At 37.3% G+C, this 61,304-nt stretch overlaps 2 protein-coding genes and 1 long non-coding RNA gene across 3 annotated transcripts in view; all 3 read left to right on the top strand.

Moving 5' to 3' along the window:
- Positions 1–703, top strand: part of LOC135588996 (carbonic anhydrase Nec1-like) — a 1,669-nt gene extending 966 nt beyond the window's left edge. Inside the window, exons 5-7 of the mRNA XM_065081322.1 lie at positions 23–181; positions 266–319; positions 418–703. Of these exons, the coding sequence (XP_064937394.1) occupies positions 23–181; positions 266–319; positions 418–504 (300 nt within the window). The 3' untranslated portion in view covers positions 505–703. The remainder of the gene's footprint in view (positions 1–22; positions 182–265; positions 320–417) is intronic.
- Positions 704–36,846: 36,143 nt separating this feature from the next.
- Positions 36,847–37,715, top strand: LOC135588997 (uncharacterized). Its single transcript, XR_010476557.1, has 2 exons — positions 36,847–36,963; positions 37,108–37,715. It is a non-coding gene; the product is annotated as an uncharacterized LOC135588997 (long non-coding RNA).
- A 21,270-nt stretch (positions 37,716–58,985) lies between these two features.
- On the top strand, positions 58,986–60,662 carry LOC135588998 (alpha carbonic anhydrase 7-like). The gene is made up of 7 exons (XM_065081323.1): positions 58,986–59,188; positions 59,270–59,487; positions 59,578–59,684; positions 59,758–59,863; positions 59,982–60,140; positions 60,225–60,278; positions 60,377–60,662. The coding sequence occupies exons 1-7, from the start codon at positions 59,089–59,091 to the stop codon at positions 60,461–60,463; spliced, it is 831 nt and encodes a 276-aa protein (XP_064937395.1). The 5' UTR covers positions 58,986–59,088; the 3' UTR covers positions 60,464–60,662.
- The last annotated feature ends 642 nt before the right edge of the window (positions 60,663–61,304 follow it).

Here is a 61,304-nt window from a genome sequence, read left to right on the forward strand (position 1 = left end):
CTTTCGGTTTCTTTTGGCACAGTTGTCGGAGGGCCTAATAGCTCTCCAGAGTCAGGACAACGTGTATGTGGGGACTATCCGTCCACCTCTTATAGGTGCGAGAGAACCATACTTCAGGTACAGTGGCTCTTTGACAACCCCACCTTGCGGTGAGCCTGTTATATGGACGGTGATGAAAGAGGTACGCGTGTGCCTACCGCCACTCCTTTACCATCTCCTCATGGAAGTCGAATGATCATTCTCCGAATCGTATGGTGTTGTTTAGGTGAAGAGCGTAACGGAGAGTCAACTGGCGTCGCTGAGGATTCCCGTGCATGATGTACGTGTGGTGTTTGATCTTTTTCCCATGCATTAGATGAAGCGTTTTGTTTCTTGCATTGCCTAACCATCGTCTTCCTTGAACCCTCGTTCTCGCAGAAGGACAACGCAAGACCAGTTCAGCCCATCAAAGGACGCAACGTGTACAAGTACGAGCCGCCGCACGAAGACCATGCCAGCTCTTAAAGCGAAACTGTGGATGAGCACCGCCGACGACGCACACTTCCATGCCTGAAAAGGATGATGAAATGGGGTTGCTACTTCTGCTATGTATATTGCTGGGGTAGAAGCCATCTATCTACCAGTAAAAAATAGTTCGTCACACCTACTATGTAATATGCCAATGTCCGTTGTCTGGAAATAAATGGTACATCACGTTTGATTACCTAATAAGCTTGTTTTTTTTCTTTGGGAAATTAAAGATCAAATACAGCCAAGAGAGATGTGTTTCTTATGGGAAACACACTGAGCGTCACTAGAAATCAGATCTTTGGATCACGAGAGCTGTACTAGAAAGAACTTTTTCTTGGGAACCGAGGCTGCAGGCTTTTACCTCCTCCGACCAAGTCTTTTGTAGCTACAGTGAGCTGCTGAGACTGGACACACGCCCTACAAATCCACTGTCTAATTTTGATGGAGGTGAGAGATAGAATACGAAACTTGAGGAAGAAACCAGATCAGATTTGTGGGACGTGTTCAACGAAGTCATATCCTTCCATCAATAATTGGTATCATGTTCATGGCATCTACAAATATTTGAATCAATCTTGTTTATGGACAAGACCATAATTTGTCTGTCTTCATTGGCAGAGAAAAATGAGTAGGACCGAGCATGTTTTATCTGACAACTTCTCATGAAGAATATAAAGTAAATACATGATTAGCAGAACAACAAGGAATTAGCAAAAACAAATAAGTAAATACATCATTACCGGACCATCATCCATTGGTCCGGTAATGATGTATTTGTGTGGACACTGATTGTAATACTATTATAGCATGTTGATGAATGTCTGTTATTTTTTATATTTCAATAAATATGTAATTTGAGAGTGTTAGTAGATGCAAAATATAAACTATTTCTGAGTAAGATTGATGTAAATTGGAGATCTTGGTATTTTGTAATGCAGTATTACTCTGAATGATACAAGTAGTTTCATATACAGTACTTCCAGTGGTCAGTCTCTTATTGGAAAATCTTGTTATCTTCTTTAACATATTATATCATTAGCATGTCAAATCAAAATCATCATATTGGTTTTAATTTAATTATTGGGCATATATCTGGATATATCTCTAGAGGGGTTGAAAGTCACCAAGCTAATTATGTGAAAGCTGCATCAAGTTTAGGAAAACTAAAGAAACGTATTTATGAAAAACAAGAGAACTAGATAGCTAGCATCAATATGTAAATTTTGAATATTTAAGTTTCTCATGGAAAAGCAATGATTGTGAAATCTAGATGCTTATTCAGGTTTAACTTGTTAAAAGGTCATCATATATACTATAAGACTGAAGGAAAATTCCTGTGCATGGAAACCTCAACATTAGTGGGAAAACATGGGAATAAGATAGTCTTTTTTTAATCTAAATCTGCACTAAAATTTAATTTTGGATGGTCTTTTTACATGGCCATTTCGACCTAAATTGTGATCTCTAAATTATACCATATATATCGGTTATAACCAATACTAATTCTTGATCAAGCTTTTTTACATATAATGTCAGTGTTGCTGATTAGAGCTTGAGCAACTATGTGAGCTCAACAAAATACATAGTAGGCTTATGAAGTTTGCTAGACTACAAATGACCAAGTAGCTTATGTGGAACTCCTATTCTGGTATACTTGGAAAATGATATGAAGAGTGTAAATCCTCTACAACCTTGATTCCTAATACCCATTACTCAGTCTCAGCATGAATTTGTTGGTTGGAAAATATTGCTTGTCTAGAATTTTTACTTTGGAATGCCGCATTCAAATAATAAAAGTTAATTAAAATAAGAAACTTCTGCTGGTCAGTGTATGTCTGGGCGGACATGTCGCTTATGGATCATGATATGCTGTATCGACTACACTTTCATTCCAGAAGACGAACTTTTGCAGTTCAAAGTATCTCGTGCACTATAGGAATCATATATTACGGATGGACTACGATTTCTTTGCTTGCCTGTAGCGCTGCACTAGCAATTCGCTGTGGCTTGAGGAAATATATTCATCTACTAACTTTTGTATTATTTGTTTTTTTAGTTGTACTCTCTTTTTTGTTGCTCTAGGTGGTATATTTGTTTTCATGCCTTTGGACTAAGGTCGTCACATTCTTAGGGATTTTGCAAAGCTTACATGCCCAATTGGACGATACTTTTCAGAGAGGGGGAAGAAAACCTGTATAATCTAGTACTATTCTTTTATATTAATCTTACACTAATTTTTTCCACATTATTTATATGTATGGTAATCGGTAACTTGGCTTCTTGTAGGATCTTACAATTCTGTTACGAACAGTCGTCGCGCACCCGTAACAACTTCATTGAACGAACCGTTCATTGCTTTTGCATACATGTACAAATAAGTGGAAGCATATTTTGTCTTGATTTTGTATGTTTTTTGTTTGTAAAAATATATGTTCGAATAGGTTGCAGTGCTATAGTGCGATCGCTAGACTCAGTAAATTATTATCTCTATAATAATTCACTCGACTCATCGACTACGGATGTACTAGGCCACTACACCACAGTCCCCAGACGATATAGGGGAATCCAATCCATTGGACATGTTTGTCCTCAGTTACCATATACCTATAGTCCCTCATCTATCTAATATCTCAAAGACCATGTTCCGGGCATGATTCTGTAAGACCCATACAGTTTCTACTCGAGTCTCGCTCTAATCGAATTCTCTTGGAGAACTCTTTCTCTCACAATCTGAATTACCATGGCTAGGGATTTATTTGAGCAAGAACATATGAGATATTTCTCTTATGACATTGAGAGTGGATGATCCTCTATCGACACTCAATAGTCACCGTAAGGTTAGCTACTACTCCCGATGACCGGCTATACTAGATCTGGAACCTCTAGACCTATAAGTCTAGTATCAAAAAATGGAGTACTCATACATGACATCCTTGGTGTCTTAAGTCTAAGAACCAAGTACACCATTGGGACTACGGAATCACCGTCTGACAATAAGGTATCATCAACCATCTAGTATTATATAAGCAGATCAATCAATGAACTCATTCTCAAATGAGCACTTGTACTGTATCCCTGGTGTCCCCACACGAGCAGCTATAAGACCAGCTACATCCATCATATAGACAGGTATATAGCACACAAATCTATTCGGTTATCTCGATGTCCCTTTCAAGTAACCTATGACCGGGATTATTTAGGATCTGTGTTTAAAGGCGAATCGGTCTCATTATCGTGATCTCATCACGATCCGATTCATATTGCATAAATCCATGGACATCATAATATATTCAAGCAATAAGCAATATAAAGTGACAAAATGCCAAATAATAATGAGCAAAAAAAGATTGCATGTCAAGTCACACTTGTCATCACTCACGTGATTAGCTTGTAGGACACCTATGATTAGCAATCTCTCACTTGACCTAAATTTAATCACATATATATCTGATCCCCATCAAACCCCTGTGATGCTAAAAGACAATGGCTTTGTTAGTGGATCTGTGATGTTATCTTCAGATGAAACTCTTTCCACTACTACATCTCCTCGGGTAATGATCTCTCTAATTAGGTGGAACCTCCTCAGAACATGCTTAGATTTCTGATGAGACTTGAGTTCCTTCATTTGAGCAATTACCCCTGTTGAATCTCGTATTTTGATGATGAAACTACTTGATATATGTTTATGATTTAATCTGCGTTTTGAGTGACGCAGGATGCTTTGATCAGGATGAGACAATTAAAGCAGGAAAATCATGTTGTGCCGGAGGAACATGTCAGAAGATTGGACGTCGGGCCGGTGGATCGGTCGACGTATCGACAGAAGGCTTCGGGCCGTGGACTCGGGCATCGGGCCAAGTAGAGCGGGTATTGTGCCAAGGATATCGGAGTTGCGGAGTCAACTGGCCGATTGGGCAATAGGCCGCAGGAGAGGACGATGCGCCGAAGAATCAGACGAAGCGTCGAGGGACCAATGACATGCCGGACAACTTGGTTAATTGCTTAGGATTAATTGTCTCGATCGAAGTTTTGTTTTAAGTATGCAGGATTAACTACGATGAAAGATAGACAAGCAGCAGGAGTTGCGCCGGAGTCAAGTTCATGATCACGTTGGGAGTTCGAGAGTTCGACGGAAGTACGGACGGTCGTCGGAGGTTCTGCGGGAACAGATCCGAGAAGTCCAGAAGCTTGCCAAGCGAAGCTCGTCGGAACTCGCCAAGTGGATCGTCGCAAAGTCCAGGAGTTTGCCGGAAGTCCGCAGAAGCATCACCGAGGGTTCATCGGATGATCGACGGAAGTTCACAGGAAACTCGCCGGAAGAAGCGATTGACGTACCGAAGCAAAGCTGCAGAAATTGTCTTAGATTTAATCGTAGTTAGCATGATGATTAAGCATGAAAATGGGAGGTGATCCCATTAGCTTAATCTTGGGGCAATTGGGCCCCTGAAAAGATTCAAAGTGGGCCGAATGGAGTGAACCATTCGGACCCTGATTGCACCAGGAGGTGCAACCGCCCCAGCCAGGAGGTGCAACCGCCAGGGCTGCGAGGCTGGGAGGTGCAACCGCCCCAGCCGAGAGGTGCAACCGCCCAGAGCTCAGTCTTCGAGCTAGACTGGGCGGTGCAACCTCCTCTGCCAAGAGGTAGCACCGCCAGAGCTCAAGTTTCGAGCTCTGCCAGGCGATGCAACCACCGAGCTCAGTCTTCGAGCTCTGGCAGAGAGGTGCATCAGCCTGAGCTCAGTCTCGAGCTCTGCCAGGTGATGCAATCACCGAGCTCAGTCTTCGAGCTCTGGCAGAAAGGTGCATCAGCTTGAGCTCAGTTTGGAGCTCTGCCAGGTGATGCAACCACCGAGCTCAGTTTCGAGCTCTGCCAGGTGATGCAATCACCAAGCTCAGTCTTCGAGCTCTGCCAGGTGATGCAACCATCGAGCTCAGTCTTCGAGCTCTGGCAGAGAGAAGCAATCGCCTGAGCTCAGTCTTCGAGCTCTGCCAGGCGGTGCCACCTCTCCAGTCAAGAGGTGCAACCGCCTGATCCCAGAATTCTGGGATTTGATCGATTTGATCGTTTTGAGCTCCAAATTTGAACTGGGTTGGGGCCTATAAATACCCCACCCATTCAGCACTGAAAAGATACAGACCTACACTGAAATCTTGATCTTTTCTGTGATTCTAAGAGCTCAAAAGTGTTGTAAAGCCTTTAAGTCTCCTCCTTCTGTTCTTCAAGTTTTCAGTTGTAAAGTGAGGAGAGAAAGGTCTGTAAAGGTTGTCTCCTGAGCCTGTTAAAAGGAGAGAAACTGTAAAAGGGCAGTTTGGCCTTCGCCCATTGAAGGAAGGCCCCTAGTTGACGTCGGCAACCTCGTCGGTGGAGGAAGCCAAAAGTGGAGTAGGTCAAGGCTGACCGAACCACTCTAAATCTCTGGTTTGCGTTTATTTTTGAGCACTTTATCATTACTGCAAACCTCCTCCATTACTACTGCTCTCTGCGCTTTCACGAACAAGTTCTAAGTGTTGTTCTTCCGAATCTGCATTCAGACGTAAATTCGTATTTTTGTACATTACAGTTTACGTTTACGTTTGATTCTGCAGAACTGTCTTCCGTGCTTTTACAAAAGAGTTTCTTTGCAGTTTACACTTACATTTTGATCCTATTGATAACTGCAAACTGTCCTCTACAATTTTACGAACAAGTTTCTGCATTTAGACGTAAATCGGCTTTCCTCTCACAATCATCAGTTCTCAGTTCACGTTTACGTCTTGATTTCAACTGCATACTGCCTTCTGCGAGTATACAAACGAGTTTCAAAGTTTAGACGTAAATCTGCGTTTAGACGTAAATCTGCGTTTAGACGTAAAACTGCATTTAGACGTAAATCTGAGTTTAGACGTAAACTGCGCTTAGACGCAAAACTGCGCTTAGACGCAAACTGTGTTTAGACACAAACTGCGCTTAGACGCAAACTGCGCTTAGACGCAAACTGCGCTTAGACGCAAACTGTGTTTAGACGCAAAATGCGCTTAGACGCAATCTGCGCTTAGACGCAAACTGCACTTAGATACAAACTGAGAATTAGCTTTTGCATCATAATAGCTTTTATTGAACGAACGCAACTTTTGGTTTTTAATCGCTGTAAGATTTCCGCTGCACTAATTCACCCCCCCCCCTCTTAGTGCTCTCGATCCTAACAATTGGTATCAGAGCAGGGTATTTCTCATTTCGGATTTACACCCGAGAGAAATGGCTCTTCAAGAGGGCTTTTCGGTCTTTCGTCCACCGTTCTTTAACGGATTGGACTATACTTATTGGAAAACTCGAATGAGAGTTTTCTTGATTTCTCTAAATCTGGATTTATGGAATATCGTTGAAAACAGCTTTCAACTTCCCTCTAAACCGACGAACGAATGGTCGGATTTGGAGAAGAAGTATTTTTCTTTAAACGCAAAGGCTATGAATGCCTTATTTTGCGCTTTGGACAAAAATGAGTTCAATCGGGTTTCTTTGTGTGAAACGGCTTTCGATATTTGGCGCACTCTTGAAATCACGCACGAGGGAACTAGTAGAGTCAAAGACTCGAAAGTTAATATTTTACTGCATGATTTCGAGCTTTTTCATATGAAACCAAGCGAAACCGTTGTTGACATGTACACCCGTTTTACGGATGTCGTCAATGGTTTAAAATCACTTGGTAAAAGCTTTTCGGATTTTGAACTCGTTAACAAAGTTTTGCGCTCACTTTCTAAAACTTGGGATTCAAAAGTAACTGCTATTCAAGAAGCTAAAAACCTAAACAACTTACCACTTGAAGAACTAATTGGTTCATTGATGACATATGAAATGGTGCACAATGCACATGATGAACATGTTGAACTCTGGACAAATGAATGCCACTTGAGCGATGACTCAAGTGATGAGGACAATGATGAACAAAACAACCTTCCAAAGAACAGGAAGGATTTGGGACATAGAACATTTGAAGACCACTCGAGCATAAGCTCAAGTGATGGTGAACTTAAACTACAAATGAAACGAAAATTAAAAAGCAAAAAGAATAGAACTACTTGCTTTAAACGCAAGAAGAAGAACAAAAATTGGGATGAATCGAGCTCCTCCGAAGAAGAGAAAGTCAACAAAAGCAAGGCGGCAAACTACGCCTTAACAGCCTACAATGATGAGGTAATCGAAATCCCCCTAATTTATTTTGAAATTACTTGATGCTTTCATGATATATTTTCTTTTTTAGTTTAGAATTAATTTTCTTGAAAATTACATGTTTAAAAATAAAAATACAAAAATTATGATCATGCTGATAATTTCGAAAATGATAATATTGCATATTTTATGATAAACAAACAACATGATTTTGATCATGGTTAAGAAGTAATAATGTGTATCATGTTTGATTAACATTGTTGAATGAAATCACGTTTGATTTAAAGTAATGCATAAAGATATAATATTAAATGGTTATTAACAATTTTATGCATGTGATTTTAAGTTATCCATGATCATGAGCTTGTTTGATCTTCTTGATTTAATTTCAAGATCTATAGCAAAAATCGTGTCTGAATATATGAAAGTGTTAATTTCATTTTCGGATTCACTTAACAATTGGTATCCTAACAATCAGGATTTTCTCGTACACTTATGAAAAATATTTTTCTAAAATGGATTTGAGGAAATGATTCATGCTTATAAATTCCATCTTGAAATATGAATGATAGTGTTTTTGCTTGCAAAGATTTGTTTCACATTCATATCTCCTATGATTCATGTGCAGAAAAAGAATTTATAAATCATAATACAATGAGATTTCTTATGCAAAAATAAAGTGCTTTTGTGATTCCTTGCTAAAGAGAATAATTATTAAAATCATGATCTTGATAATTATAACATGAAGCTCTTTGTACTATATCTTTTCGAATGAATCATGAGCCTTGATATCATATATTTCATAATACAAGATTTCTTTGCCTTATGTCTTGAACTTTCATGCTTATCTTAATTTGGCATATAAAGACTAAGGCATGCTTAGATAAAAAAGAATCTCTTAAAAAATGCTTTTCCTATCTAATCGAGATTAATGATTTCATGATATTTTGTGAATCTCGAAATTAATTTTAATGACTAGATTATGAATTTCAAGTTAATGATTTGATTTGAATAAGTTTTATCTAAATCATAATCTTGATCTTGCAAAATTGAAGTCACAAATAATATCTTGTGGTATTCATAAATTAATACTCACAATATGAAAGCATTGATATTCATGACTTGAATTGGATTGAAACATTGTATGCTTAAATTAATCATTCTCCTATGTTTCAAAAATTCCTTAAATGCCTTATGTGATGATTGAAAACTAACTTGCTTTATGATGAATCATGAATCATGACTTGATCTATGATGTAAATGCCTTGAAATAATTGAAATATTTAACACTTTTATGCTCTTCCCCCTACCTTCTTCTTGTTTTCAATGATAAAATGGGGAGAAGTTTTGATCATGCATGGTAGGATATAATTTGACAAAATTGATACCATCATGATATGAAACATTTATGATGTGCAATTATGCATGCAATACTTGTGCTTTCTAATTATGATGTGATGTATTGCATATGATGTAAATCATGATCTAAAATGCTATGAGTGCCAAGTTACACATTTTGAGAAGAAATTGCTATATTGAAACATTAATGTAATTATGAATGGTGATATGATATCATGCATGTAATACTTCAACTTATGATAATGATGCATGCAATGATAAAATATTCATGATGAAAAATTGTCTTGACATTCATAACTTGATTATTCATCCTTTGTCATGATTTTGAAATCGTTGTAAAAGGAAAAAAGAACTACAAAACTGTATTCTCTCTTCCTTTTTTACAATGACAAAGGGGGAGATAGCTAGCTTGTACAAGTCAAGAAGATGCAAAAACTTGATTGCTTGCTTGCCTATCTTAAGTAGCAAAGATTGCTAATTTGCTCATTTCAAGAAGAAAAATTGTCTTCTTGAACATCACTATCTTGAATATCCCAGTTGAAGCAAAACTTGCAATTTGCACATTGCAATAGGAAGCAAGAATCATGAGCTTACACAAGAAAGCTATCTTGTATTTGCTTTCGAAATTTTTGCTAGCTTATATATTGTGAAACTTGTATATCGTAAAAATTGCTAGCTTGTTGGTCTAAAGAGAAGCAAAAAGTTGCTATCTCAAAAGAGGCAAAAATGCTAACTTGTGCATCTAGCAAAGTGAGCAAAATTTTCAAGAAGCAAGAGTTGCCTTCTTGAACATCTCTAATTTGCTAGCTTACATGATGTAGAACTTGCTATCTTATATGCTATAAAACTTGCATATCTAAAACTTGATAGCATGAATGTTCTAAGCATGATGTAATACTTGCTAAATCTTCTAGCTCCAAAGATTGCATGATGATAAAACTTGATATTATGATTTTCATGCAATAAGTTGAACCAATATCACAAACACTTGATTGTGATACTTCTCCTTTTTGTTGATGACAAAGGGGGGGAAGTATGTTGATGACATGACATGTGATGCATAAGTTTATGCATATGTTCATGTTGACGTGTTGCAAGTATTCATGATGAATATTGCAATGACTTGAATTCAGGTTGAATTCAAGGTTCTATCAATATGGCATATTGATAGGGGGAGTTTGTTTAAACTCCGGGAGTTAAGTTTAACTCCGTCATCAAGTGGTTGTCATCATCAAAAAGGGGGAGATTGTTGAATCTCGTATTTTGATGATGAAACTACTTGATATATGTTTATGATTTAATCTGCGTTTTGAGTGACGCAGGATGCTTTGATCAGGATGAGACAATTAAAGCAGGAAAATCATGTTGTGCCGGAGGAACATGTCAGAAGATTGGACGTCGGGCCGGTGGATCGGTCGACGTATCGACAGAAGGCTTCGGGCCGTGGACTCGGGCATCGGGCCAAGTAGAGCGGGTATTGTGCCAAGGATATCGGAGTTGCGGAGTCAACTGGCCGATTGGGCAATAGGCCGCAGGAGAGGACGATGCGCCGAAGAATCAGACGAAGCGTCGAGGGACCAATGACATGCCGGACAACTTGGTTAATTGCTTAGGATTAATTATCTCGATCGAAGTTTTGTTTTAAGTATGCAGGATTAACTACGATGAAAGATAGACAAGCAGCAGGAGTTGCGCCGGAGTCAAGTTCATGATCACGTTGGGAGTTCGAGAGTTCGACGGAAGTACGGACGGTCGTCGGAGGTTCTGCGGGAACAGATCCGAGAAGTCCAGAAGCTTGCCAAGCGAAGCTCGTCGGAACTCGCCAAGTGGATCGTCGCAAAGTCCAGGAGTTTGCCGGAAGTCCGCAGAAGCATCACCGAGGGTTCATCGGATGATCGACGGAAGTTCGCAGGAAACTCGCCGGAAGAAGCGATTGACGTACCGAAGCAAAGCTGCAGAAATTGTCTTAGATTTAATCGTAGTTAGCATGATGATTAAGCATGAAAATGGGAGGTGATCCCATTAGCTTAATCTTGGGGCAATTGGGCCCCTGAAAAGATTCAAAGTGGGCCGAATGGAGTGAACCATTCGGACCCTGATTGCACCAGGAGGTGCAACCGCCCCAGCCAGGAGGTGCAACCGCCAGGGCTGCGAGGCTGGGAGGTGCAACCGCCCCAGCCGAGAGGTGCAACCGCCCAGAGCTCAGTCTTCGAGCTAGACTGGGCGGTGCAACCTCCTCTGCCAAGAGGTAGCACCGCCAGAGCTCAAGTTTCGAGCTCTGCCAGGCGATGCAACCACCGAGCTCAGTCTTCGAGCTCTGGCAGAGAGGTGCATCAGCCTGAGCTCAGTCTCGAGCTCTGCCAGGTGATGCAATCACCGAGCTCAGTCTTCGAGCTCTGGCAGAAAGGTGCATCAGCTTGAGCTCAGTTTGGAGCTCTGCCAGGTGATGCAACCACCGAGCTCAGTTTCGAGCTCTGCCAGGTGATGCAATCACCAAGCTCAGTCTTCGAGCTCTGCCAGGTGATGCAACCATCGAGCTCAGTCTTCGAGCTCTGGCAGAGAGAAGCAATCGCCTGAGCTCAGTCTTCGAGCTCTGCCAGGCGGTGCCACCTCTCCAGTCAAGAGGTGCAACCGCCTGATCCCAGAATTCTGGGATTTGATCGATTTGATCGTTTTGAGCTCCAAATTTGAACTGGGTTGGGGCCTATAAATACCCCACCCATTCAGCACTGAAAAGATACAGACCTACACCGAAATCTTGATCTTTTCTGTGATTCTAAGAGCTCAAAAGTGTTGTAAAGCCTTTAAGTCTCCTCCTTCTGTTCTTCAAGTTTTCAGTTGTAAAGTGAGGAGAGAAAGGTCTGTAAAGGTTGTCTCCTGAGCCTGTTAAAAGGAGAGAAACTGTAAAAGGGCAGTTTGGCCTTCGCCCATTGAAGGAAGGCCCCTAGTTGACGTCGGCAACCTCGTCGGTGGAGGAAGCCAAAAGTGGAGTAGGTCAAGGCTGACCGAACCACTCTAAATCTCTGGTTTGCGTTTATTTTTGAGCACTTTATCATTACTGCAAACCTCCTCCATTACTACTGCTCTCTGCGCTTTCACGAACAAGTTCTAAGTGTTGTTCTTCCGAATCTGCATTCAGACGTAAATTCGTATTTTTGTACATTACAGTTTACGTTTACGTTTGATTCTGCAGAACTGTCTTCCGTGCTTTTACAAAAGAGTTTCTTTGCAGTTTACACTTACATTTTGATCCTATTGATAACTGCAAACTGTCCTCTACAATTTTACGAACAAGTTTCTGCATTTAGACGTAAATCGGCTTTCCTCTCACAATCATCAGTTCTCAGTTCACGTTTACGTCTTGATTTCAACTGCATACTGCCTTCTGCGAGTATACAAACGAGTTTCAAAGTTTAGACGTAAATCTGCGTTTAGACGTAAATCTGCGTTTAGACGTAAAACTGCATTTAGACGTAAATCTGAGTTTAGACGTAAACTGCGCTTAGATGCAAAACTGCGCTTAGACGCAAATTGTGTTTAGACACAAACTGCGCTTAGACGCAAACTGCGCTTAGACGCAAACTGCGCTTAGACGCAAACTGTGTTTAGACGCAAAATGCGCTTAGACGCAATCTGCGCTTAGACGCAAACTGCACTTAGATACAAACTGAGAATTAGCTTTTGCATCATAATAGCTTTTATTGAACGAACGCAACTTTTGGTTTTTAATCGCTGTAAGATTTCCGCTGCACTAATTCACCCCCCCCCCCCCTCTTAGTGCTCTCGATCCTAACAACCCCATTATTGTCGTAATATAAGAGAATCGGCTCCTCTCTGCCCAACACGACTCCCAGATCTGTGATGAACTTCTTCATCTAGACTCTCTCCTTTGTTGCCTCTACTGTAGTAATGTACCCCGCCTCTATTATCGAGTCTGCACTAGTATCTTGCTTGGAACTCTTTTAGCATATTGCTCCTCTATTCAAGGTGTATACATACCCTAAATTCGACTTGCTATCATCGACATCAGATTGGAAACTCAAGTCTGTGTAGCCATCAACCTTGAGGCTACTACCTTTATATACCAGTAAAAGATCCTTAGTCTTTCTTAAGTACTTAAGGATACACTTTATTGCTTTCTAGTGCTCCAAGTCTGGATCTGCCTAATACTTGCTCGTGACACTCAGAGCAAGAGCTATATCAGGCCTGGTACATAGTACGACATACATGATGCTAGTCATAGGTGCCCAACAAGCCAATCACGTAAGTGATGGCATGTGTGACTTGACTCGGAATCTTTTTTTTATATTATATTTTGACATTTATCACTTTATATTAACTATTGCATATATGCATGTATATATTGTGATGTCTTTGGATCTATGCAATGAGAATTGGATCTTGATGAGATCACGTAATGAGATCGATTCACCTTTAAACACACATCCTAAATAATCATAGTCATAGGTTACTAGAGAGAGACATCGTGATAACCAGACAGACTAGTATACTGTATACCCGTCCATATAATGGATGCAACTAGTCTCATAGCTACTCGTGTAGGAACACTAGGGATACAGTACAGGTGCTCATTGGAGAATGAGTTCACTAATTGATCCGCTTATGGAATGTTGGATGGTTGATGATGCTTTATTGTCAGACAGTGATTCCGTAGTCCTGGTGGTGTATCTGGTCCTTAGACTTGAGATACCAAGAATATCCTATATGAGTGCTTCACTCTTTGATACCAGATTTATAGGTTTAGATGTCTCAGATCTAGTACAACTAGTCATTGGGAGTGACAATCGACCTTACGAGAGCTATTGAGTGTCGATAGAGGATCATCCACTCTCGGCATCATGAGAGGAATATCCCATGTGTTCTTACTCAGACAAATCCCTAGCCAGGGTCATTCGGATTGAGAGAAAAAGAGTTCTCCAGGAGAATCCGATTAGAGTGAGACTCGAGAAGAAACCGTATGGGTCTGACAGCACCATGCCCGATATACTATCTCTGGGATAAGATGGATAAGGGACTATAGGTATATGGTAACTGAGGACAGACAGGTTCAATGGATTGGATTCCCTTGTTTCGTCTAGGGATTACGGCGTAGTGGCTTAGTACGTCTGTAGTCGATGAGTCGAGTGAATTATTATATAGATAATAATTCACTGAGTTAGAAGGAGTTCTGACAGATATGACTCACGACCAACTCGATATTGTTAGGATCGGAGCAGCACTAAGAGGGGGGGGTGAATTAGTGCAGCGGATTAAATCGTTGATTTCGACAAAACTTTCGTACGAAAAGAACGAAACTTGAAAAGCTTAACTTGAAGGCATATTCTTAAAGTTGTGCAGCAAAAGTAATAAGGAACTAAAGCATGTAAGAAGGTTTGCAATAATGTAAATGGCAATAATGAAATGCAAACCAAGGATGACGCCGATTTTAGAGTGGTTCGGTCAAATGACCTACTCCACTTGCGAGGCCCCTTTTCGATGAGGCTCCCACCTTCCACTAGCAAGTCTCTTGAAATGGAAGGGTAAATACCCCTCTTACAACTCTTTACAAGCAGTTCACACTCTTACAGATTTTCGAGAAGAGATGAGGTGAACACTAGCAAATTGAAAAGAAGACAAGCTAACACTTTTCTAAGACCTTTCTCCCAAACTCTTGCTGCTCAAAAAGTTGTTCTCTCAGCTGAGATTTGAGGGGTATTTATAGGCCTCAAGAGGATTCAAATTTGGGCTCCAAAATTTGAATTCAAATTTGGGCTCCAAAATCTGAATTCAAATTTGGGCTCCAAAATGTGAATTCAAATTTGGGCTCCAAAATTTGAATTCTCTTAGGTTCCTGATGCTGGCGGTGCCACCGCCCAGCCAGGCGGTGCCACCGCCTGACTTCCGATTTCACTAGTTTGGCTTAATTTTAGCCCAAACCATATCTGATTTTGGGACCAGTTGGCCCCTAACCAGGATATAGGATTATCTCTTAATCCTAATCCTAATTACAAGTTAACTACATGACAAAAACATCTCCTAAGCAAGTTTTTCAACCGCGAACGTCGAGTCTTGTTCCAGCGAGCTTTCCGACGAACTTCTTCCGACGGGCTCCCAGTAAGCTCCTGAACTTGTGATGACTTTAATGAGTAGCTGAGCCTTCTCGGTGATCTCCGTGAACCTCCGACAATCTCTTCGGCGAACTTCCGAAAATTCCGACAGGTTCCCGATTTCTTCTCGGTTGGTTCCGGCAGCATCTCCGACGATTCTTCGGACTCTTAAACGTCCATCGAACTTGACTCCGGTATCCTTGCTTTATGTTTTCTGGCTTATCGTAGTTAATCCTGCACACTTAACTCAATAATATGGATTAGATCAAATAACCCATTAATTGATTTTATCATCAAAATTCGAGATTCAACAATCTCCCCCTTTTTGATGATGACAATCAATTGATGACGGAGTTAAACATAACTCCCCCTATCTATATGCCATATTATGAGAAGATCAAAACACTTGAATTTCATCCATTGAATTCAAGTATAAACCGATAAGTTCTAACCGTAGAACTTATCGTTATTCTCATTAAGCATAATGTAAATGCGAAACTTTAATGAAAATCTTTTTCAAGTCGAAAGATAAGAGACAAATTTTACTATGACAGGAGATAAAGATTTTCAACATGAATTTCATGATAATACATGTTGGACATGCTTTCAATATGATCAATCGATCTTGCGATATTCTCAAGGATTTTGCAAGGCATATTCTCAAAGATTTTGAAAAGTTTTTGCAATTCATATTTTTTCATGCTATTAAGAATGATAATACATGTTGGACATGCTTTCAATATGATCAATCGATCTTGCGATATTTTCAAGGATTTTGCAAGGCATATTCTCAAAGATTTTGAAAAGTTTTTGCAATTCATATTTTGTCATGCTATTAAGAATGATATGAGTCATCACTTTTCTCCCCCTTTGTCATCAACAAAAAGGGAAATGAGACTTGAAGCACATTTTTTGTCATACAAAGTTTTTATCATTGAAAATTAAGAATGCAAAAATATTTACGCAGAGTTCATTTTAAAGAAAAATTCAGCATGCATCTATATTATCTAATCTCTTCTTTCTATAAATAACAGAAATTGTAGATGTACAAGAGAGAGATTGGGATAAAAAAACAATTCAAGTAGTAATTTCACGAAGTCAAGATCATAATTCGAATACAAACTCATTCAAATCGTCAAATTCATGAAAATCTCAACATTAATTTTCAATCATCACATAAGGCATTTAAACAATTTTTGAAACATAGGAGAATGATTGATTTAAGCATACAATGTTTCAATCAAATTCAAGTCATGAATACCAATACTTTCATATTGTAAGTATCAATTCATGAATACCAAAAGATATTATTTGTGATTCCAATTTTGCGAGATCAAGATTTAGATAAAACTTATTTAAATCAAATCGGTAACTTGAAATTCATAATCAAGTCATCAAAATCGATTTCGAGATTTCACAACATGTCATATGGAATTTGAAGGAGAAGGATTAGATTCACCGAGAAATGGAGAGAAGATGAAAAACTTTACGGAAAATCTATTCAAACAAGTTTATTGTTTAAGGACAATTTAACATACCTAATTCCCTTCTAATGAATTCAAATTGGTCTTCATTCAAGGCTTTTGTAAATATATCTGCTAATTGATGCTTTGTGTCAATGAATTCTAGAACAACATCATTGTTAAGGACATGATCGCGTATGAAATGATGCCTAACGTCGATGTGCTTAGTTCTAGAGTGCTGAATTGGATTTTTAGTGAGACATATGGCACTAGTATTATCACATTTTATGGGAATATTTTTAAAGTGAATTCCATAGTCTTCTAATGTATTTTTCATCCAAACAACTTGTGCACAGCATGCACTTGCAGCAATGTATTCGACTTCCGCCGTAGATAGTGCAACTGAATTTTGTTTCTTGGAAGTCCAAGAAACAAGTGCATGTCCTAAAAATTGGCATGTTCCGGATGTACTTTTTCTATCTATTCTGCATCCGCCAAAATCGGCATCCGCATAAGCTATTAAATCAAAATTTTCAGATTTTGGATACCATAATCCTAAATTTGGAGTTCCTTTAAGATACCTAAATATTCTTTTAATACTTTTAAGATGAGATAATTTAGGATTTGATTGAAACCTACCACAAAGTCCTACACTAAACATAATATCCGGTCTAGTCGCGGTAAGGTAGAGTAGACTACCTATCATTCCCCTATATGTTTTTTGATCGAAATTTTCACTATTTTCATCCATATCTAACTTAGTCGCAGTACTCATAGGGGTGTTTATTGCTTTTGAATTATCCATATTAAATCGTTTTAACAATTCTAATGTGTATTTAGATTGGTTAAGAAATATACCATCCTTAAGTTGTTTGATTTGTAATCCTAAAAAGAAAGTTAATTCACCCATTAAACTCATTTCAAATTCATGACTCATACATTTGGCAAATGATTCACATAGTGATTCATCCGAAGAGCCAAAAATAATATCGTCAACATAAATTTGCACAATAAGAAAATTATTTTCAAAATGTTTAATAAACAATGTAGTATCAACCTTGCCTTTGGTAAAATTATTTAAAATAAGAAAGGAACTAAGCCTTTCATACTAAGCTCTAGGAGCTTGTTTCAAGCCATAGAGAGCCTTAGTCAATTTGAATACATGATTAGGAAAAAGAGTATTTTCAAATCCGGGAGGTTGTTCGACATATACTTCTTCGGAAATAAAACCATTCAAGAAGGCACTTTTGACATCCATTTGAAATAGTTTAAAATTATAACTACTAGCATAGGCAAGGAGCATCCTTATGGCTTCTAATCGAGCCACGGGAGCGAAGGTTTCTTCGTAATCGATACCTTCTTCTTGGTTGAAACCTTTGGCCACTAATCTAGCCTTGTTTCTAACCATAATACCATTTTCGTCTTGCTTGTTTCTAAAGACCCACTTAGTACCAATGACTAAATAGTCACTAGGTCTAGGAACAAGCTCCCACACCTTATTTCTCTCAAATTGATTCAATTTCTCTTGCATTGCAATAACCCAAAAATTATCTTTTATGGCCTCGTCAATGCACTTAGGTTCGATTTGAGAGAGGAAGGCGGCATTAGCACAAAAATTCTTGAAAGAGGAACGAGTTTGAACCCCTTTAGATGTATCCCCTATAATTAGCTCCTTTGGATGAGCATCTATATACTTCCATTCCTTAGGTAAGGAAATTTCGGAAGAAGGTGCATACAAGTTGCTATTTTGAGGAGGGGGTTCATTTAAATTCAAATTATCAAAACCAAGATCATCATCAAAATCATTTTTCTTAAAATTTGAGACTTCATTAAAAACTACATGAAAAGACTCTTCAATTACTAAGGTTCTTTTATTAAAAACTCGAAAAGCTTTCGAAACGGAAGAATAACCAAGAAAGATGCCTTCATCGGATTTAGCATCAAATTTTCTTAAGGCATCCCTTTCATTTAAAATAAAGCATTTACAACCGAAAACTTTAAAATAGGAAATATTTGGTTTTTTGTTATTCCATAATTCATAGGGAGTTTTTGATAAGGATGGTCTTATTAGGACTCTATTCATGATGTAGCAAGCCGTATTTACGGCTTCGGCCCAAAAATACTTAGGTAAACTATGTTCATTTAACATAGTTCTAGCCATTTCTTGTAGGTTTCTATTTTTTCTTTCAACTACACCATTTTGTTGGGGATTTCTTGGAGTGGAGAAGTTATGATTGTATCCATTAACTTCACAAAAATTTTGAAAGTCATGGTTTTGAAATTCGCCACCATGATCACTTCGTATTGATGAAATCATGAAACCTTTTTCGTTTTGAGTGAGTTTACAAAATTTAGAGAAACACTTGAAACAATCACTTTTGTGAGTTAAGAAATAGGTCCAAGTGTATCTAGAGTAGTCATCCACAATCACAAAAGCATATTTGCTTCCACCTAGACTTGTTGTATCAATTGGTCCAAATAAGTCCAAATGGATCAATTGTAACGGTCTAGTGGTGCTAATTTGGTTTTTTGGTTTGAAGCTTGTTTTTATTTGTTTCCCTAGTTGACATGCGTCACATACCTTATCCTTAATAAACTTCATATTCGGAATCCCTCGTACTAATTCTAGAGATGAGATTTTAGATATTGTTTTCATGCTTGCATGGCCTAATCTCCTATGCCAAAGCCAAGCATCATCATTTACGGCGGAGAAACACATTTCATTACTTAGTTCATCAAGATTGATGGTATAGACATTATTTTGTTTTAAAGCAATCATAGTCATGTTATGATTTAGTTTTTCAATAATGCACATATTTGATTCAAATCTAACGATATAACCTTTATCGCATAATTGACTAATGCTCAATAGATTATGTTTCAATCCATCAACTAGTAACACATCATTAATGGAAAAACTTGATTTGTTACCTATGGTTCCCTTGCCAATGATTTTGCCTTTGTTGTTGTCTCCGAAGGTGACATAGCCTTCGTCCATGCTAGTGAGCTTGGAGAATTGGGATGGATCTCCGGTCATATGCCTTGAGCATCCACTATCAAGATACCATCTCTTGCTCCTAGCATGTGATGGTGTATGTTTCTACAAGAAGGAATTATTTTTAGGTACCCATTTACTTTTGGGTGCCTCAAAAACTAATCTAACTTGTTTATCATGTTGCATAGACTTGATCATGGTTCCTTTAGGGACCCAAATCAATTTGTTCGATCTAATTTTCTTGAATGGACATTGGTAAGTCATATGTCCATATTTGCAACAAAAGTTGCAATTGCTTTGGTGTTGAACATGTAAGATAGGACCTTTAACGAAGGTGGTTGGATTTTGGTGAGTACTTCTCACAAATCCGATTCCACTCCTTTTAGGAACGTGACCCTTATTTGTAAAGATCATGTTTAAGGACTTGCTACCGACCTCGAATTTCTTCAAGGTGCCCTTAAGTACTAAGTTCTCATTTTGGAGAGTTTCTAAATCATGGCATTTAGCACATGGAGCTAGACAATCATGATATTCAGTTTTCAATTTATCAAAAGCACAAGTAAGACTATCATGCTCCTTTCTTAGCAATTTGTATTTTCTACTAATTGTCTTACATTCATCAAATAACTCATGGAAGGCATTTAATAAATCATGATAAGGTAAATCTGCATTAATTAAATCCGTTACCTCTTCTTCGAAGGCCATTAGGGCGTAGTGAGCAACTTGCTCGGTGTTGGACTCCTCTTCTTCGGATGTGCTTGAGTCATCCCATGTTGCCTTGAGCGCCTTCTTCTTTGGTGTTCTCTTTTTGGCTTGAGGGCAATCGTTCTTGTAGTGTCCCGGTTTTTTACATTCATAGCAAATCACTTGGTCCTTCTTTTGTTCAAATTTATTTTTTGTATTATTTTTAAATTTGTTCTTCCTTAAATATTTTTTGAATTTTTGAGTCAAAAGTGCAATATCATTGTCACTGGCCTCATCACTTGATGTTCCTTTCAAGTGGTCTTCTTGTGATTTGAGTGTCATATCCTTCCTGTTCTTTGGAAGGGGGTTCTCGAGCTCGTCATGAGCTTGACATGTCATTTCGTAGGTCATTAGAGACCCAATGAGTTCTTCAAGAGGGAATGTTTTAAGGTCTTTGGCCTCTTGAATGGCCGTAACTTTTGGATCCCAACTTTTAGGGAGGGATCTTAAGATTTTAGTTACTAGTTCAAAGTTAGTAAAATCTTTACCAAGAGCTTTGAGTCCATTGATGACATCCGTAAACCGGGTGTACATGTCTCCGATGGACTCACTTGGTTTCATTCGGAAAAGTTCGTAAGAGTGCACAAGAATGTTGATTTTGGACTCTTTCACTCGGCTAGTGCCTTCATGAGTGACCTCAAGAGTTCTCTAAATATCAAAAGCCGAATCACAAATTGAAACACGATTAAATTCATTTTTGTCTAGTGCACAAAACAAGGCATTCATAGCTTTTGCATTTAAAGCAAAAACCTTCTTCTCCGATTCATTCCATTCGCTCATCGGAAGAGAAGATTTTTGAAATCCGTTTTCAACAATAGTCCAAAGCTCGAAATCCATAGAAATGAGGAAGATCCTCATTCGAGTCTTCCAATACGTGTAATCCGACCCATTAAACATAGGTGGACGTGTGATAGAGTGTCCCTCATGCATGCCGGAGTAAGCCATCTCTCTTGGGTATTAAACCAAATATGAGAGTGAGCCTTGCTCTGATACCAATTGTTAGGATCGGAGCAGCACTAAGAGGGGGGGGTGAATTAGTGCAGTGGATTAAATCGTTGATTTCGACAAAACTTTCGTACGAAAAGAACGAAACTTGAAAAGCTTAACTTGAAGGCGTATTCTTAAAGTTGTGCAGCAAAAGTAATAAGGAACTAAAGCATGTAAGAAGGTTTGCAATAATGTAAATGGCAATAATGAAATGCAAACCAAGGATGACGCCGATTTTAGAGTGGTTCGGTCAAATGACCTACTCCACTTGCGAGGCCCCTTTTCGATGAGGCTCCCACCTTCCACTAGCAAGTCTCTTGAAATGGAAGGGTAAATACCCCTCTTACAACTCTTTACAAGCAGTTCACACTCTTACAGATTTTCGAGAAGAGATGAGGTGAACACTAGCAAATTGAAAAGAAGACAAGCTAACACTTTTCTAAGACCTTTCTCTCAAACTCTTGCTGCTCAAAAAGTTGTTCTCTCAGCTGAGATTTGAGGGGTATTTATAGGCCTCAAGAGGATTCAAATTTGGGCTCCAAAATTTGAATTCAAATTTGGGCTCCAAAATCTGAATTCAAATTTGGGCTCCAAAATGTGAATTCAAATTTGGGCTCCAAAATTTGAATTCTCTTGGGTTCCTGATGCTGGCGGTGCCACCGCCCAGCCAGGCGGTGCCACCGCCTGACTTCCGATTTCACTAGTTTGGCTTAATTTTAGCCCAAACCATATCTGATTTTGGGACCAGTTGGCCCCTAACCAGGATATAGGATTATCTCTTAATCCTAATCCTAATTACAAGTTAACTACATGACAAAAACATCTCCTAAGCAAGTTTTTCAACCGCGAACGTCGAGTCTTGTTCCAACGAGCTTTCCGACGAACTTCTTCCGACGGGCTCCCAGTAAGCTCCTGAACTTGTGATGACTTTAATGAGTAGCCGAGCCTTCTCGGTGATCTCCGTGAACCTCCGACGATCTCTTCGGCGAACTTCCGAAAATTCCAACAGGTTCCCGATTTCTTCTCGGTTGGTTCCGGCAGCATCTCCGACGATTCTTCGGACTCTTAAACGTCCATCGAACTTGACTCCGGTATCCTTGCTTTATGTTTTCTGGCTTATCGTAGTTAATCCTGCACACTTAACTCAATAATATGGATTAGATCAAATAACCCATCAATTGATTTTATCATCAAAATTCGAGATTCAACAGATATTGGGCCTAGAGGGTCACACACATATGGTAAGCATTGCGATGAGTAGAGGTTCGGATATGAGATATCCGCTGGAGCTCCTATCTTATTGGATATCCAATAAGCCCTTGAATTATTGGATCCCATGGACGAGATCCAATAAGAGCTCATGAGAGCTTATTGGATAGAGATTCACTAATCTAAAAGGCTTGGGTAATTGGATGTAGATCCAATACCCACTAGGGGAGGATCCATTAGGGTTTGATAGGGGACCTATATAAATAGGAAGGATTCAATGGTTTATAGGCTAGAGCCTTTGCTTGCCTCTCATATTCTCCTCCACCTCAGAGCAGGCCTAGAGTTTTGAGGAGTGTCGTCACAGGCCTGCTATGTGGATCACCGTTAGAGAAGAGAACGCTTGACCTCCTTCACCCTCTCCTAGAGATTTGTAAGGAAATAGGGATATATGATCTCCCTAGGTAACACAATCTATTCTATACGCAGTTTGTTTCGCGGATTTTTATGCACCAATCTTCATATGACGACGAACATCTTTTTGAAAAATTGGGGATTTTATTTTTTTTCTTGTTCTTCCGCTGCACATGTGATGTCGCCCCCAAGATTTCCCAACACATGATAGACTCTATCACTGAGACATAGTGTATCCTATCCATGTTTGCCCTTTCTTCAGGAGTCTTTGGGGACATACTCTTGGAAAGCGATATCCCATGTCTAATCGATATGAGACCTCTTTTGGAAATTTTCATGTCAAACCTTTTGATAATGATGTCTATGTACCTGGACTAGGACAAGCCAATCATCCTCTTGGATCTATCTCTATAGATCTGAATCCCCAAGATATAGGATGCTTCCCCTAAGTCCTTTATGGAGAAGTGTCTAGATAATCAAGCTTTTACAGTGGATAACATTTCTACATCATTCACAATGATTAGGATGTCATCCACATATAATACCAAGAAGGTGATAGCACTCCCACTTACCTTCTTGTACACACAAGGCTCATCTTCTTTCTTAACGAAGTCATAAGATCTAATTGCCTCATCAAATCTTATGTTCCAATTTCAGGAAGCTTGCTTTAGTCCATAAATGGACCTAAGCAACCTGCATATCTTATTTGGGCAGTCTTTGGACACAAATCCCTCAAACTGTATCATATACACCTCATCTTCGAGATTGTCATTGAGGAATGTAGTTTTCACATCCATCTGTCAAGTCTCATAATCATAGTGTGCTGTAATAGCCAATAGAATTCGGATGGATTTTAGTATGACTATGGGTTAGAAGGCTTCGTCATAGTCAACACGTTGCCTTTGACGATACCTCTTAGCCACTAGCCTTGCTTTATAGGTCTCTATCTTTTCATATACTCTGATCTTCTTCTTGAAGATCCACTTGCAACCCATGGGTACAATACCCTCAGGTGCATTAACTAGGTTCCAAACCTTGTTGGAGTATATGGAATCAATCTCGAAATTCATAGTTTCTTACTACTACTCGGAGTCTATACTCGTAATAGCCTCCTCGTAGGTTTAAGGATAAATATCCTCAATATCCTCTCCTCTAATATGTCCTACATATCTCTCAAGAGGATAAGATACTCTATTGGACCTACGTAAAGTCAGAACTTATATATTAGGTACTTTAACAGACTCAGGTCGTGGAGTGGTGCTTGAGCTAGGTTCTCCAACCTCGCTCAACTCTATCATGCTCTCATTGTCTTTACCAAAATATGTTCCTTCTCAAGGAATACTACTCTCTTAGCTACAAAGACCTTTTGGTCTTCGGGACGATAGAAATAATACTCACAAGTTTCCTTGGTGTATCCCACAAACTTGAAGTCTCTTGCCTAAAATTCGAGTGACAATCATAAGAGAATAATAGGGATACAAGGATTATGTTACCATGCATAGTATCTAATCTCTTCCCAAGTGATCATAGCAAGAATCTATTATAAATATAATCAAACCTAAGGTGAGAATACTACTCGGATAATTGAGAATGTCCTCTACGTTGCCCTCATCTTCTTCCTTTTTCTTCTTCTCTTGTTCCTCTGCCCTTAATCATTATTGCTTGATTTTTTTTTTTTCAGCTACACCCAAAGCCACCATTGCAATTTTTCCCAACCACCCTATTGTAGTTTTTCCTGTCTAAATTAAAAGGGAACTAGTTAAATGACTAAAATGGATTGTGAATTATTAAAGCACACCATAGGCTAAATAAATGGGCCATGTGCCCAACAACCATCCATCTCCTCATCGAGTGACAATGTGTTTATGGATATCTATCATGTTCTTATATAAATGCAACATATGAGTGTGGCATCATTGATATAAATGTTCCATGAAAGTGAATATTGACTTCAAATAGTTATCAGAATTTTATCAAGATCAAGTGCCAACAGTGACTTTATACCAAAGGAATAATTAAGGGAATCAACAATAAAACATCAAGCTAAAAAAGTTGTAAGATTTATATAGCTTCTTAGAATTGAATTCAAACATCATTCGCATGGTGATCCTTATTTTTAATCTTTCATAATAAGGATCACCATGAGAATGATGGCTGGTTTATATCCACAAAAAAACTATTTATTTTTTTAAAAATACTATATAGTGTCTTTGTTTTGAAAACACTTTATAGTGTTTTCAAAATAAAAAAATAATATATAGTATTTTTGAACTAGCATTATAATGTTTTTGAAATAAAAACGTTATACAGTAATTTTAAAACAAAAACTCTATACAACATTTTTAAAACACTATACAATTTGGATGATTTTCTTTTTACTTTAGGCAGAAAAATGTATGGCAACTTTTGATTAATTTTGCCATGCATCTGCTTTCTGATGTAACATCTTGAGTAAACCCTAAAGTTCTAACAACCATACCATAGTAGAGTTCTTGCTGGAAGACAAGATGAACTTTGTTAGTGATGAAAAGTAGGTTTCGATGTCTTCATGAGGAACATAAGCCAGATAAATTTATGCAAGGATATAATGGAGGTGTTTGGCTTGCAAGATCGAAATAGTTTTTGGTTCTTCCCGAGAGAGGAGTTTCTTCTTCCATGAAACACGTACACATGGTCGCAATAATTGAATGGAGATTCTTTGACGCTTTAAAGTGCGACGCGTCTTGGAATCTGAACCAGATTAGACAAGTTCTATGATTGATGTCTGAAGAGTGAAAGTTTCGAGATCATCTCTTCTTACATACATATGTAGCTTCGTATACCAGTTTCAATATTATTTATATATATGTGTATGAACTCGAGGAGGGACATTAACAAATATCTTGACAGAATCAGATTTGAGACACTACTCAACACCAAAATTTCTTTTCCTTTTCTTGCGTTTAGATCAAATTTATCACCTAACCAAATTCATTTACCAGTTCATTGACATGATTCAAGTCTTGAGAGGTTCTTGTGGGTCCGCCAAGAACAAACCTGACATAGCCATGTTTTCCTGTTCCGATAGGAACATCATTGCCATGTTAGTAAAGCAAGTCATAGGACGAGTACTGTCCTTGCGAGTCGTCAACTATTTCTCTTTTGGCTTGACAAACTGTTTCGGGTTAAGGTAAGAGTCCAAATAGCACGTAACATAACCTTTCAAGAAAACTCATGCTACGAGAGATCCACACGGAATGAGTAAGATTGTGTGAGAAATATATAGCACAATACCCTCCATCTGCAGCAAGAAAGCCTCTTTTAGTACTGCATGAAATCTTCCAATATCTATCACCATGATTAGCGTACTACTTGATATAGCAATTTTCTCAAAATAATAACATGAGAAATGCTCTCATATTGTGAGAATGCGATTGAGCGTTAACTCACATAAGGTGTACCTGAGAGAGGAGGAAGATGAGAAGGCATTGGGCGTGTGCAACCAAAAGAGAGACAGTACATGACTGATGAAGTCAGTACTTGTCTCATTTGACAAGGCTATGATGACATGCATGGCTATGATGTCAGCTGTCAAGTCTTCTCGTTAGGCCTGCACGACACCCAATGCTTCGGATTATGTTAATGAAATGGTAAGTAATGATCTTTGGTTGGGGATTAATATTATTATTTTGTTCAAATTCTCTTTTCTGAGATCCAACTCAAGAATTTTCTCAGATCCAAGAAAACTAAGTGAAGAAGATTATGTGCATTTTTTTGTGTGATATTGGTATCTATCTACTCATTAGATATTATTCATCTACGTCATCATCAGAAGCTCAAGTCTGTCATAAAACGTGTATTTTTTGTTGCTATATCATGATAAAACAACTAGAACAATATTTATTCTAGTAGATAAGAGAGATTATGTATTTTGCCTCTCGTTTAACTCCATACATAAAGCTTTTGATTTCTGTCGATCAAAATAAACCTACAAGGGTCTAATAAGTTTATTACTATTAACTTTAACTTAACTCCACCTTCGACGTAGGACTAATCGAGATATTGTAATTTCTCCACTTAAAGGCCTAACGTACTCTTCAAGGCTTGACATAGGCTAGGTCAAACCCTAGCATCGTGCATGTGAGGCAAAGCTTAGTGGTGGCTCTACATCGTGATGAGTACTCCATCCACGATACTAAATATCATAACTTGAGCATGATAGGCTAACTAGCTCATCAATTTTGTTTGACCTAAATCATTAGTCAAAATATTTAAGCTAAAGTTGATAACAAATAATACACTCATTAGATCATTATAAGTCAATCTTAATCTTGCCCGCATGAGATAAATCAATGTGTTAAAGTGGACAACACAAAGTAAATGGAAGACAATGACACACTTCAATACAACTTATACATGAGTAATAGATAGGGAGATCCTTGCAGTAGCTCCATTTTCTATATGCACTATGGGCTTCGGTTACACATAGTTTTTGATGCTGCATATAACACGAGATCCTTTTAAGTATTCAGTGATATGCACCATATTTGAACTACAAAATTGAAAAAAGAAGAAGAAAGAAATACCTCTTTGGAAAAATTCAAAAAGTAAGATTTTTATTGATAATTCCCCCATCCAGATATGCAACTATAAAATTATACAATGTTTCAGAGGGCATATAAACAATATCATTATTAAGGGATAGATATATATATATGAATGTGCAAAAGAAATGGTTAAAAGTTTATACCCATAGAAAATTGTAGTTCCAAAGAGATCTTATAAATAACCAATATATTAAGGTTGTTATGCCTCAAAGACAGGCATTTATTGACTTATGTGTGTCTCTTAATATGATGATACTGTTTCTACAAACTAGTAATGAGAAAAATGTAGCTTCTACGTACTGCATTTTGATTCCACCACAAAGAAGGGATGACAAGTGTCATACAGCCATTGATGAAGAAGCAATACATGACACGGAATTTAAGAGCCCACAAGATAATGCCTACATATGTTTGGCAATAGGCTCACAAACCCTAACATCTCTATAGATATATATGAAGAAGCTACAAGGGTAGGTAAAATGATATGGTCCTCACACTTTAATTAGCACTGCAGGCATCAATCATAGAGCTTGTCTCATCTGGTTCAGATTCCATGACGAGCCGCATGCCTCGACGTTAACGCACTTTAAAGCAACAAGGAATCCTCCATTTAATTATTACGACCCATGTGTACATGTTTCATCGTGCAAGAAACCCCTCTCTCTCAAGAAGAACCAAACCTATTGCGATCTTCCAACTTAAACACCTCCATTCCCTTGCATTAATTAATCTACATGTCTTCTTCATGGAGGCAGCAAATTAGCATAGTTTTCTTGATGGGAGCATTAGGGTTTATACTGCTGAAAGAAAAACTCTTTAGGGTTTTACATGTGGCATATGCATACAGATATTTTATGGTCTATCCTAGAAGATATCGTAAGATCAAAGGATGACAAGACAGAATTATTTCATGTGATTTGGGAAGTAGTGGTCTAACTTTGCGAACGAACTAGAGATAGAATGTTTTGGTACTATTTTCTTCCTATGGATTCAAGAACATAGCGAATGCCATAGCTCTCTCTCTCTGTCTCTCTCTCTCTCTCTCTCTCTCTCTCTCTCTCTCTCTCTCTCTTACTTAGGAGCTGGAATTGAGTGCATAGAAAATATAATAAGTCAAGCCAGTCATTACATTTTATTATATTTAGCAGTGTAAGACATCAATCTAAAGATCCAAACATCCATTACATGTTGTGGAGCTATCCATGACACAAAGTACTTTAAAGCATTTGCTCTTTACACCGAGCAAATTTGACATATCCTATAGTGCAGTAGCAGATAACAGTTAAGGGCAACAGGGCTTCATGGGTGCTTAGGAAGATCACCAAACATCCTTCGGTATTCATCGATCAATATCTGGTGGTGTGAATCTGCTGACATACCCAGAGTGTGTGCAAAAGGATCACCATCATACTTGTTGTTCTTGGCATTGCTATTTCTATTATTATCATTGGCATTCTTTGTAACTCCAAAGGGATAGCCAAATGATGGATCTACAATAGCTTTTCCCTTCTTCTCTCCCATACTTTTAATGTTCTTCTTGATCTTCTCATCGTTTCTTCCACCAATCGTTTCTTCTTGATCAAGCGTGTAGTCCTTTCCCTTAACTCCTTGAAGAGAGAAATCCAAGGGATTCTCCTCAAGCCTTCCACAATCAACACTTGTTTTGGAGATGATCACGACCAAACCAAATGTGAGAACAAGTGCAAATGGGATCTTCATTGTTGATAAGCTGCAACAAAGCAAAAATTGACTATTTCAATACTAAGATCCTAATATATAACAATCAAATTTTGAGCTTTGATACATTCATCACCTAAATGTAATAATATAACTATGTAAATTGCTAAAACTGGTATGAAACTTAGTGTTTACCTTGAATTCGCTCCCTCCGAGACAAGTTTGAGATACTCGATATGAGACACGATATTTATAAGGAAAAATTTAAGCTTAAACAAGTTAATAAAAATTAACAAGATAAACATTAGGAATCTATTGGTGCCTTTCGATCATGCCCACATATCCTATGAAACATAGGTTGCATAAGATAATTATTATGCTAATTATATATGTCACTAGTGAGATAGTGGAGAATAATAATCGTGTCATCGATGGACAAAATGATTGCAGTTTAGACTACATTAGTTTAACTATGTCTAACTCTTTATGCTTGTTTAAAAGTTGAGATATATGTTTCCGTCAAATCTCTTTTGGACAAAGATTATTGCCTAATTCTCTAATGATAAAATAATATATACTTCTAGAACTCTACTATCAGCATTATTTGCCAATGTGCCCCATCAATTTAGAGATGAGAAGGAAAAATGACCCACTACAAGTATACTTATCTTGTAATCCAAATAGGAAAGCTTCATTAGAAAAGAACAAAAACAATTAGCATGAACTTAGTCAATCTAAAATGATAATAATCAAAAGCTCAATTGTTCTATATATCATGAAAAGAAAAATCATTTTGAGTTCCTAACTAATAAAATGAACATAATTGTTCAATTATTACATAGTTGTTGTTGTTCATTGCTTTGAATTAATGAACCATCAAAGTCGTAACCATAACCAAGCATAAGTGTAGATATCATTATGCTGATTAGGTTGGCTAAAGTGGTGGCTGTCCAAATATAAGGTCACATTGCTTGTGCAAGAGTCTACAATGAACCCCTTTAAAAACTTCAAGGCATGATTAACTTATAATGGTTTTGTAGCATAAATTATGGATCATGCTTTGACTTGTTTTTGATGAATTAAATGATTTCTAAATCTAATAAATGAACAATACCAATATAGTTTTCGGTATTTGGCATAGCAAAACATCAAAACCCTAAACCCTAGAAGGATTATGGAGGAACCATTTGCAAGCAAACTACCTGTTTCTTAGGCCTTGATTAAGTTCACTATTTTATGTACTTGTTATGTGTTTTGCAAATGTTCTATGTTCTCATGCTCAACCTTTATTTGTATATCATGTTTATGATTTATTTTTATGCTCATACATAACAATCATGGTTCATAATAGCCATCAAACATCCGTCATCATGAGTTCATCCCTTAGGTTATTTTGGTAAATAAGGACAAGGAGAGAGAGAGAGAGAGAGAGAGAGAGAGAGAGAGAGAGAGAGAGAGAGAGAGATATGTCCCAACATTGTTAGCATAAATGTAGGGTTTGCTCCACACAAAAAACTCTAGATTTTACATGTAACATATGCACAACAAGAAATAATGCCTATAACATCATGTATACTGAATTAACTAGCTGCTACCTACCTGTGTATCATAGATTAGAAGACCGACAGGTGCTCTTCCTCGTAAAAAATTGCAAGTGATTTGGAAAGGAGCGATCTAACTTTGTAAAGGACCAACAACTAGAAATTTTAGTGAATGCCTCATAGATATCTTTACTCTTAGGAATTGGTACTATGTGGACGGTACATATAACAAGCCAAGCTAGTCATGGACATTTTATTTGATGTGGTAGTAGTTCAGTACATTGACAGAAAAGCCCCAGCCATCCATGACATAATGATCTAGAGCTATACATGGCAATAAGTACTTGAAAGCATTTGCCCCATATACTGAGCAAATCTCACACATCCTATATACTACTGTAGCAGGTTTTAGTTCATGGTAGCAGAATCTCACACATCTTAAGGGCGTTTAGCAGAATCCCTTAAGTTGTGGTGCGGTAAATTGTCCGTGGATCGAGTGCGTGACATGGTACTAACATCAAACATATTGTCGTTCTCGGCATCCTTCGTGGCACCAAAGGAATAGCCAACTGATGCATCTGCAGCAGCTTTTACCTTCTTCTCTCCGGGAATATTGTTGATGTCCTTCTTGACCTCCTCGTTGTTGCTTCCACCAGCACTACTGGAGCTAAACACAACTTTGTTATCAGCATGCACGTATTCCTTTACCTGAACTCCTCGAAGGGAGCTACCCAAGGGATTCTCCTCAAGCCTTCTGCTCTCCACACCAGTTTTGGAGAGGATGATGACCAAACCAAATGTAAAAACGAGCACAAATGACATCTTCATTGTTGATCAGCTACAACAAAGTGAAAAATTCACATTTCAATACTAAGATATCCTATATGTAACAATTAATTTCGAGCTTTGATGTATTCAACAGATACATGTGCTAATTTGGTTAAGTAAATAGCTAAAACTACTATGTGTCTTAGAACTTACCTTGAACTCAATTCCTCCACGTTTGAGATACTTGATACGAGACGATATTTATAAGGGAACCTTCAAGGTTGGAACAAATAGAGAAAGTAACAAGATAAACATTTAGAATCTTATTGTGCGTATCGGTCATGCGCACATATCATACGACTTTGCGTGCCTAAGAATTTATTGTGCGAATTACATCATGCGCACCAATGAGGTAGTGGAGAATAATAATCATGTCACCGATAGATGAAATCGATTGCAATTGTTGTCTAACTTCATGTGCTAGTCAAAAGGTTCAAATAGGCACTTCACTCGACCTTATATTGGACAACTATTAGTTTCCCTAGTTCTCTAATGATAAGAAATATCTACTTCTATACCAATACTATCAATATTGTTTGCCAATTTGCTCATTACTCCACCATATGTATGCTTGACTTGTGATGCAAATAGAAGAACTTCTTTGTAAACAAGTGCAGGGACAATTAGTATGAATTTAGTGAAGTTAAACCAACCAAAAGAATCATGCTAAATTCCTAACTTCTGAAATGGATATAATTTTTCAGTTTATTATACATATATCATGGGAAGTTTCATGTTCAATTCATGACTATTAATATGAATATAATTGTTCAATTATTATATTGTTGTTGTTGTTGTTGTTCATGTCTTTGAATCAAGCATCATAGTCATAAGCATAACCAAATATATGTAAACCTACATCTGCTCAAAAACACAGATTTAATATTAGCACATCCATTTTCTATTTAACAAGTTGTATAAGTAAGTAAAATGCCATTACAAATTGTTTAACATTGTTGTTTTGAGAACTGATTCTTAACTTACACTATGTGCTTCTCAGATGTTCTATACATCTAATCCTAGTTCACATGCTTAAATTACTTTCATTTATTTACCTTTGCATGATCATTCTTCTGGTCATAATCATAACTCTTATGGCTTTCATCAGAACAATAACTATTCCATGCATGCATATATTCATCAATTTTATATTGAAACAAGAACCCACTACTCGATGGCATTCTCACAATTTGTGAGCAATATATGAGCATTTCTCATGTTATTATTTTGAGCGAATTGCTATATCAAATAATATGCTAATCATGGCAATAGATATTCGAAGGTTTGATCGAGACTCCAGTCCAGAAAGAGACTGTCTTGAGGCAGATGGAGGGTAATAGAACATTGTGTTATATATTTCTCACACAATCTCTCGCATTCTGTGTGGATCTCTCATAGAATAAGTTTTCTTGAAAGGTTTTTGGTGCTTGCTATTTGGACTCTTACCCTAACCCTAAACAGTTTGTCATGCCAAACGAGAAATAGTTGGTGGCCTGCAAGGACGGTATTCGTCCTATAACTTGCTTTATGAACAGGGTAATGATATTCCTATCGGAACAAGAAAACATGGCCATGATTTCGGCCGTCAGGTTTATTCTTCTCGGACCCTCAAGAACCTCTCAAGACTTGAATCATGTCAATGAACTGGTAAATGAATTTGGTTAGGTGATAAATTTGATCTAAACGCATCGAAACGAAAAGAAATTTTTGTGTTAGAGTAGTGTCTAAAATATGATTCTGTCAAGATATTTGTTAATGTCCCTCCTCGAGTTCATACTCATATATATAAATAATATTGAACCTGGTATACGAAGTTACATATGTATGTAAGATGAGATGATCTCAAAACTTTCACTCTTCAGACATCAATCATGGAACTTGTCTGATCTGATTCAGATTCCAAGACGAGCCGCATGCCTCGACACCAATGCACTTTAAAGCGTCAAGGAATCTGCATTCAATAATTGCTACCCATGTGTACGAGTTCATGGAAGAACCAAAAACTATTTCGATCTTGCAAGCCAAACACCTCCATTATATGCTTGCATAAAGTAATCTGGCAAGGTTCTTCATGAAGACATCGAAGCCTAGTTTTCATCACGAACAAAGTTCATCTTGTCTTCCAGCAAGAACTCTACTTTGGTGTGCTTGTTAGAACTTTAGGGTTTACTCCACCCCGCAAGAAAAACTTTAGGGTTTACATGTAACAGATGCATAGCTGGTAATATTGCCTAACAAAGCTAATAATTAATGTCTTCGAGCAAGAACTCAACTTTGGTGTGCTTGTTAAATCTATGGGGTTTACAAACAACAGATGCATCAGTAGAAATATTGCCTCTAACATCATGTACACTAAATTAACTAGGTACCTACCTACGTATCTATTGTAGAAGATAGAATGATGAGACATACATGAACAGAAGTCCAATATTTTGCCGGTGATCTTGAAGTAAAAAATTGCAAGTGATTTGGAAAGGTGTGGTTTAAGTTTGTGAAGGACAAAGAGCTACAATATCTAGTCAAATCTTCCCTCTAGAAATCATTAAAAATAATAGTGAAAGCCATAGCTTTCTGTCTCTCAGACGAGTTTGTATTGTGTGGATATAATGTAGCAAGCCAAGCTAGCCATGGAAATTTTATTTTACTTAGTAGTTAGTACATTGACCAAGAGGCCTCAGTCATCCATGACACAACCTAAGGACATATGCAGCACATATTACTTGAAGCCATTTTGCTCTATATACTGAGCAAATTTGCCACACACATACACTACTAGTAAGAGTCAACAGTGCCAGGCTGCAGGGCTTTAAGGGTGCTTATGAATATTACTATACATCCTTCGGTAGTCATCGATCGATACCTGGTGGTGTGTGTCCATGGACATGCCTTGGGTTTGTGCAATAGGATCACCATCACACTTGTTGTAGTTGTCCTTGCCATTGTTTTTACCTTTGGCTTTATTGGTGGCAAGTGATGGATTTCTGATATTTTTTCCTTTCAACTCTCCATGATTGTTGATATCCATCGTGGTTTCTTCATTGCTCTTTCCACCAACACTGGAACCGAAGACAGATTTATCATCATGAACCATGTTCTCCTTTCCCTTATCTCTGTGAAGAGAGAAACTCAAGGGATTCTCGATGTATTCACCTTCCACACTAGTGTTGGAGAAGATCATGATCAAACCAAATATTAAAACAAGCACAAATGAGATCTTCATTGTTGATAAGCTGCATCAAAACGAAAATGATGATCTCAATAGTTAGATACTATACCAATTAATTTTGAGCTTTGATGTTTTCATTAACTTGATCGTGTGCTAACATGGTTAAATATATGACTAAAGTAATAGGAATCTTGGAAGTTACCTTGAATTGACTTCCTCCGGGACAAGTTTGGGATGCTCTTGTATGAGAGCACGGTATTTATAGGCAGATATTCAAGCTTAGATGAACTGATGTAAATTGACAAGATAAGTATTGGGAATCCTGTGGTGCTTTTCGATCATGCCTGTATTTTCTATGAACATAGCATGGATAAGATAATTATTGCGCTAATTACATCATGCTCACCGATGAGGTAGTGGAGAACAATAATCATGTCGCAATGGAACAAAATTAATAGCAATTTAGGCTACATTAGTTTTACATAGGTCTAATAGGTTATGCTCCTCAAGGTGTAAAATTATACATACATCACTCAGACCTACATTAGACAAATTAAAGAGGTCTTTACCCAATTCTCCAAAGATGCACAATATCTAACCAGACAACTATACTTTCAGTATTTGTTTGCCTATGTGCTCCATTTGTATCGATATGAGATGGAAAAAAGACCAAATCATTTATGTATTTGACTTCAAATGTAAATGAAAAGCAATTAGTATGAACTTAGTCTAGACTTATAGTTATTGAAATTTATGATACCACCTTAATTTATGTTTGTGTGTTTGCAAAAATATGCATGACACTCAGATAAATCAACTCCTCCGAGGGAGGCATCAGCATATGAAGAGTACTATTAGACCAAAACCTCAAAAGAGAATCTTAGTTGGCATTGCAAATGATCACAATGCTGTTTACTAGAATGCAAGGAATGCTTGTATCTTTCGTTGTAGTTCACACTTCCATGAGCAATTGTGTATGATTTTTCTGACGGACTTGGTGAGAATAGAAACTATTCCATGCAGGAATTCTAGCCATCAAAACATGCTCATTGTTACTCCATTAACTGTTCATGTTTGGACCGAGAGAAATAGAGTCCTACGATGAATCTTGCACTATATCTATGGTGGGAGAAGACTTAAGGCCCCATATTGGGTTATTATTTTAATGGATATATGCATGCATGTAATAGTTTTTCTTCTGATGAAAAACCACAGGAGTCAAGATTATGAGCAGAAGCATGTGAACTAAGTTGTATAGAACATCTGAGAGGCATATAGAAAGCACAATGCCAAAGGCAAAAAAAAAGGGATTTCTCAGTTCTATCCAACCCTAAAGGCATCATTCCATTTGAGCATGTTGAAATTTTGTCAAAATTAAATGTCTAAGTATAAGTTAAGAATCAGTTCTCAAAACAACAATGTTAAACAATTTGTAATGGCATTTTACTTATACAACTTGTTAAATAGAAAATGGATGTGCAAATATTAAATCTATGTTTTTGAGCAGATGTAGGTTTACATATATTTGGTTATGCTTATGACTATGATGCTTCATTCAAAGACATGAACAACAACAACAAAAATATAATAATTGTAAAATTATATTCATATTAATAGTCATGAATTGAACATGATACTTCCCATGATATATGTATAATAAACTGAAAAATTATATCCATTTCAGTAGTAAGGAATTTAACATGATTTTTTTGGTTGGTTTAACTTCACTAAATTCATACTAATTGTCCCTGCACTTTTTACAAAGAAGTTCTTCTATTTGCATCACAAGTCAAGCTTACATATGGTGGTGTAATGAGCAAATTGGCAAACAATGTTGATAGTTTAGGTGTAGAAGTAGATATTTCTTATCATTAGAGAACTAGGGAAACTAATAGGTGTCCAATATAGGGTTGAATGAAGTGCGTATTTGAACCTTTTGACTAGCATACCAAGTTAGACATATGACACTCAATGAAGTGTCAATTGCAATCAATTTCATCCATCGACAACATTATTATTATTCTCCACTATTTCATTGGTGCGCGTGACGTAATTCGCACAATAAATACCTTAGGCATGCTATGTCTTATAATATGCGCGCATGACCGATACGCACAACAAGATTCCCAATGTTTATCTTGTTACTTTCTCTATTTTTCCCATCCTTGAAGGTTCCCTTATAAATATCATATCTCCTATCAAGTATCTCAAACTTGGAGGAACTGAGTTAATGGTAAGTTTCAAGACTCATACTAGTTTTAGCTATTTACTTAACCATATTAGTACATGTATCTGTTGAATATATCAAAGCTCAAAATTAATTATTACATATAGGATATCTTAGTACTGAAATGGAGAATTTTTTGCTTTGTTGTAGCTTATCAACAATGAAGATGTTATTTGTGCTTGTTTTTACATTTGGTTTGGTCATCATCCTCTCCAAAACTGGTGTGGAAGGCAGAAGGCTTGAGGAGAATCCCTTGGATCAGTCTCTTCGAGGAGTTCAGGGAAAGGAATACGTGCTTGCTGATAACAAAGTTGTGTTTAGCTCCAGTAGTGCTGGTGGAAGCAACAACGAGGAAGCCAAAAAGGACATCAACAGTACTCCCGGAGAGAAGAAGGTAAAAGCTGCTGCAGATGCATCAGTTGGCTATTCCTTTGGTGCCACGAAGGATGCCGAGAGCGACAAGATGTTTGATGTTAGTACCATTTCACGCACTCGACCCACGGACAATTTACCGCACCACAACTTGAGGGATTCTGCTAAACGCCCTTAAGACTATGCTCCTGCCATGAACTGCTATCTGCTACAGTAGTATATAGGATGTGTGAGATTTGCTCAGTATATGGGGCAAATGCTTTCAAGTACTTATTGCCATGTATAGCTCTAGATCATTATGTCATGGATGGCTGGGGCTTTTCTGTCAATCTACTGAAGTACTACTACATAAAATAAAATGACCATGACTAGGTTGGCTTGTTATATGTACTGTCCACATAGTACCAATTCCTAAGAGTGATAGATAGCTATGAGGCATTCACTAAAATTTCTAGTTGTTGGTCCTTTACAAAGTCAGACCGCTCCTTTCCAAATCACTTGCAATTTTTTTACATGAAAATTGTGGGCAAATGGCCAGAAGGAAAGCACCTGTCGGTCTTCTAATCTATGATACACAGGTAGGTAGCAGCTAGTTAATTCAGTATACATGATGTTGTAAGCAATGTTTCTTTTTGTGCATATGTTACATGTAAAATCTAGAGTTATTTTGTGGGGCAAACCCTACATTAATGCTAACAATGTTGGGGGCATCTCTCTCTCCTTGTCCTTATTTACCTAAATAACCTAAGGGATGGACTCATGATGATGGACGTTTGATGGCTATTATGAACCATGAGAGTTATGTATGAGCATAAAAATAAATCATAAACATGATATACAAATAAAGGTTGAGCATGAGAACATAGAATATTTGCAAAACACATAACAAGTACATAAAATAGTGAACTTAATCAAGGCCTAAGAAACAAGGTAGTTTGCTTGCAAATGGTTCCTCCATAATTCTTCTAGGGTTTAGGGTTTTGATGTTTTGCTATGCCAAATACCGAAAAATATATTGGGATTGTCCATTAATTAGATTTATAAATCATTTAATTCATCAAAACAAGTCAAAGCATGGTCCATAACGTATGCTACAAAACCATTATAAGTTAATCATGACTTGAAGTCTTTAAAGGGGTTCATTGTAGACTCTTGCATAAGCAATGTGACCTTATCTTTGGACAGCCACCACTTTAGCCAACCTAATCAGCATAATGATATCTACACTTATGCTTGGTTATGGTTACTACTTTGATGCTTCATTAATTCAAAGCAATGAACAACAACAACAATGTAATAATCGAACAATTATGTTCATTTTATTAGTTAGGAACTCAAAATGAATTTTCTTTTCATGACACATAGAACAATTGAGCTTTTGATTATTATCATTTTAGATTGACTAAGTTTATGCTAATTGTCTTTGTTCTTTTCTAAAGAAGCTTTCCTATTTGGATTACAAGATAAGTATACTTTTGGTGGGTCATTTTTCCTGCTCATCTCTAAATTGATGGAGCACATTGGCAAATAATGCTGATAGTAGAGTTGTAGAAGTAATATTATTTTATCATTAGAGAATTAGGCAATAATCTTTGTCCAAAAGAGATTTGACTGAAACATATATCTCAAATTTTTTATGAGCATAAAAAGTTAGACATAGTTAAATTAATGTAGTCTCAATTGCATTCATTTTGTCCATGGACGATTATTATTCTCCACTATCTTGTTAATTAATGTAAGGCACCAAAAGGTTCCCAATGTTCATCTTGTTAATTTATATTAACTCATTTAAGCTTAAAATTTTCCTTACAAATATCTTGCCCTATATCTAGTATCTCAAACGTATCTCGGAGGGAGTGAATTCAAGGTAAACACCGAGGCTCATACTAGTTTTAGCTATTTACTTAGCCATATTATCACATTTAAGTGATAAATGTATCAAAGCTCAAAAATTGATTGTTATACATTAGGATCTTAGTATCGAAATGGTCAATTTTTGCTTTGTTGCAGCTTATCAACAATGAAAATCCCATTTGCACTTGTTCTCACATTTGGTTTGGTCATGATCATCTTTGAAGGTAGAAGGGTTGAGGGAAATCCCTTGGATTTCTCTCTTCACGGAGTTAAGGGAAAGGACTACATGCTTGATCATAATAAAGTTGTCTTTGGCTCCACTATTGGTGGATGAAGCAATGAGGAGATCAAGAAGAACATTAAAAGCATAAGAGAGAAGAAGGGAAAAGCTGTTGTAGATCCATCATTTGGCTATCCCTTTGGAGCTACAAAGAATGCCAATGACAATAATAGTAATAACAATGTCAAGAACAGTGATCCTTTTACACATACTCTGGGAATGTCAGCAGATTCACACCACCGGATATCGATCGATGAGTACCGAAGGATGTTTGGTGATCTTCCTAAGCACCCATAAAGCCCTGCTGCCCTTAACTGTTATTTGCTATTACACTATAGGATGTGTCAAATTTGCTCGGTGGAGAGAGCAGATGCTTTCAAGTACTTTGTGTCATGGATATCTCCACAACATGTAATGGATATCTGGATCTATTGACCAATGTTCTACATTACTAAATATAATAAAATGTAACGACTAGCTTGGCTTATTATATTTTCTATGCACTCAATACCAGCCGATAAGAGAGAGAGAGAGAGAGAGAGCTATGGCATTCATTATGTTCTTGAATCCATAGGAAGAAGATAGTACCAAAACATTCTATCTCTTGTTCCTTCACAAAGTTAGACCACTACTTCCGAAATCACATGAAATTGTTCGATCTTATCATCCTTTGATCTTACCATATCTGCTAGGATAGACCATAAAAGATCTGTATGCATAGAGTTCTTTTCTTTTTTTCAGCAGCATAAACCCTAATGCTCCCCCATCAAGCACAACAAAACTAAGTTCCTGGCCAGAAACAAAGTATGTTCATGACGAAAACCTATTTAAGAAAACTATGCTAATTTGCTGCCTCCATGAAGAAGACATATTGATTAATTAATGCAAGGGAATGGAGGTGTTTAAGTTGGAAGATCGCAATAGGTTTGGTTCTTCTTGAGAGAGAGGGGTTTCTTCCTCGATGAAACTGTACACATGGGTCGTAATAATTAAATGGAGGATTCCTTGACGCTTTAAAGTGCGTTGATGTCGAAGCATGCGGCTCATCATGGAATCTGAACCAGTTGAGACAAGCTCTATGATTGATGCCTGCAGTGCTAATTAAAGTGTGAGGACCATGTCATTTTACCTACTCATGTAGCTTCATATATATCTATATAGATGTTAGGGTTTGTGAGCCTATGGTCAAACATATGTAGGCATTATCTTGTGGGCTCTTAAATTCCGTGTCATATATTGCTTCTTCATCAATGGCTGACTGATACTTGCCATCCCCTTCTTTGTGGTGTAATCAAAATGCATTGTGTAGAAGCTACAATTTTCTCATTCCTAGTTTATAGAAACAGTATCATCATATTAAGAGACACACATAATGCATGTCTTTGAGGCATAACAACATTAATGTATTGGTTATTTATAAGATATCTTTGAAACTACAATTTTCTATGGGTATAAACTTTTAACCATTTCTTTTGCACGTTCATATATAGATATCTATCCCTCAATAATGATATTATTTATATACCCTTTCAAACATAGTATATATAATTTTATAGTTGTACATTTGAATGAGGGAATTATCAAGAAATTAATAACAGTATATTCATCAGATTCTTATAGGCCTAGTTTACTTTGGTCAACAGAACTCAAAAGTTTATGCATGTAGTTAAATGAGAGGCAAAACACATGATTCAGATCTCTCTTCTATATTAGAATGGAGATCAAATGGTAACTATCGTTCTAGTTGTTTTGTCATAATATAGCAATAAAAATACACATTTTATGGTAGACTTGAGCTTGATGATGATGAATAGTATCTAATGAGTAGCCAGATACCAATATCACACAAAAAATGCACATTATCTTCTTCACTGAGTTTTCTTGGATCTGAGAAAATTCTTGACTTGGATCTCAGAAAAGAGAATATGAACAAAACAATAATATTAATCACCAACCAAAAATCATTATTTACCATTTCATTAACATAATCCGAAGCATTGGGTTTCGTGCAGACCAAACGAGAATACTTGACAGCTGACATCATAGCCATGCATGTCATCATAGCCTTGTCAAATGAGACAAGTACTGACTTCATTTGTCATGTACTGTCTCTCTTTTGGTTGCACACGCCCAATGCCTTCTCATCCTCCTCTCTCAGGTCCATCTGCCATGTCTTTGAGAGAACCACAATAGGATGAGAAAAATTTTGAGAAGGGAGTTAATGCTCAATCGCATTCTCACAATTTGTGAGCATTTCTCATGTTATTATTTTGAGAAAATTGCTATGTCAAGAAGTACGCTAATCATGGTGATAGATAATGGAAGATTTCATGCAGTAGTACTAAAAGAGGCTTTCTTGATGCAGATGGAGGGTAATACAACATTGTGTTATATATTTCTCACACAATCTCACTCATTCCGTGTGGATCTCTCATAGAATGAGTTTTCTTGAAAGGTTTTGATACGTGTTATTTGGACTCTTACCCTAACCCTAAACAGTTTGTCAAGCCAAAAGAGAAATAGTTGACGACTCGCATGGACAGGACTCCTCTTATAACTTGCTTTACTAACATGGCAATGATGTTCCTATCGGAACAAGAAAACATGGCTATGTCAGGTTTGTTCTTGGCGGACTCACAAGAACCTCTCAAGACTTGAATCATGTCAATGAACTGGTAAATGAATTTGGTTAGGTGATAAATTTGATCTAAACGCAAGAAAAGGAAAAGAAATTTTGGTGTTGAGTAGTGTCTCAAATCTGATTCTGTCGAGATATTTGTTAATGTCCCTCCTCGAGTTCATACACATATATATAAATAATATTGAAACTGGTATACGAAGCTACATATGTATGTAAGAAGAGATGATCTCAAAACTTTCACTCTTCAGACATCAATCATAGAACTTGTCTAATCTGGTTCAGATTCCAAGACGCGTCGCACTTTAAAGCGTCAAAGAATCTCCATTCAATTATTGCGACCATGTGTACGTGTTTCATGGAAGAAGAAACTCCTCTCTCGGGAAGAACCAAAAACTATTTCGATCTTGCAAGCCAAACACCTCCATTATATCCTTGCATAAATTTATCTGGCATATGTTCCTCATGTAGACATCGAAGCCTAGTTTTCATCACGAACAAAGTTCATCTTGTCTTCCAGCAAGAACTCTACTTTGGTATGCTTGTTAGAACTTAAGGGTTTCCATCAGAAAGCAGATGCATGGCTATGATGTCAGCTGCCAAGTGCGTTCTAGCACCTGCATGAAACCCTAGGTTTTGGATTATGTTAATGAAATGGTAAAAAATGATTGGGTGATTGTCCGGAAAAAAAAATTTATATTTTTTTTAAAATAGTACCTCTTTTTAAAATTCTCAAACAGTGATATATTATTTTAAAAATATTAAAAAAACCCTCAAAAGTTGCCATGCATTTTTCTGCCTAAAGTAAAAAAAAATCATCCAAATTGTATTATGCTTTAAAAATATTGTATAGGGTTTTTGTTTTAAAATTACTGTATAGTGTTTTGATTTCAAAAACATTACAATGCTAGTTCAAAAATACTGTATAGTGTTTTTGAAACCAAAAACACTATAAGGCTAGTTCAAAAATACTATATAGTATTTTTATTTTGAAAACACTATATAGTGTTTTCAAAATAAAACACTAGATTCACTTCAGGGAACATTTATATCAATGATGCCATACTCATATGTTGTGCATTTATATAAAACCATGATAGATATCCATAAACACATTGTCACTCGATGAGGAGATGGATGGATATAGCTAGAGATCGCCCATTAATGGGCCAGAAAGAGAGCAGGCCATGTTAAGAGTTCTTATTCCTCGGTTGATGATATCTACAACATGGTACTAGATTTGTAAGCTCGCATGGATCAAGAATCAGATCGTGGATACAAGGACTTGGACCAAGAAAACATCAAGGCATATACAAGAACTGGACGACGAGATCTAAATATGCATGGATGGAAGTGGAACATGGAGCATAATGAACTCAGGGGGTTGCTGATGAGATAGGTGAAGGCATGTGATGCCCACTGTTAGTGTTGATTAGCTACTCAATAGTTGACATGATAAGCCAGATCTAGAGATGACCAAATCCATCAGCAGCACAGAATCCTGAAACCTCTCCAAGTAGACACATTTAACAATCAACATCCAGATGCAAATGATTCAGAAACGGATAGAAGATGACAGGGAGTGTCGTATGAATGAAGTGATAGAAGATAAGATTTCCCCGATTATATGAGGAAATCTTATCTATTCTGATGAGGAAAATCCTCCCTCCTAATCCCTATAAATAGGAGAGGGACATGCTAATGCATTCAACCTACTTCACTTCTTTAATAAAGCTTCTTCAATTATTGTTCTTATCTTCTATTATTTATATCATGGTATCAGAGCTGCTTCTCCATCTCTGATGGCAAACGAAAAAGCTTTCTACCATTGCTTTTCCATCGTCAACCCATCGGTGCGACAAATCTTTCCTCTTCGGCGAACGGCAATTGTCTTCTCCACTGCCACTCTGTGCCAACGTCTGTTCCCTTCATCTGCGGCGTCTCTAGTGCTGTGCTCACCAGCATTGCCCCACCTTTCTTCCTCGCTGTAGCTACCTCCTACCTCTTTTGCTGCAGCTTCCTCCTCTGTTGCACCTCTACTGCAGCTTCCTCCTCTACTGCACATTCCTCCTATGTTGCAGCTTCCTCCTTTGTTGTAGTAGCAACACTACAACATTACTGTAGATTTCTCCTCTGCCATCATCGCAGCCGTCGCAGCCACAATCGTCGTCGTCGCAGCCACAATCGTCGTCGTCGCAGCCACAATCGTCGTCGTCGTAGCCACAATCGTCGTCGTCGCAGCTACAATCGTCGCCGTTGTAGTCGCAACTGCCGCCGTCATCGCAATCGTAGCCGCTGCCATCGCAACCGCAGCCATCGTCGTCGAAACTGTAGCAACAACAATAGCAGCAGCAATATGCTCTTGCCCTACTCATGAAACCTCTCGCCCGTAAACCATATTTTGCATCGATCCAAGATTGGTATCCTTGTCAAGCACCATCTCGTGGGGGCATGATAGAAGATAAGATTTCCCCAATTATATGAGGAAATCTTATCTATTCTGTTGAGGAAAATCCTCCCTCCTAATCCCTATAAATAGGAGAGGGACATGCTAATGCATTCAAGCTACTTTACTTCTTTAATAAAACTTCTTCAATTATTGTTCTTATCTTCTATTATTTCTATCAGAAGGTACATAAGAACACAACTAGTTTAACAAGACAGTGAAGTGACAATTACTAGTCGAGTGAACTGAAACAAGGCATGGGAATCATTGCTAACAAGCTATTTCTTTTCATCAGCATACATAGTTTCAATTCCTTTGAAGAACTTAGTTTTCTTATATAGTTTGCTCAGAGAGTGATACATTTTTTTAATGCATGCATCCTATGGCACCAAACAAAAAAATTCATCATTTTCTATTTATGTGCATGTAATTTTTTTAATTTCTAGTTGTATGATATTCGATTCCTTTGTTTTATTTGCTTTCAAATTTGATTGGTCAGAAAATAAAGCTTCATTTGGTGGGAATTTAGGCCCGAAAATATCGAGTGTTTCCTTGTCCTTGTAGAGAAGGACGGGAAAACTCTACAAAGGCGTTTGTTCTTCTTGTAAGCATGACTCCTTTTCCTAGAAAAATGATATGTTTCACTGATTCCATAAATTTGGGTTCTGTTGTGTGCACCGTCATCCTGCATCGAATTGTAAGCGGATGCTGGACAAAAGACTTTACGTCGAACATAATTCATTTTGTTGAGATTTGATTCATAATTATTTAGATAGTTATCATGATCTAGTGGTTACAGGATGATTTCAATAACCACCTCAATCATGATCTAGTAGTTATAGGGTGGTTTCAATAACTACCTCAATCTAGTAGTTATAGGGTGGTAGATAGAGAGAGTCTGTGTGCATTTGGTATCTTGTAAGTGTTCTTATCAATCCTCCTGTTTTTTAATACTACATCAGTTTTCTTAAATTGAAAAGATTCTTTTACTTGCATCGTAGTATTCTGTTTTTTCATTCTGTTTTTTCCTTTCTCCTCAATCCCAGCCTAGTTTCAATATGAACTGGGCATTATGGCTTCCAATGGCAATTCCATGTCTCAACCCCTTATCCCCATCTTTTCGGGCAAAAGCTATGAATTTTGAAGTATCAAGATGAAGACTCTATTCAAGTCTCAAGATCTTTGGGACTTAATAGAGAATGGATATGCAGATCTAGATGACGAAATCAGATTGAGAGAGAATAGAAAGAATGACTCAAAGGCATTGTTCTTCATTCAACAAGTTGTACATGAGACGATCTTCTCAAGAATTGCAGCAGGGGCAACCTCAAAGCAAGCTTGGTTGATACTTCAAAATGAATTTCAAGGCTCATCAAGGGTGATTACGGTAAAACTTTAAACCCTCCATCGTGAGTTTGAAATTTTGTTTATTAAATGCAATGAATCGGTGCAAGATTTTCTATCTCGAGTGACTGAAATTGTTAGTCAAATGAAATCTTATAGTGAACATCTTTCTGATTATATAATTATTGCAAAAATTTTGAGAAGTTGAACTTCGAAATTTGATCATGTTGTTGCCGTAATTAAGGAATCAAAAGATTTATCTACATATTCATTTGATGGCATTTCAAGTTAAGGGGGAGTCTTCTACTTCAAAAGAAGACAACAAATCAATAGGAAGAGGATGTGATAGAGGAGGATTTCGTGGTAGAGGAAATGGAAGAGGAAGAGGACACTTTGATGGGCATGATGAACAATTGCAATCAAATTATGATCAAAGAAATTACAAGAGTGGAATTCAATCTACTATTGTAAAAAGTTTGGTCATATGAAGGCAGATTGCTGAAAAAGAGAAAAGCAAAGCTATGTGGAGAAAAATGAAGAAAATAGTAAGTTATTTATGACTCATTCACAAGTTCATAATATCTCAAATGATATTTGGTTTCTGGATAGTGGATGTTCTAATCATATGTTAGGCATAAAATCAATATTTAGAGATATTGATGAAACTCACAAGTTGAAAGTTAGACTTGGAGATAGCAAGCAAATCCAAGTGGAAGGGAAAGGAATAATTGAGGTGAAGACAAATCAACGTAAGGTAAAATACCTTGATAATGTTTTTTTTGTTCCTACTTTATCACATAACTTGAGTGTTAGACAATTAGTAGATGATAGATATTCAGTAATATTTGATAATGGTTCATGCACTATTAGAGATAAAAAACATGGTTTGATTATAGTAAATGTTTGCATGACACAAAACTAGATGTTTCCACTTGATGTGTCAAATATTGAAAGGCATGCGCTTATCATAACTCAAAAGAATGAGTCTAGTTTATAGTATTTAAGATATGGACACCTTAACATTAAAAGTTTAAGGTTGTTAAGTCAAAAATGAATGGTTTTCGGATTGCCCAAGATTAATACACTTGATGTACGTGAAGGATGTATTTATGGCAAACAAAGTAAAAAACCATTTCCTATTGGAAAAGCATGAAGAGCATCTAATTGTCTTGAATTAATTCATACTGACTTATGTGGACCTATGAATACAAAATCATTTGTTGGAAGTCAATAATTTTTATTGTTTACGGATGATTATAGTCGCATAAGTTGGGTATATTTTTTGAAATTGAAATCTGAAACATTTGATAATTTTCGAAAGTTTAAGGCACTTGTAGAAAGACAAAGTGGTAGATATATAAAGACACTTCGGACAGATAGAGGTGGTGAATTTTTATCTAATGAGTTTAATTCTTTTTGTTAAGAAAATGGTATTCACAGAGAATTGACAGCACCATATACACCGGAGCAAAATGGTGTAGCTGAACGTAAGAATCGGATTGTCGTTGAAATGGCAAGAAGTTTGTTTAAAGGAAAACATCTTCCAAATCAGTTTTGGGCAGAAGCAGTTGCAACAGTAGTTTATTTGTTGAATATTTCACCAACAAAGGCTGTTATGAATCGAACTCCTTTTGAGACTTAGTATGGTATGAAACCAAGTATTAGACATCTAAGAATTTTTGGTTGTATTTCTTATGCTTTGGTGAATTCATAAAATCATCACAAGCTTGATGAAAAATCTGAAAAATATATTTTAATTGGTTATTCTTTACAATCGAAAGCATATCGATTATATAACCCTGTTAGTAGTAAAGTTATTATTAATAGAAATGTTATGTTTGATGAAAGGACAAGTTTGAATTGGGAGACCAATAAAGGTGAAACACAAATGCAGATTCCAGTAGAACTAGACACTCCGCAGAATCAAATGACAGATCCCGCTCCAACAAAAGTATCGAGCACTTCAAATTCTGATTCGTCAAATTAAACCCCTCTAAGAAATTTCAGATCATTGACAAAAATTTATAACTCAACATTTGCTTTGTTTATTTCAGATCCAACAACTTTTGATGAAGTAGTTAAATAAGAGGAATGGAGAAAAGCAATAAAGGAGGAAATCAAGTCAATTGAGAAGAATGAAATTTGGGAGCTAATGGATCTATCGAAAGAAAAGAAAGCGATTGGGTTAAAATGGGTGTTAAAAACAAAATTTAAATGCAAATTATTTGGTTTCATGAATAGTGATTGTGCAGGAGCTTTAGATGATCGAAAGAGTACTTCATGCAAGTGGAGCCATAACAATGAAGTATTATGGAATGGATGAACAAGTTACGGATATCTTCACCAAATCACTTCCAGTTCAAAAACATGTTTATTTTATGTCGCAAATTGGTGTATGCAACTATGAATCAAGGGGGAGTGTTGAGATTTGATTCATAATTATCTAGATAGTTATCATGATCTAGTGGTTACATGATGATTTCAATAACTACCTCAATCATGATCTAGTAGTTATAGGGTGGTTTCAATAACTACCTTAATCTAGTAGTTATAGGGTGGTTGTCACTAGGTCCTATAAATAGGACCGTAGTTCATGAAGTAAGGTAGATAAAGAGAGTCTGTGTGCATTTGGTTTCTTGTAAGTGTTCTTATCAATCCTCCTATTTTTTAATACTACATCAATTTTCTTGAATCGAAAGGATTCTTTTACTTACATCGTAGTATTCTATTTTTTCCTTGCTCCTTAGTCCCTAACACATTTTGCTTGTCATTTGCTTGACTCTTACTGCATTAACAGTAAACACTGTTAACTATGGATTCTTCTTTCACAATTAACTGTCCCTACATTGAATTCACACATATAAGCAAACGAAATCTGAACAAGTAATTCCTCTCAGACCTGCCGACAAATGCAAACATAAATAGGTGGGTGATGCTCTTTTACATCACCAAGCAAAGCCACAGGATTTAGGTAAAAAACACTTTCCATTAACCCATCATTTTGCCGTTTAATTTGTGTGCCCACTTGATATTGAATATCAACTCTTAACGGTAACATATCTTCTTCTTCAGACAAAGAAGGGACAAAAAAAAAGGAGGCAGTAACATTTCTTGCCTATAAAAGCAGCCCCAATACTCACTGAACCACCAGCTCGCAGTAAGAACCTTCATACCTCTGTCTGAAGCTTCCTCTCTTGTGTTGGTGAGATTTATCTTATGCTTTCAGGTCTCTCAAGTTAGGTATATTGTTGTGATGTTGCCTACATTAATCATTCTCTCAGAGTAGCCAAAGAAAGGATGAAGTTGGTGGGGATTCTCTTTCTTGGAGTTCTAGTGATGAACTCATGCTCAGTGATGCCAAGGAAGGTGTTGTTGGAAGACGACATCCATGGAGGAGGCCAAGCTGATGAGGGAGAGCACGAAGTGGAAAGGTTTGGCTATTCTGATGCCGACACCAATAACCATCACGCCATACCCAGAGATCAGTACAACAACTGGGTGAATAGTCCAGGGTACATGCCGGGAGATGGCGGAAATGTCGGTGGCACAGGATGAAGCCATGGTTCCTGAAACTACGGTTGGCTTTACTAAGCAGCATGTGCGATGCCATACGTGCTAAGAGTACATGAATAGGTTACAGGTGCGTAGACCACGCATGGATGTCAACCCCTGCTCTGTGAACCTTACGCCCTTTCGTAAAATAAGAACAGTCTCTCTCTCTCTCTCTCTCTCTCTCTCTCTCTTTCTCTCTCTACACATACACACGGAGGTCAAGGTTTGTAGAAAGAAGTTAATAATACGAAGGAAAAGAAGTTGATACTATCATGCTGAATTAACTATTTACAAGCATCATCAAGCAAAAATGCATATATGTCTTTTCTCGATATCGTTTATTCTCAAATCTTGGTTTGTATTGACAAATTCTTGATAGCGATCTGGCGTTGAAAGATGTATTTTACTGAATGATTAACCCAAGAAAATAGTGAATTCAGTGATGATTGACTATAACTTCGCATGCAATTCTCCACAATATGTGATATTATTTGCAACTTCTAAAGCTTCGTTTAAGCTTTCGGTTTCCTTTTTCTTCAAGCATGAGATCTGAGCTGTTCTTATTGATCTTACGATACATCGCAAGTACTTGATACATCTGGACTTCACACAACCTTAGCTGATTCAAACTACACTCGAAGATTGCATTTTATGAGTTAAAATCTACTCCTTCAAAGTATTTCATGTACTTGTGGGAGAAAAAATTGCACTCATTTCTTTATTCAACTTCCATCCAATCTGAATGCAAGCAAAGCATATGCCATCATAGACGAAATGGAAACATTATCATCATCTGAGATAACTATTGCATTCATCCATAACGTCAACAAGCACAACAGTAAGTGTCATAATACAAAGTAGTGAATCATTTCTCATGTACTAAACTTACAAATGAATCGGCAGCAATTTAAACTCCGACATGGTGTCAGGCCGAAGGCCTTTCTCACCATATAATCAGGTTCTATGTGTTTAATTTGAGCTATTACTTTGGTGCCGAGACGAATTATACATCCAACAAATCTCGTTCTGGCCATACCGAACAGAATACATCGACTATGAAGTCGTTGGCTCGCTTGCTGGATCAGCGAGGTAGTATCACCATACCAACTATCTTATGCTAGCACACGTTCTGACCTCCTAAGTTATTCTTCTCTGGTACATATGAATCCTTGTGCGAACCACCAGAAACTGTTAGCATGTCACTGGTGCAGCTCCAAGAGCCTCTCAGCAATTATTTGCATCTACTACTTCGTTCTCCTTTGTTCTTCCAGTGTCACATCTTGCTCTCTTTTCCTTTCCCTGAGTAAAGATAAGAGTAAACTTAGCCCATTCAAGATATAATAAAAATGACAGGAACAAAGAAATTTTGGTAAAACATGAATAGAAAGAGATCCAATTAGGAATTAGATAGATGAAAAGAGTCCAAAAGAAAATATCAAAGTGGAAGTAAAGCAAAAGGCAACGAGGAAGAAACAAGCCAAGACATCCACAGCGGCATGCACTTAGGATTCAAGATGTGGATGAAGTGTGAGATAAATAGATTTCCATTTCCATGAATAAAAACTCGAGTCTATGAACCTGTCTGATCTGTCCTGCTCCATTTATCCTATAGAAGACGATCATCATAGGATAAGCTCCTTGTTTTGCTGACAAGACTGTCATCTTATAGCATGATTAGGAAGGTATTCCAGCTACCATCCGACAACCTAGTTTGTCAGCTAAATATCATTGCATCACGGACGGAGCCATCTCACTTGTCATTTTTTCAGCCACCAAATGATGGAGCCATATCTTTCTCAGGCAGAAGCAGTAGATTTGCTTTTCTATGCTTCTGTTCTTAGTCAAAAGCAGATGATCGACTCTGCCGGTTTCAGCAATGACTACCATCAGAAGCAAAACAACATTTGGAGTGTTCCAATCCTCTCAGAAGGAAAGTTGTAGAGTCTCAAGACAAGTGGAGTAGAGAACATGAAAAGAAACAAGAGAAGTTTCTGTTGAACTCAAGGAAGTCTTGCATGCACAGGATTCACTGTCTAGAATCTCGAAGACTATCAATTGTGAAGGTATCTGAAAGCTTATTTATACAGAGGAGACCAGAAAGCAAATTGAAGTGGTATTGATTAAAATATTAAGGGCCTTCCACTCAAGTCAAAATCATAAGATGGTGGGTGGTTATACATCACCAAAGAAGCATATTTTAATGGCAATAATTGATTAGTGCCAAGATCTTGAAGGCACTGAGCAAGCCTCTCAAACATGTATCCACCAGCTTGCTAATTCAGGGGCTATCAGAAATCAGTCACCAGGTATCCTCAACCTTGCCTGATGCAATTTGAAACATGAGTGGCCTTTAGGAAAGGCAGGATTCCACAAAAGATGACCACCTTTGGTGTATTATTTAATTATCTTCCTCTGCTGCTTAGGTTGTTCTCTTATTGGTACAATAAAAAATCAATTTGTATAAAGGAACATGAAGAATGCTACAAGTTTGAAGACAATAACAGAACTAGTACCATTGTAAGCCATAGGTACTAATACAACAACAACTGCATTCACCATAACTATAAAATTCATGTTCTTATGTTACTACTTTTCTGTCCTAAAGCTTCTTGAATAAGCAGATAGTGTAAAAAAGTCAAAACAGGGTTTTAGATGAAGAAATTCTTGATGAAACTAGCGTTCAACTGTTGTTCTGATCTGCAAAGAGAAGCATGTGAAAAAATATTATTTTGAAAAAAAAAACAAGAAGGAAGAATTTACATACTAACCTCAAATTGACCACACTGTTTCTATGGATAACTCAGAATGTAGAATGCCGAGCAATCCTTCAAACCAGGAGGACAATTACTAAATCAACTTGGAAATACACTTGAAACATGAAATTTGTGAGATCAGCATTCTCTAATGGTATACATGCATAATAACATGGTAAATGAAATACATGAAGAATATATATATATATATATATATATATATATATATATATATATATATATATATATATATATATATATATATAATTTATATATGTCTTCTATGAAACACAGGTAGGTAGCAGCTAGTTAGTTGAATGTACATGATGTTACATGTAACGTCTGGTGTTTCTTTGTGGGGCAAACCCTACATTTATGCTAACAAAGTTGGGACATCTCTGTCTCTCTCTCTCTCTCATAGAGGATGAACACGGTATCCAAATAAAGGCTGAGCGTGAGAACATGGAACATTTGCAAAACACATAACAAGTACAACAAATAATGAACTTAATCAAGCCCTAAGAACCAAGGCAGTTTGCTTTCAAATAATTCATATGTAGTTCTTCTAGGGTTTAGGGTTTTGATAATTTGCTATGCCAAACACCTAAGAAAATAATGGGATTTTCAAGTATAATTAACAGTCAACACTGAAGTTTTGGTCTAAAAGTTCTATCCATGTGCCGATACCCCTCCTAGCAGACTAAGTGCAACACTGTATAATGGAATTTTTTGTCAAAAATAAATATCTAAGCATAAGTTTTACTAATTCAAACAAGCCGTTAATTAGCTTTTCTATTCATTCAATTCATCAAAAACAGGCCAAAGCATGGATCATGACTTGATGTCTTTAAAGAAGTTCCTTGTAGACCTTATCTTTTGGATAGCCACCTGTTTAGCCAACCTAACCTGCATAATGATGTCTATACTTATGCTTGGCTATGCTTAAGACTTTGATGCTTCATTAATTCAAAGCAATGAACTACAGCAATAATAATTAATAATTGAACAATTATATTCATTTTACAAGTATGGAATTTAACATGATTTTTTTTTTCATGATATATAGAACGATTGAGCTTTTGATCATTATCATTTTAGATTGACTAAGTTCATTCTAATTGTCTTTGTTCTTTTCTAAAGAAGCTTTCCTATTTGGATTATAAGATAAGTATACTTATGCTTGGTCATTTTTCCTCGTCATCTCTCAAGTAATAGACCACATTGGCAAATAATGCTGATAGTAGAGTTGTAGAAGCAGATATTATTTTTATCATTAGAGAATTAGGCAATAATCGTTGTCCAAAAGAGATTTGAGCAAAACATATATCTCAATTTTTTTATAAGCATAAAAAGTTGGACATATTTATATTAATTCGGTCTCAATTTCAATCATTTTGTCTATCGGCAACACGATTATTATTCTCCAATATCTCATTGGTGCCCTTATCGCTAAAGAGTCAGGGATTCAATGCATATGACAGCACCATAATTTATGTTTGTGCGTTTGCAAAAATATGCATGACCCTCAGATAATTCAACTCCTCCAAGAGAGGCACCAGCATATGTGGAGAATCTTATTTGGCATTGCAAATTATCACAATGCTGCTTACTATAATGCAAGGAATGTTTGTATCTTTCGTTGTAGTTCATACTTCCATCAGTAATTATACATATATTTTTCTGATGGACTTGGTAAGAATAGAAACTATTCCATGCAGGAATACTAGCCATCAAAGAATGTTCATAGTTACTCCATTAACAGTTCATGTTTGGACGGAGAGAAATAGAGTCCTACAATGAATCTTGCACTATATCAACTGAGGGAGAAGACCTGAGGCCCCATATTGGGTTCTTATTTGCATATTTTGATGGATATACGCATGCATGGAATAGTTTTTGTAATGATGAAAAACCATAAGAGTTCTGATTATGAGCAGAAGCATGTGAACTAGGATTAGATGTATAGAACATCTGAGGAGCACATAGAAAATACAACACCAAAGGCAAAAAAAGAAAAAGGGATTTCTCAGTTCTATCCAACCCTAAAGGCAACATTCCATCTGGGCACATTGAAATTTTGTCAAACCAAAATATCTAAGTTAAGAATCAGTTCTCAAAACAACAATGTTAAACAATTTGTAATGTCATTTTACTAACTTATACAAGTTGTTAAATAGTAAATGGATGTGCTAATATTAAATCTGTGTTTTTGAGCAGATGTAGGTTTACATATGTTTGGTTATGCTTACGACTATGAAGCTTCATTCAAAGACATGAACAACAACAACAACAATATAATAATTGAACAATTATATTCATATTACTAGTCACGAATTGAACATGATATTTCCCATGATATATGCATAATAAACTGAAAAATTATATTCATTTCAGTAGTTAGGAATTTAGCATGATTCTTTTGGTTGGTTTAACTTCACTAAATTCATACTAATTGTCCCTGCACTTGTTTACAAAGAAGTTCTTCTATATGCATCACAAGTCAAGCATACACATGATGGAGTAATGAGCAAATTGGCAAACAACGTTGATACTATAGGTATAGAAGTAGATATTTCTTATCATTAGAGAACTAGGGAAACTAATATTTGTCCAATATAGGGTTGAGTGAAGTGCCTATTTGAACCTTTTGACTAGCATATGTAGTTAGACATCAATTGTAATCGATTTCATCTATCGGCGACATGATTATTATTCACCACTATCTCATTGGTGCAGATGACGTAATTCGCACAATAAATCTGTAGGCACGCTATGTCGTATGATATGCGTGCATGACCGATACGCACAATAAGATTCCCAATGTTTATCTTGTTACTTTCTCTATTTTTTCCAGCCTTGAAGGTTCCCTTATAAATATCATGTCTTATATCCAGTATCTCAAACTTGGAGGAATTGAGTTCAAGGTAAGTTTGAAGACTAATACTAGTTTTAGCTATTTACTTAACCATATTAGCATATGTATCTGTTGAATATATCAAAGTTCGAAATTAATTGTTACATATAGGATACCTTAGTATTGAAATGGTGAATTTTTTTGCTTTGTTGTAGCTGATCAACAATGAAGATGTCATTTGTGCTTGTTTTTACATTTGGTTTGGTCATCATCCTCTCCAAAACTGGTGTGGAGGGCAGAAGGCTTGAGGAGAATCCCTTGGGTAGCTCTCTTCGAGGAGTTCAGGTAAAGGAATACGTGCATGCTGATAACAAAGTTGTGTTTAGCTCCAGTAGTGCTGGTGGAAGCAACAACGAGGAGGTCAAGAAGGACATCAACAATATTCCCGGAGAGAAGAAGGTAAAAGCTGCTGCAGTTGCATCAGTTGGCTATTCCTTTGGTGCCACGAAGGATGCCGAGAACGACAATATGTTTGATGTTAGTACTACGGCACGCACTGCACGCCCGGACAATTTACCACACCACTGCTTATGGGGTTCTGCTACATGCCCTAAGACTATGCTGCTGCCATGAATTGCTATCTGCTACAGTAGTATATAGGATGTGTAAGATTTGCTCAGTATATGGGGCAAATGCTTTCAAGTACTTGCTGCCATGTGTAGCTTAGATCATTATGTCATGGATGGCTGGGGCTTTTCTGTCAATGTACAGAACTACTACTGCATAAAATAAAATGTCCATGGCTGGCTTGGCTTGTTATATGTACTGTCAACATAGTACCAATTCCTAGGAGCAAAGATAGCTATGAGGCATTCACTAAAATTTCTAGTTGTTTGTCCTTTACAAAGTGAGTCCGCTCCTTTCCAAATCACTTGCAATTTTTTTACATGAAAATTGTGGGCAAATGGCCAAAAGGAAGAGCACCTGTCGGTCTTCTAATCTATGATACACAGGTACGTAGCAGTTAGTTAATTCAGTATACATGATGTTGTAGGCAATGTTTCTTTTTGTGCATATGTTACATGTAAAATCTAGAGTTATTTTGTGGGGCAAACCCTACATAAATGCTAACAATGTTGGGGCATATCTCTCTCTCTCTCTCTCTCTCTCTCTCTCTCTCTCTCCCTGTCTATATTTACCAAAATAACCTAAGGGATAGACTCATGATGATGGATGTTTGATGGCTATTATGAACCATGAGAGTTTTGTATGAGCATAAAGATAAATCATATGCCACGAACATGATATACAAATAAAGGTTGAGCATGAGAACATGGAACATTTGCAAAACACATAACAAGTACATAAAATAATGAACTTAATCAAGGCCTAAGAAACAAGGTAGTTTACTTTCAAATGATTCCTCCATAGTTCTTCTATGGTTTATGGTTTTGATGTTTTTCTATGCCAAATACCGAAGCAAATATTATGATTGTCCATTAATTAGATTTACAAATCATTTAATTCATCAAAAACAAGTCCAAGCATGGTCCATAATGTATGCTAAAAAACCATTATAAGTTAGTCATGACTTGAAGTCTTTAGAGGGGTTCATTGCAGACTCTTGCACGAGCAATGCGACCTTATCTTTGGACAGCCACCAGTTTAGCCAACCTAATCATTATAATGATGTATATACTTATGCTTGGTTATGCTTACTACTTTGATGCTTCATTAATTCAAAGCAATGAACAACAACAATGTAATAATTGGACAATTATGTTCATTTTATTAGTTAGGAACTTAACGTGATATTTTTTTCATGGTATATAGAACAATGGAGCCTTTGATCATTATCATTTTAGATTGACTAAGTTCATGCTAATTGTCTTTGTTCTTTTCCAACGAAGCTTTCCTATTTGGATTACAAGATAAGTATACTTGTGGTGGGTCATTTTTCTTGGTCATCTCTAAACTAATGGAGCACACTGGCAAATCATGCTGATAGTAGAGTTGTAGAAATAGATATTATTTTATCAGTAGAGAATTAGACAATAATATTTGTCCAAAAGAAATTTGAGAGAAACATATATCTTAATTTTTTTAGAAACATAAAAAGTTAGACATAGTTAAATTCATGTTGTATCAATTGCAATCAATTTTGTCCATCTGCGACATGATTATTATCCTCCCCTGTCTCATTGGTGTATGTGACGTATATAATTAGTGTGATAATTATCTTATGCAACCAATGTTTCATAAGACATATGGGCATCATCGAAAGGCACCATCAATTTAACTATGTCTACATAGTTATTATTATGGTGGCCAAAATACTATAACAAGTCAAAAATACTACAATATGCTAAAACATTATAACAGGAAAAAAAAAAGGAATAATTCATTTTTTAAATTAAAGATACTGTTTGAAAACAAAAAACAAAAGGGAGGTTCCGATTGAGAAAAATCTAAAATATAAATATTTCTTAAGAAAATATTTATATAAAGTATATGTATATATATAGTCACAGTGATCCTCAATCGTGTGAAGGCAAATTTGAAATGAACCTTGCCTCTATCTTCACCATCATGCTGACATAATTATCATGATAGCACAAAAGTTTAGTTGGCCACTAAATAAGTCGATTGACCTTGGCCCGCAGTAACTATTCACATAGCCGAAGAATAAATGATTATGTCTGAGCTACAACCTACTCGGTGTTGCAGATAGAAAATGAAGTTCCTACAAAGCTCCTTTTTTCCTATTAATTCGTATTACATGTCTTTGATCTCCCAATCTATCTAGTACTCATGTAGAAGTTGCACGCCGTTGTCTTCCATTTACTTTGTGTTGCGGATAGCTATAGCTAGCAAGCAGCCTTTAGTGACAGTAAACTTTGGTCGACAAAAAGCAAAAGCTTGTGTCCGGAGTTTATGAGAGGCAAAAAAGCATGATTCAAACGGTGACTATATTGTTCTATCTTTCTTATCATGACATAGCAACAAAAATGCACATTTTGTGGCAGACTTGAGTTTTTGATGTCGAATAGTCTCCAACGAGTAGATATCAACATAACACCACATCGTCTTCTTCACTATGAGTTTTCTCGGATCAATAATAGCACATTCAGATTTATATCATCTGACTCTGTTACAGCAGGATATTAACTGACAGGTGCCGTATCTACATAATATTCTACAGATTAGTATAAATTATTAGATGAGAATTTAATTTTTTTATATCTGATACATCACCATCCAAACAATATCTTAGATATTAACTTGTAAATATTTTAATATATTACCTTAATGTGGCAGGACTAACATCCTCATCATTCGTCAAAAAAAAAAAGGGAAAATAAAGTTGAAGCAAGATTGCAACTCTCACGAAACTTTGTGGTAGACAATCACATGGGTACTTATTTGGCTTATTAGTAGCATTTGCTGCGTGCTTTCCATAAGAAAGATGCTGGTCCAACCATTACCAATAGCCACAGTACAGACTTGTGTCAGCAACATTTAATATCCATAGCCACATTTGCAAGCTGTAAAACGTAGGATAAAGCTTATCCCAATCTTGTCAGATTGATTCATCATGTTTTTCACGTTAGCCGCCCCCCCAGTTTTCTTCCATGCATGCGACAAAGCTAGCGATCGAGACGACTCGTCTGTCAAGGTTCTCTTTGTTACGTCCGTGGATGCATCTGTCAAGAGAATAATAGTGAGATATCATTAGGTTGTCAAGTGTTACTAAACCTCTTCGTTATCAATCTTGTGGAGAAGGCATATTGACATTTAATAGGGTAAGGACGTTGTCATCTGAAAAACGTGAGCGGTGGAAGAAAAGACAAAGTCTTCATCAAAGGACGAAGTACTACTAAACTGGCGACAACATGGTGAGGGCTAATCCATTGTCTTCGTAAACGTTTCCATGTTTCCACCGGGTTTCAGCATCTGTTCATGCACACTCGATCTCTATATAAGAAGAAGCGCACTGCGATCACATAACCTGCACCGATTCCTCCTGTATCTCCGAGCATGAGGAACTCTAGAATTCCATTCCAATGGCTGAGTGCTTCACTAGCCCTCCTCGTCGTCCTCCAATCACATGTCATGGCAACGGAAGCAAGTGGTGTTGGTGAGTGGCCTTCTAAGACCGTGCTTTAGGTCTCATGTAAATTTAGGCCTCTTTGATTGAGTCATCTCGTTTTACTGGTAGGAGCTGATTGGGAGTACAGCTACGATCCATGTAGCGAGCTCGGACCTCAACACTGGGGAGACCTTCATGAAGAATGGGAGACGTGCAAAACTGGAGAACAACAATCACCCATTTCGATTAAACCAAGCAATATCATCGTCAACCCATCACTGGGGAGCTTGAGAACAAATTACGGCACCAGACCTGCTTTCTTGCAGAACAAGGGGCATGAGATCCTGGTAATCGAGAAACAGAGTCCGGAATGCCCTCATGTCTTGGCTTTAACAGTACTGAATCCTACGTTCTCTGTGATGTTGCATGCGTGTCAGGTGAATTGGACGTGGTCGCCAGGAGATCTTGTGATCGGCGAGAAGACATTCCATCTCCGGCAGTGCCACTGGCACTCACCGTCCGAGCATGAACTCTATGGCAAAAGGTTCGAACTACAAAGTTTATTGCTACTTGTAGATCCAGCGATCGGCAAGCTCAACTCCTAGTTTTGTCGACAGGTATCCCTTGGAGTTGCACATGGTGCACACTACTCGGGAGGGAGAAATAGCAGTCATTGGCATGTTGTACGAGTTTGGTCACTTTACTGATCCCCTCTTGAACCAGGTTCGCATTCCCCTCCAATAATTGCTTGACATGCAGGTGGAAGGATTATTATGTCTCTCTCGTCAGCTGCTGGACTAACTCTTTCCCCTCTTTCTCCTTTCGGTCTCTTTTGGCACAGTTGTCGGAGGGCCTAATAGCTCTCCAGAGTCAGGACAACGTGTATGTGGGGACTATCCGCCCACCTCTTATAGGTGCGAGAGAACCATACTTCAGGTACAGTGGCTCTTTGACAACCCCACCTTGCGGTGAGCCGGTTACATGGACGGTGATGAAAGAGGTACGCGTGTGCCTACCGCCACTCCTTTACCATCTCCTCATGGAAGTCGAATGATCATTCTCCGAATCGTATGGTGTTGTTTAGGTGAAGAGAGTAACGGAGAGTCAACTGGCGTCGCTGAGGATTCCCGTGCATGATGTACGTGTGGTGTTTGATCTTTTTCCCATGCATCAGATGAAGCGTTTTGTTTCTTGCATTGCCTAACCATCGTCTTCCTTCAACCCTCGTTCTCGCAGAAGGACAACGCAAGACCAGTTCAGCCCATCAAAGGACGCAACGTGTACAAGTACGAGCCGCCGCACGAAGACCATGCCAGCTCTTAAAGCGAAACTGTGGATGAGCACCGCCGACGACGCACACTTCCATGCCTGAAAAGGATGATGAAATGGGGTTGCTACTTCTGCTATGTATATTGCTGGGGTAGAAGCCATCTATCTACCAGTAAAAAATAGTTCGTCACACCTACTATGTAATATGCCAACGTCCGTTGTCTGGAAATAAATGGTACATCACGTTTGATTACCTAATAAGCTTGTTTTTTTTCTTTGGGAAATTAAAGATCAAATACAGCCAAGAGAGATGTGTTTCTTATGGGAAACACACTGAGCGTCACTAGAAATCAGATCTTTGGATCACGAGAGCTGTACTAGAAAGAACTTTTTCTTGGGACCCGAGGCTGCAGGCTTTTACCTCCTCCGACCAAGTATTTTGTAGCCACAGACTTGTGTGTAATTTTGATGGAGGTGAGAGATAGAATACGAAACTTGAGGAGGAAACCAGATCAGACTAGTGGGACGTGATCAACGAAGTCATATCCCTCCATCAATAATTGGTATCATGTTCATGGCATCTACAAATATTTGAATCAATCTTGTTTATGGACAAGACCATAATTTGTCTGTCTTCATTGGCAGAGAAAAATGAGTAGGACCGAGCATGTTTTATCTGACAACTTCTCATGAAGAATATAAAGTAAATACATGATTAGCAGAACAACAAGGAATTAGCAAAAACAAATAAGTAAATACATCATTACCGGACCATCATCCATTGGTCCGGTAATGATGTATTTGTGTGGACACTGATTGTAGTACTATTATAGCATGTTGATGAATGTCTGTTATTTTTTATATTTCAATAAATATGTAATTTGAGAGTGTTAGT

This window comes from Musa acuminata, chromosome BXJ1-8 (assembly GCF_036884655.1).
Source record: "Musa acuminata AAA Group cultivar baxijiao chromosome BXJ1-8, Cavendish_Baxijiao_AAA, whole genome shotgun sequence".
NCBI lineage: Eukaryota > Viridiplantae > Streptophyta > Magnoliopsida > Zingiberales > Musaceae > Musa > Musa acuminata.

What these genes read in the sequence shown, in the direction of transcription:
- LOC135588998 (XM_065081323.1), top strand. Translation starts at nt 59,089, where the DNA reads ATGAGGAACTCTAGAATTCCATTCCAATGGCTGAGTGCTTCACTAGCC. An exon ending in ACAAGGGGCATGAGATCCTG is followed by an intron (nt 59,488 to 59,577) that starts GTAATCGAGAAA and finishes CATGCGTGTCAG; the next exon opens with GTGAATTGGACGTGGTCGCC. An exon ending in CATGAACTCTATGGCAAAAG is followed by an intron (nt 59,685 to 59,757) that starts GTTCGAACTACA and finishes TTTTGTCGACAG; the next exon opens with GTATCCCTTGGAGTTGCACA.